At 39.0% G+C, this 70620-nt stretch overlaps 3 protein-coding genes, 8 non-coding genes and 14 pseudogenes across 11 annotated transcripts; 23 read left to right on the forward strand and 2 right to left on the reverse strand.

Moving 5' to 3' along the window:
• The first annotated feature begins 6314 nt into the window (after window positions 1–6314).
• LOC137723210 (copper chaperone for superoxide dismutase, chloroplastic/cytosolic-like) lies at window positions 6315–9148 on the forward strand. Its single transcript, XM_068462378.1, has 6 exons — window positions 6315–6644; window positions 6831–6857; window positions 7041–7113; window positions 7247–7381; window positions 7891–8108; window positions 8689–9148. The coding sequence occupies exons 1-6, from the start codon at window positions 6384–6386 to the stop codon at window positions 8950–8952; spliced, it is 978 nt and encodes a 325-aa protein (XP_068318479.1). The 5' UTR covers window positions 6315–6383; the 3' UTR covers window positions 8953–9148.
• A 333-nt stretch (window positions 9149–9481) lies between these two features.
• LOC137723211 (nudix hydrolase 14, chloroplastic) lies at window positions 9482–11941 on the reverse strand. The gene is made up of 7 exons (XM_068462379.1): window positions 11718–11941; window positions 11417–11522; window positions 11248–11325; window positions 11058–11150; window positions 10824–10916; window positions 10108–10206; window positions 9482–9874 (listed from the first exon to the last, which is right to left on the reverse strand). Exons 1-7 carry the CDS (start codon window positions 11927–11929, stop codon window positions 9638–9640), a joined length of 918 nt encoding a protein of 305 aa, XP_068318480.1. The 5' UTR covers window positions 11930–11941; the 3' UTR covers window positions 9482–9637.
• Window positions 11942–25891: 13950 nt separating this feature from the next.
• LOC137723975 (5S ribosomal RNA) lies at window positions 25892–26010 on the forward strand (annotated as a pseudogene).
• Window positions 26011–26375: 365 nt separating this feature from the next.
• LOC137723976 (5S ribosomal RNA) lies at window positions 26376–26494 on the forward strand (annotated as a pseudogene).
• Window positions 26495–26862: 368 nt separating this feature from the next.
• LOC137723972 (5S ribosomal RNA) lies at window positions 26863–26981 on the forward strand (annotated as a pseudogene).
• A 358-nt stretch (window positions 26982–27339) lies between these two features.
• On the forward strand, window positions 27340–27458 carry LOC137723968 (5S ribosomal RNA; annotated as a pseudogene).
• Window positions 27459–27831: 373 nt separating this feature from the next.
• LOC137723970 (5S ribosomal RNA) lies at window positions 27832–27950 on the forward strand (annotated as a pseudogene).
• A 365-nt stretch (window positions 27951–28315) lies between these two features.
• On the forward strand, window positions 28316–28434 carry LOC137723960 (5S ribosomal RNA; annotated as a pseudogene).
• Window positions 28435–28798: 364 nt separating this feature from the next.
• LOC137723978 (5S ribosomal RNA) lies at window positions 28799–28916 on the forward strand (annotated as a pseudogene).
• A 371-nt stretch (window positions 28917–29287) lies between these two features.
• Window positions 29288–29405, forward strand: LOC137723941 (5S ribosomal RNA). The gene has a single exon (XR_011067090.1). It is a non-coding gene; the product is annotated as a 5S ribosomal RNA (ribosomal RNA).
• Window positions 29406–29763: 358 nt separating this feature from the next.
• Window positions 29764–29881, forward strand: LOC137723943 (5S ribosomal RNA). The gene has a single exon (XR_011067092.1). It is a non-coding gene; the product is annotated as a 5S ribosomal RNA (ribosomal RNA).
• Window positions 29882–30240: 359 nt separating this feature from the next.
• Window positions 30241–30359, forward strand: LOC137723969 (5S ribosomal RNA; annotated as a pseudogene).
• Window positions 30360–30716: 357 nt separating this feature from the next.
• On the forward strand, window positions 30717–30835 carry LOC137723935 (5S ribosomal RNA). The gene has a single exon (XR_011067084.1). It is a non-coding gene; the product is annotated as a 5S ribosomal RNA (ribosomal RNA).
• Window positions 30836–31197: 362 nt separating this feature from the next.
• On the forward strand, window positions 31198–31316 carry LOC137723950 (5S ribosomal RNA). The gene has a single exon (XR_011067098.1). It is a non-coding gene; the product is annotated as a 5S ribosomal RNA (ribosomal RNA).
• A 358-nt stretch (window positions 31317–31674) lies between these two features.
• Window positions 31675–31793, forward strand: LOC137723958 (5S ribosomal RNA; annotated as a pseudogene).
• Window positions 31794–32160: 367 nt separating this feature from the next.
• Window positions 32161–32279, forward strand: LOC137723945 (5S ribosomal RNA). Its single transcript, XR_011067094.1, has one exon. It is a non-coding gene; the product is annotated as a 5S ribosomal RNA (ribosomal RNA).
• Window positions 32280–32663: 384 nt separating this feature from the next.
• On the forward strand, window positions 32664–32782 carry LOC137723980 (5S ribosomal RNA; annotated as a pseudogene).
• A 368-nt stretch (window positions 32783–33150) lies between these two features.
• LOC137723959 (5S ribosomal RNA) lies at window positions 33151–33269 on the forward strand (annotated as a pseudogene).
• Window positions 33270–33631: 362 nt separating this feature from the next.
• Window positions 33632–33750, forward strand: LOC137723962 (5S ribosomal RNA; annotated as a pseudogene).
• A 369-nt stretch (window positions 33751–34119) lies between these two features.
• LOC137723974 (5S ribosomal RNA) lies at window positions 34120–34238 on the forward strand (annotated as a pseudogene).
• Window positions 34239–34595: 357 nt separating this feature from the next.
• On the forward strand, window positions 34596–34714 carry LOC137723919 (5S ribosomal RNA). The gene has a single exon (XR_011067070.1). It is a non-coding gene; the product is annotated as a 5S ribosomal RNA (ribosomal RNA).
• A 374-nt stretch (window positions 34715–35088) lies between these two features.
• On the forward strand, window positions 35089–35207 carry LOC137723955 (5S ribosomal RNA). The gene has a single exon (XR_011067103.1). It is a non-coding gene; the product is annotated as a 5S ribosomal RNA (ribosomal RNA).
• Window positions 35208–35623: 416 nt separating this feature from the next.
• On the forward strand, window positions 35624–35742 carry LOC137723961 (5S ribosomal RNA; annotated as a pseudogene).
• Window positions 35743–38425: 2683 nt separating this feature from the next.
• TRNAV-AAC (transfer RNA valine (anticodon AAC)) lies at window positions 38426–38499 on the reverse strand. Its single transcript has one exon. It is a non-coding gene; the product is annotated as a tRNA-Val (tRNA).
• A 12985-nt stretch (window positions 38500–51484) lies between these two features.
• On the forward strand, window positions 51485–55001 carry LOC137723058 (probable sugar phosphate/phosphate translocator At1g12500). The gene has a single exon (XM_068462214.1). The coding sequence runs from the start codon at window positions 51831–51833 to the stop codon at window positions 52911–52913; it is 1083 nt and encodes a 360-aa protein (XP_068318315.1). The 5' UTR covers window positions 51485–51830; the 3' UTR covers window positions 52914–55001.
• The last annotated feature ends 15619 nt before the right edge of the window (window positions 55002–70620 follow it).

Here is a 70620-nt window from a genome sequence, read left to right on the forward strand (position 1 = left end):
GAACACAACTTGCGTAAAAAGCATCAATTCTGCCTTGAGATTTCCGACTAAGTGCATCAGACACCACACTTGCACGTCTCGGGTGATACTCGATCGTGCAGGCGTAAACACTTAGCAGCTCCATTCACTTCCGCTGGCGAAGGTTCAAATCTTGTTGAGTGAACAGGTACTGGAGACTCTTGTGATCTGTGAAGATCCTACATCTCTCACCATAAAGATAGTGTCTCCAAATCTTCAATGCAAACACAATTGCCGCCAGCTCAAGATCGTGAGTAGGATAGTTCATCTCATGAGGCTTTAGTTGTCTCGAAGCATAAGCGATAACCCAAACGTGTTACATTCGTGCGCAGCCCAAACCATTCAACAATGCATCGTTGTAGATCTCAAAGTTACCAATATCATCTGGAAGTGTTAACACCGGTGCATGAGTGAGACAATACTTCAATTGTTGAAAACTTTGCTCGCAACTATCGTCCCACTCGAATCTAACGTTCTTCCTGGTTAGCCTCGTAAGTGGTAATGCAATAACGGAAAAATCCTGAACAAACCGTCTATAATAGTCTGCCAGACCAAGGAAACTCCGTACTTCAGAGATCGTTCGTGGTTGCTCCCAATTTTCCACCGCTGCAATTTTCTGAGAATCCACCTGAATACCCTGAGCTGAGATAACATGTCCCAAGAACGCTACTTGATCTAACCAAAACTGACATTCACTAAATTTAGCGTATAACTGATGCTCCCTTAGTTTCTTCAACACTAAAGTAAGATGTCTCACATGACTTGCTTTGGATTTGGAATAAATCAAAATGTCATCGATAAAAACAATGACAAACCTGTCCAAGTACTGCTTAAATACCCGGTTCATCAAATCCATAAAAGCAGCAGGTGCGTTAGTTAACCCGAACGGCATCACTAAAAACTCATAATAACCATAACGGGTTCTAAACGCCGTCTTAGGGACATCCTCACTCTTAATCTTCAGATGATAGTAGCAGACCTTAAATCGATCTTCGAAAACACACAAGCTCCTCGTAGCTGATCAAACAAATCGTCGATATGTGGCAATGGATAACGGTTCTTAATCGTGACCCAGTTAACTGCTGATAGTCTATACACAGCCTTAAGGTACCATCCTTCTTTCGCACGAACAAGACTAGAGCTCTCCAAGGCGAAGTACTGGGTTGTATAAAACCTTTATCTAATAACTCCTGCAACTGAATTTTCAACTCTCTCAACTCAACATGAGCCATCCGATAGGGAATCAAGGATATAGGGTCTGTACCTGGCAATAAGTCGACAGCGAACTCTATGTCACGATCCGTCGGCAATCCTGGTAAATCATCCGAAAACACATCGGGAAAATGTCTGCCCACTTTAATGTCCTCCACGCGGCTGGAAGCGTTATCATTTAGTACAACATGTGCCAGATATCCTTGATAACCCTTCTGTAGCAACTTCTTGGTTCTCACTGCCGAAATAATGTCGTGTCTCACGCCGCTACGCTCGCCAACAAACGTAACCATAGTTAGCCCTGGGCGATGAAACATAACTTTCTTCTCATAACAATCAATATTGGCTCGATTATAGTGTAGCCAATCAATGCCCAAAATGATATCGAACTCAACAATATCCAATGGAATGAGGTTAGCTGGCATAACCTCATCCTCCACTAACACTGGGCACCATGGGTACACCCAACCCACCTGACACGTCTCTTCTCGATAGGCATCGAAAACTTTAACTCAAACCCGAGAGGAGTGGGATTAGGTTGCGTTAATTGAGCAAATGTATGAGAAATAATTGAATGAGTAGCACCATAATCAATCAACAATTTAGCAAAGTGGCCAAGAATATTTAACATACCCATGATTAAATTTGGGTTATTCTGGGCATCCTGCACTGTGAGGTTATGAATATGGCCCTAAGGTTGCAGCCGACCACCTCGACCTCTACTCAACTGACCACTACATCTAGATGTACTACGGCCTTGTCCAATCTGACCAACCTGTCTCGATGACCCTGCGCTGCTAGAAGCAACCTCTCTTTGCTAGGGCTGTACTCCCGAATACCACTGCGATCCGCCGACTGGATAAGGAGGATATGGGGTATACCCTCCAGGGTACTGCTGATATCCGCTCTGGTAGCCACTCAGATAATACGGATCCTGAGGATACGGGTATGGCGCAGCTAAATAAGGAGCAACATATCCCTGGTAATGGTAAGTACCCCCACGACCTGCCTGACCATAACCGCTCGGCGGTGAAACCTGCTGACTAGGAACTGGTGGTGGTAAAAAAGGCATCGGGGCCTCTGCTGACCCTGTGGACAATTTACTGCCTACTGTCCGACCTGTCCACAAGTGAAACATCCTCGACTTCCCTGTCTACACTCGCCAAAGTGGCGGCTGTTACATCTCCGACAAAACGGAGCTCCTGAACCACCAGAACCACCAGCATCTCGCTACCTCTGAAAATGTTGGCCTCCGGCAAACTTACCACCTCTACATTGGCCCGTAGAACTCATGCCTCCACTGGACGAACTAGAGCTAACCCCACTTCCTTTAAAGCTCTGAGTCTTCCAAGGTCCCTGAGATGCTTGACCTTTACCTTTATCGTCTTTCTTTTGATTACCATCCTTCTCTTCTTCTTCACTTTCACTAGGCATATTCTCAGAATCCTCAATCCTCAACAAAATCTCATAGAACTCCTGATAAGTATCGCAAGGAGTAGTGGTCGCCATAGAACGCCATTTCTTCTTAGTACCCAATCTGAAACGATGAAACATCTCAACCAAATTAGCAGCAACTTCCAGATGATAATGAGACAAATCAATGAATCTTCTGTAGTACTCATTCACCGTCAACTTCCCCTGTTTCAAATTATTAAATTCTTGCTTCTTGCGATCAATATACTCAGGAGGAACAAATCTTTTCCGAAACAACTGTTTAAACACTTCCCAGTCAGCAGCTTCCTCTGGGGTCAAATGAAGAACCTCCTGTCCCCACCAGGATGCCGATTCTTTACCTAAGAACCATGATGTCGTCTCTACCCACCGTTCAGAAGGAAGATTCTCTTGACTTTGCAACACTAGAAAAGTCTTTTCAATATGCTCAAGCCATCGCTCAGCTCCCTCATATCCTTCATGACCCTCAAACTTGTCCACCTTTAGATTATACATGGTCTCCAAATGAGTCCTCTGAGGAGGGCGGAGCGTAAACTGAATCACATGAGCTATAGCTTCCCCCAACTTAGCTATATCGGGGAAACTAGGCTCAGCTGAGCGACGTGGTTCTCGACGAGGCGGCATATTTCTGACAGAAAACACCAAAAATAATTAGAATACTCACAATAATGTAGGACTGCCAAACCTAGGCTTTGATACCAAGCTGACACACCCCCGATCCAAAATTTGGGGCGTGCTGGCCGTCACGTGAGGGTGATGTAGCCAAGTGCGCAATGTGGAAGTAAAAGAATGAAAATACGAGGAAATAAAATCAACAAAATAATTTACAATAAAAAGATCAGTGAGTGCTAGTGACAAACACAGAAGGAAAAATGCAAACTAGAAGTTCAGGTATCCTAGGTGCAGTCCAGAATAAACAAACACTACACCAGTGATAACTAGAAAATCCTACATGGAGGGTGCTCTATCAGAAATGCCTCGATGCCTCGTTCGTCACCCATGTCTTCCCTACCTAAACCCTGGAGGGGCGCAAAACAGAAAACGTGAGTGGGCAAAAACAAAGTTTGTTTTTCAAACCATTTCAATATCAAGTAATAACCCCTCTCTGTAAAACCCGTATACTTTCCAGAAAATATTATACGTACTCATATCTCAAATCATGCTAAAAACGATAAAGCTCAAATATGCCATGCCAAAAATATGTCGTGTCAGAATATCCAAACAAATAGTATAAGCATCAAGCAGGTGAGATAAAACAAATCATAATATGCCGATAATATCAGTACGTCAGCCGGAGTCACCTAAAGTGACCTGTACGGCTGAATCTATAGCTCATCAACCACTATCCTGCACACGAGTCGGAACCACCTATAGTGGTCTGTATGACAAGCTGGTGTATCTAATTACACTCAGTGCTACGATCACATGAAAGTTGTGCGATGTATCGCAAGTACCTACGAGTCGGAACCACCTATAGTGGTATGTACGACAGGCTGGCACCTGCCTTAGATCCAAGGTGAGCGTACGGTGTGGAAGGTGAATGATCACGTGAAGGCTAGGCCCTACTCTGGCGGAGCACAATCACCGAGGTGCAGGAATATAAGCTATAACTCAATCTCATCAACACCACATCTATCACTAACAAGATACTTACCTGACTTACCTGAGCATCCGCAGCACCAAAGGATAACCAACATAATCACAGTAATAATAATATCGACGATATTCGACATGGCATTTCAATTATAAACCATTTCGATTATAAAAATCATTAAAACGTAATTTCTGGAAAGATACCAATCATAATATATATATATATATATATTGAAAAAAAAGCCCACTCACTAATACGTAGAAGGGTCGTAAGCCTCAAGCCTCGCGTGGCTGCACTCGTCCTCCAAATAGTCCTCACCTATATGCGAAACAACTATAAAACCGTCAATTAACGCACATATCCAACCTTAGGTAATAACTTTTCACACATTGCTCAATTAGGGTGTTTGAATATACCAACATGATCTGCTCAACCTCACGAACATCCCTATATTTTTAGAAAAATTTTCCGACCATCCACACGCCGGCCACGTGCAGCTAACCCTAATTGATTCCTAACGGCCGTTAGGAATATTTTGTTAAAACCTTAACAGAAGTTAACGGCCGTTACCTGACGCCGTTAGCATATTTCATTAACTCTGACGGAATATTCACCTCCTTCTCCGGTGAGCCTCGCCTGTTGTTACCGTCCGCCGCTGTGAGCGCCGTCGTCTGCAACTCGAATTTTTGCCGGTTTCTGGAAAAACTTCAAACTTCAATATCTTCTTCATTTCTCAACCAAAATCCATGAAATTTGTACCAAAATGAAGCCTAAGACAAGGAGAAGAAGTTTATACCATTTTGAAGCACCAAAAACGTCGGAATCACGCTGGAGAAATTCCACAAAATTTGGCCAACCTTAGAACTCGCTATCCCGACGTCCAAAATCCTTCAAACTTGATCTCCGAGCTTCGTGAGAAGGTTTTAAAGCTCCCTATAACCTCAAAACTCGATGAAACCTTCGCGATCACAAGTGCATGAACAATGCATGAAAATAGGGTTCTCAGGTTTTCGAGGGTTTCAAGTTCTAAAAATGGTATGGATGAGTTCCTGGGTTTGCTAGGAGTCCAAAACCAACCTTCAAACCTTCGATCCATGCATGGAAAGTTGGCTTCGAAGTTTGTCCGTACACTTGCAAAAGAATGGAAGAAATTCGAGAAAGAGAGAAGAGAGAGAGAGTCACGGGAGAAAAGGATGGGTGTGTGTGAGTGTGTGTGTGGTCCAAATGGCAACCCACCAATCAAATACAAATCAAACACCCTACAACACAAATTAACGTCCAGGGGCAAAATCATCTTTTCACACTAACGTTACAAATAATTCGGGACGGGCTGTCACAACAATGCTCTAGATTGTCATGTTTTTTGGTAGATAAGAACAACTTTTAGTTGATCGGAGATAAATCCTTATTATTGTAAATAATGTTAAATAATAACGATAAATCACATAATTTTTAATTGTCCGTTGATTAATGACTCTTTCTATAAAAAAATTAATTATACTAATTTAAACTTTTGCATTGTTAACGACTCTTTCTATAAAAAAAAATAATTAATTAAAGTAATTCCTGGTTATTAGGACCAAAAGTAATAAAACATATGTTTTGAAAACAAACGTACTAAAATTTCAAATGTACCAAAAATTCAAATGTACCAAGAACCTAAATGGACCAAAAATTCAAATGTACCAAGTAACTAAATGTACCATTATAATCAAATGTAATGATATAATCAAACGTACCTAACAATGAGTTTTGTTACATTCTATTTAATTTACTAACATAAATATTTTAATAAAAAATAAAAAAAATCTTAAATCATCATAACAAGAAATGCATAAAAATAAGAAGAAAAAAAGGAATGCTAATGTGAATAAACTTCTAATGAAGTAAAATAAAAATACAAAAATTGTAGGAAAAATATTTAATCAAATTTGTAAAAAGAATAAATATTTAGTCTATAAAATTTAAAAAATGAAGCGTCTATATCAAAATCTCTCATAAATAAATCAATCAACAACAAAACAAGCAGCCAATTTGAGATTGATGATGTAAACAAATTGAATAGAAATCCAAATCCCAAAACCCAAATGCAAAAATACGAAATAAGATGGCATTTCTGAGGTCAGTGGCCACGACTGCTGTCATAGCTGCTGCCTCTGCATTTCCTGCGGCCGTTGCCCTTTCTTCCTTCTCTTCTTCTTCCTCCTCTGTATCGTTTCGATTCCCAAAACCCCAAAACCTCTCCTTTCTCTCCTCCGTGCCTTCTCTGCGGAACCCAAATCCTCCGTTCCTCGCTACAAGCTTCGCCCGCTCCCCCTCGGCTATCCAGATGGACGCGCCCACATCGGAGCAAAAGCAATCCTTTCAGGTTCGCTGAAATTCATCAACTTTGTTGTTTTGATATTAACGTTTGATTTTTTGTTAATGGGTTGTAAACCCTTTTCAAAAATAATTAGTGGGTTACAATCTGATTCTTCAATGGGTTCCGTTTGTTTGATCGGTTTAAGCTGAATACAGAAACGTTTTTTTTTTTTTTTTTTTATTTGAATTGCAGAGTGATGGCGCTTTGCCGGAGCTACTGGTAAGTTCGGTCTTCAGAATTTTATTTTCTTTTGATCTAAATTATTTATTTTCTAGATGTTTCAATGATTTGAAGTATTGGTTAGGAAAAATTACAGATGTAAATCATTTTTAGAAATACAAGTTAGGAATTTTTTTGGATTTCGCTGAAGAGTTAAATTTTCGGTTTTGATTTGGTATGCAGACGGAGTACATGGTGGATATGAAATGTGATGGATGTGTCAAGTCTGTAAAGAACAAGTTAGAAACTGTGGATGGTAAGTTTTTCTGAGCCACTGCATTACAGTGGGAAATTTTGTTTTTTGTTTTTTTTTTTTTTCTGAGCTACTGCATTACAATGGGAAAGGCAGTTTGGTATTCTGATGTTGTTATTCAATTGGTTTCCTCTAGGAGTAAAAAGTGTAGAGGTAGACCTCAACAGTCAAGTCGTCAGGGTTCTGGGTTCAACGCCTTTGAAGACCATGACTGAAGCTTTGGAGCAGACTGGTCGAAAAGCAAGATTAATTGGGCAGGGGATTCCTGAAGGTTATATCTTTTTTCCTTTCTCTTTCGATGAATGCAATGTTGGGGTTCTTTCCCCTCAATTTTTTGCTGATATGTATCCATGTCTAGTGACTCCTTTGTTGTCATTATATCTTGTTGCACAATGCTAGGACGTAGATAGAATATATTCTTGTTCAAACAAGAATAATTGTTTTTCATCCAATTATTAAGGCAAGTATAACTGAATCAAAGTGAACGAAAGGGGCTGTAATTTGAGTATGGTTGGTGGATAAAATGCTGTTTGTAAAAATTTTTTGAGTTGAACAATTGAAATGGACAGTTAACATATCCACGTCTTTCTTGTTACATATAGAAGAGCTGTAATTTACCTGAGTTTAAGCTTTTAGCGGTTCAATGATCTAAATCCTATTTCTTATGCAGAAGAATTCCGTTTATGTTATATTCATAATTTGGTTCATAGCTCAATATATTGGAGTTTTATGAAAGTTTACGTTGCTGACATAGTTCCTGTTTTTTTTAATGGCTTACAGATTTCTTGGTTTCTGCTGCTGTTTCTGAGTTCAAGGGTCCAATTATTTTTGGTGTGGTTCGTTTTGCTCAGGTGAATATGGAATTGGCTAGGATTGAGGCCAACTTTAGTGGATTAACACCTGGAAAACATGGTTGGTCTATCAACGAATTTGGTGATCTAACGGAAGGTGCTGCAAGCACTGGAAAAGTATTTAAGCCATCAAATGAAGCAAAGGAGGTTCGCTTCTTCCTCTGATATCTATGGTGGTTTAGACTTTTGATAAATTTCCTAGTAACCTGTTAGGAACACTCTTTCCAGTAAAATTTATGTCAATGGTGTAGAGTTTTCGTTATTCTATTTGAGGCACAAATGGAAAAAACAATATGATTAGAAATTAGGACTATAGTTGTATTCGCTGCTGCGCGTCAATTAATTGCTCTTGGAGAAATTTGCACAACTGTATATATTTCCCAACACACGTTTAAAGATTTATCGAGTGGTACGATGCCTGTATTGTTTTCACGGTTTTCATTACTGATTACAAATTTTAATGTCATAGTATACCCTTTACAGCTGTCTGCTTGCCCATCTGTATCTGTTGCAAACTTGTTATGATATGCTCTTCTAAACCTTCCAATTATCGCATTCCCCTGTATCTTTCAACCTCTTAGATTAATCTTCTGTTGGATTTTTGGCCACCGGTAATAATCTTGTTTTTCATTTCATGTAATTTCTGCTTAGTTTTATAGTACTGGCTTGTCGTTCAGTGACTTTGAATGGCATTCTCTAAGTCGTTTTTATGCTTAATGATTTTCAGCCGCTTGGTGACCTGGGAACACTGGTAAGTGATGAGAGTGGTAATGCCTTCTTCTCTGGGGTCAAAGAGAAGCTGAGAGTTGCGGATCTTATCGGGCGGTCAATAGCGATATATGAAACTGCTGATAAATTGGACTCTGGTATCGCGGCTGCTGTGATTGCTAGAAGTGCTGGAGTCGGGGAGAACTACAAAAAGCTTTGCACTTGTGATGGAACCACCATATGGGAATCAACTGGCAACAACTTTGTCGCCAGCGAGGTCTGATATCGACAACAAAACATACTTGAAGTTATAGTATAGTTAAATTCTTAGGTACTTTGTACAACCATAAGAGTTATCGTATTTGTTTTTAGATAGATTTGGACCTTCTTAGGCACCTTGTACACGAAGAGTCATTGTATTTGCTCGTATTATACTTCATAAGATCATTCTCCGGTGTCAGAACGCACACATTGTTTCATCATATAGAGACCAATTTCCATCATCGCCGCGCCCTGCAGCATCCTATTTGGAGAAGCCATGGAGACGGAAATCACATCGTCACCATCCTCAACTGCGGCATCAAACCCTACAAGGACTTCCGATTCAATAATTCATCAAGAGAGCAGACTTGGTAAATCGACTAGTGAGCATAAGGCGCTATTCTAGCAGCCGTCCCTAAACAAAGCACGATCCGGCAAACGCCGGTGTCCAAGACTCCAATGTGGACACCTCCAATGATCACACCCTAGCCAAAATTTGACTCATTCGAAATTCCTTGTCCCGGGGCAACCCCTAAAAGCCATAACCATGATGGATGCAATCTCTTTATTTTCTTCTCAAATTTACTGAAATTGTAAAAATTGGAAGCACTCTTTACATAGCAGATAAAAGGAATCCAGTCGGAATCTAATACAAACTGGGCACTCAAGAGGACCGAAAATAGGGTATAGTGGTTAAGATTAGCAGCTCAGGCTTTTGGCGGAGGCAAGAGCCCTCCTCTTTTGGCCATTTCATAAAGCGTAAGGGCTGCTAAAACCTTTGCATCAGCTGTTGTGCACCAGAGCTTTTCATACGGAACCACGCAGAGCTTAATCAGCTCGCCATGTTCACGAAGACCTGTTTCTTTCCCTTGCAGCTGCTCAATAATCCCTTTATCCACCGGCCCTCTGAACAAAAATAGGCTTATTTCTTCATCGCACCCTCCCTATGCAAGAAAAAATAGAAAATTAGTGAGCTTTATCTGGGTTACCTTGGTTGGGAGCCTTCTACTCAACTTCCTAAAAGGCGAACTTTGCGATAATACAATGACGAGGGGAGCTGTAATTTTATTTTAACTAATCCGTGATTTCCAATTTTAAATCAGCAAATGGGAGACCACCCACATTTTAAGCTCCATTTTGGCATTTTGGCTACAGGAAAGAATTAACACCAACTTACTGGTGAAGGAAAAATTCTGCGTCCAGTAGATTCGTCGAGGAAGGCCGTGAGGTCCACCATATCTTTTTGTTTTAGGCATATACCAGTCTCCTCTTCAACCTGCCAAAAGTATAAAGATAAAACTCATGCATCTCGAGTTTGGGCATGGCTGTAAAACTTGCAGTAGAAAGAGTGAGAGCACAATATAGTTGAACAGAACAAAAGCAGTAACATAAACCAAAGAAAATTTCATAAAACATTACGAGGAATATTTTCAGGCCTGACAGAAATAATAAAAAGACAAATAAGCAACCAATACGCATATTGGTCACCAGCAATATGCATAGCACAGACATGTATGCCAGTCAAAGATATGAAAAGAAATGAATGTCAATTATATCTCGGAGAACCTTGGAAATATCAGGGTAAGTAATTTGAAACTAGGTCCTGTAATGGGGATAAAAGCGTACCAAATATTCTACAGAAAGTAACAGATCAATCACTAAGCAAGCTACTCTTTATGGAGCAGAGATGCTAATAAAAGCAAAGCAATGAATCCATGTAGCAAAAATACGGTGACTAGCTGAAGTATAAACCAAAACTACAGGCTTGTGGTTTGCAAGTAAGCTAAATCAATTTCCAGGTGATTTCGTGTCCTTAGAAAAAAGAAAGAGATAGACATACATGGACTCATACATTGTGCATCATATTATATTTGTGAAAAAAGGGAGAGATACCTCACGGATTGCAGTGCCGAGAAAATCACCCTTGTCATCATCTAACATTCCAGCAGGCAATTCCAATATGATCCTTCCAACCGGGATTCTAACCTTGGAGACAAGAATGAATTTTGACAGGGTTTGAATACATGAGAACTGAGAAGTACACACCGCCATATCCTAATTCAATAATTTACGGACATGTACATATGCAACACCAAAACTACGCAAAACACCAAAGTCATGACCTACCTGTTCAGTAAGAACAGCATAGGTCTTGCCCTCTGAGTCCAAAAGGATTAGCACGGCCACAGCCGGTCCTCGTGCAAACACAATACCTGGAACCTAAGTAAGTTTTACTTCACAATGTAGCAACAGAATCAAAACGGAAAATTCCAGGCACCAATGAAAGCCGAAAAACAAGGACATTATCATTAGATACCTTTTTCCCAGTTTCTTTATCAATCACATCTGCTACAAATTTCAAAAACCCAATTCGATTTCCGAACATATCAACACCCTGTTGCCGAAAAAAATTAACCACCTCAGAATTAGCCACCACTAAAACAACCGTTGCTAATACAAAGGATTGAACTTTCAATTTGAATTACCTGAATTAAAACTCGTTTAAGAAACAAGCCGCCGCCACTTAAAACCCCACTTTCACTTTCCATGTTCTTCAGCCACTGTTTGAACAAAGACGAATCGATGGCGGTCCTGCAAATTTCACATTTTTGCATAATTAATTAGGATCGCAATTGGGTTTTAATTACAATCAAAGATTCAAAATTGTAATTTGGTTTTTATTAACATTTTTTTTACTGCGTACTTGGCATTGTAATTGGGTTTTAATTACAATCGAAATTGTGACTACATCTGCAAATACAAAGTGAAATGAAAGGTGTGACTCGCCTGAACTCGGAAGGGGAGATGTTGGGGGCGGCAACGATCTGGACGGGTTCGGCGAGTTGACTAGGGAGAGTGATGGAGTGAGTTAAGGGCGGCGAGTCGGACGACATTTTGCAGGAGAAGGATTGGATTGGAAGGCGAGTGGGAGAAGAAGAGGAAAGGCGGAGTGTTTTCGCGAGACTGTTCAGCCTCAGTGGTTTCCAAGCTTGAAGCATCTTCCACAAATCCGCGGGCAAGCCCTCTCTCTGCACGTGTACGTAGCCTTCTTTATAGCAACTCCACCGTGGTGGATTGCTCGGGGTACAGGCCAGAGAAAAGGGCCCGAGGCCCTGTGGATTCGCTCTAGCGTGAAGGAGCCCGAGCGGAGGTGGAGGCCCAAGCTCAGAGCAACTTCACCGTAGGTGGGTGCTCGGGGGACAGGCCAAAGAAAAGGGGCCCGAGGCCCTGTGGACCGGCTCCAGCGTGAAGGAACCCGAGTGAAGGTGGAGGCCTGAGCTCCGGGCCCGTGAAGAATTGCCAGCCCGAGAGCCGGAGTGGATGTGACGCCAGCGCTAACGTCAGCCTGGCGTCAGGCCTTTTTATATTTTTTTTCTGTCAGGCGTGTGCACTCCACTCGCGCGTGGGGACGCGTCGCCAACACAAAATCAGAAAAATCAGTAACTTTTTTAGTTACCGTTGGGAGCCACGTGGCTTCCCACGGTCTGTTCGATCTCAACGGCTCTTTAGCTTGGACTTTTCGATCTCAACGGTAAAAAAAAAAAAAAAAAAGTCCTATTTAATATCCACTGTTCGATCTGAGATCAATGGTGGATATTAATATGCTTTATAAATAAATAAAAGAAAAAATAGTTTTAAAATTAAGAAAAGTTACCGTTGTGACACTTGGCATAATCTGGAGTGTTGGAATTCAAATTTTTTTTATATCCAACGGCAGAGATTAATTAGTTGAATAAAAATTTAAAAAAAATTGTAAAAAATTCGAAAAAAAAAATCTAAAATTTAAAAAAAAAAAAAATTGTTTTTACTTTTCTATAAATACCTTCTCATTATCATCTAGCTTACTGTAACATCCCGTCCCGGGATTATTAAAAACGTACGTGTGAATTTACAATTTTACCCCCTAGTTCGTTAAACTTACGTGTAGTTTTGTGTAGTGTGGTGTTGTAGGACCACACACACTCACACATCACCCTCACTTTCCCGGGATTCCCTCCCTCATTCCCTCACTCTGTCTCTCTCTTTCTCTTTCTCTTTCTCTTTCTCTCTCTCTCTCTCTCCCCGAGTTCCTCTCTTCCTCTTCCTTCTGCAAACATACGGTTATACACACAAACACACTCAAACTTTCACCAATCAAGAAACCAATTACACCATTGAACTCGTGAGGTTGTGAGGAGCACAACCATACCAATTCCAGGTAAGAATTCGAACGTTTTCACGTCGTTTCAACAATGGCCGAATTATGTACTGTTCATGCAAACCTAAACTAGTGTGTTTTTGGAATTTCTAAGCTTGTAGTTGTGTTTGTGAGGTCCCAAGGAGCCTCGGAGTGGTTCGTTGGGTGAAATTGGACGTCGGGAAGGCTAGGTTCGAAGTTGGCCGAACTTGGATCGTTGTTGCAGGTGAGATTCCTTAATTTTTAGGCCTTAAAACTAGCCTATCGTGATTCTACTAGTCCTAAGCTTCATTTTGGTATAAAGATCGTGAAAAATGGTTGAAAAACGAAGGAGAAAACAAAGTTTGAAAAATTTCCAGTTTTCCGGCGCCGGAGTCTCGCCGGAGAAGGTGACGGAATATTCCGTCAAATCTGACGGAATATTCCTAACGGCAGTGACGGCGTCAGTTAAGGTTAACGGAATATTCCGTCAATTTAACGAAATATTCCTGACGGCGTCAGTTGACGCCGTCAGTGTGCATGGCACGTGGCCGCGCGTGGGGGGCGCGTAGGTCCGTGCCTTGGCCGGCGCGTGGGGGCGCGTGCGTGGTCCAAAAATTATTCTAAAAATATGGGTGTGATCCTGAGGTTGTGTAGATCACGTTGGTATATTCATTTGTCCAATTTGAGCAATGTATGAGAAGTTATTACGAGAAGTTGCTTAGGTGCTTTTAAATTAACGTTTTTGTAGCTTTTGCGCGTATAGGTGATTCGTATTCCGAGGACGAGCGTACACACTCGAGGCAGGGGGGCTACGACCCTTCTAATTATCAATGAGTGGGCTTTTGTTTTCCGTATATACCTATATACATTTAAATTCCCAGAAATAGATTAAAAAGAGTAATTGATTTATGCCATGCATTTTATTATTATCACTTATGCATCATTACATGCATTAGTAGCGGCATAAATTTATATATGTGTATTGGTGCTGTGGACGCACAGGTAAGTGCCAGGTAAGCGGTATTCATGTTGTTATGCAATAGTAGTTGAGATGTTTAGAGAGCTCATAATCTGCACCCCCGGTGTTAGTGCTCCCGCCCAGAGTTGGGGCATAGCCTTCACGTGTATGTTCACCCGCACCGCATGCTCGCCTTGGATCCAAGTTAGGTGCCTAGGCTTGTCGTACATACCACACTAGGTGGTTCCGACTCGTAGGTGACCCGCGATTTATCGCCCAGCTTCACGTGATCGTAGCACTAAAGCATACATATATATATTACACCAGCCTGTCGTACAGACCACGTTAGGTGGTTCCGACTCGTGTGCAGATTCAGATATTGAGTTGAGAATGGAGCTCTATCTGCAGCCGTACAGGTCACGTTAGGTGACTCCCGGCTGTCAGATTGTATGTTATTGATGTGATTTACGCTTGAGCACTTACATTTATTATGAGATTCTATTGTGGCATATTCTCAAGCATGAATGGCATATTGTGAGCATGAATGGCATATCATGGAGCATGATTGACATATCTATACATACGTATATATGTTCATTTTCTAGGAAGTATACAGGTTTTACGGCGAGGGGTTAGAATGTATTTTGCTAAAGAGTTTTCAAAGAGCTTTGTTTTTGCCCACTCACGCTTTTGTTTTTGCGCCCCTCCAGGTTCTAGTGGTCTAGCAGGTTCGGTGGTTTATCCCAAAGGGCGTCCCGGCATTTCTGACAGACACTCACCATTGTAGGGTCACCTTCGGGTGTAAATATGTCGTATCTTTTCCTTTTGGACTGTTGTAGATTTGCTCTGAATTGTGTCTCACATACACTAGTACCTTGTATGCTAGTTAGTTTTTAATTATTAGTACTTTTATATTACCTTCTTATTAGCTTCCGCACGCGCACATGGCTACGTCACCTTCGAGTGACGGCCAGCACGCCCTGATCTCGGTCGGGGTGTGTCACTTACACCACAATTTCATATTTTCTCAACTACTTTCAATCACATTCCTTTCTTTCTCTCAAAGTTTCAATCCATTTTTTTTCAACAAAATGACTACTGATGCAGGTACGAATTGGTCGCTTTTTAAAGATGTTGCGTTACGTACTAGCTGGGTTGAAGTTACTCATAGTTCGCCTACGGGTAATGAGATGCAGTTGCGACCTGGTGATGTGAGCCACAGCTTGGATGACTCGATGGGAATGTGAGACTCTGTCCATTCTTATTTCGTCATCGCTCCTTCTACGCTCCTCATCCTCTTCCCTCTCATTTTTTGCCACCTAGTGATTGAACATTCCTTATGATTGGTTAAACAATTCTTCCTCTTGCTGATCGAGTTCCCACATCATCCTTAAGGAAGAAGAAGACATTGTAAGAAAGAAGCAGAAACTATGAATAATGATACAGATTTTTGTAAAGAAGGAAGCAGAAACTATGAATAATGATAGAGATCTTGAGAAAATTAGTGTGAGATTTATGAGGATGGATGGTGGATTATATGGAGGATTCAGAAAGGATTAGGTTGTAGATAATGCCATGTGGCATGCCGTCATTCGTTAAAAATCTGATGGAAATCTATCCTTAAAGATTGTAAACAGATTATGACATGTGGCGCGACGTGATTGGTTAATAATCTTATCAAAAATCCATCACCAATAATTGTATTTTCGGATAATGACACATGGCGTAACGAGTATGATTAAAAATCTTATCAGAAATCCATTCCCAATAATTGTCTTTTCAGATTTTATGACAAGTGGCACAACGAGAACGATTAAAAATCTTATGCGAAATTACAAATAAAATTATTTTGTATTATTTAATAATACTTCGGATAATGACATGTGGCGCAACGAGAACGATTAAAAATCTTATCCGAAATTACAATTAAAATTATTTTATATTATTTTATAAATAAAAAAATACTAATATTTTATTGCCTATTGCCAAGGCTATTGAAGTGTAATGGTGGAGATGCAAAAGGCGATTACTGTTCATTAAGGGCAGTTACTGTTCATCAGGTAAATTGAATAGTGAATAGCCTGGGGGGAGGGCTCCAACGGTGGAGTTGCTCTTAGGGCATGTGAAGAATTGTCAGCCCGAGAGCTCGAGTGGATGTGACACCAAGGCTGACGTCAGCCTGGTGTCAGGCCCTTTTTTATTATTTTCTGTCAGGCGCGTGCATCCCGCTCACGCGTGGGGGCGCGTCGCCTAACATATTTTCAGAAAAGTCAGCCCACTTTTCAGACTGAAATGTTACCGTTGAAAGCCACGTGGCTTCCCATGGTCTGTTCGATCTCAACGGCTCTTTAACTTGGACCGTTCGATCTCAATGGTAAAAAAAAAAAAAAAAAAAATCTTATTTAATATCAACCGTTCGATTTGAGATCGACGGTTGATATTAATCTGCTTTACAAATAAAAAAAATAAAAGAAAAAATAGTTTTAAAATTAAGAAAAGTTACCGTTGTGACACGTGGCACAATCTAGAGTGTTGGAATTCAAATTTTTTTATATCCAACGGCATAGATTAATTAGTTGAATAAAAAAAAATTGTAAAAAATTCGAAAAAAAATCTGAATTTTTTTTAAAACAAATTGTTTTTACTTTTCTATAAATACCTTTTCATTATCAACTACCTTACACCACAATTTCATATTTTCTCAACTACTTTCAATCACATTCCTTTCTTTCTCTCAAAGTTTCAATCCATTTTTTTTTCAACAAAATGAGTACTGATGCAGGTACGAATTCATCGCTTCTTGAATAATTGTTTTTTCGGATTTTATGACAAGTGGCACAACGAGAACGATTAAAAATCTTATCCGAAATTATAAATAAAATTATTTTGTATTATTTAATAATACTTCGGATAATGACATGTGGCGCAACGAGAACGATTAAAAATCTTATCCGAAATTACAATTAAAATTATTTTGTATTATTTTATAAATAAAAATATACTAATATTTTATTGCCTATTGCCAGGGCTATTGAAGTGCAACGGTGAAGATGCAAAAGGCGATTACTGTTCATTAAGGGCAGTTACTGTTCACCAGATAGATAGCATAGTGTATTGTCTGGGGGGAGGTTTCACACGTTGGAGTTGCTCTTATACGGCACCAAATTGTCTTTGTTTCATAAACCACAGGCCATTTTCCTTTATTTTTTCCTTATTTTCCTTTTTTTTTATCATAAAAAACTCGGTGCAAAAACAATTGTTTTTCAGAAGAGATGACAGTATTTGGTTTGAAGGCTTAATTAGATTAATAGTTCCATGATTATAGGATAGTTGGAAGCTAGCTCATGTGGTAAAAAAACTAGAATTTACGCCTCTGCAGTAAAGTTTGTTAGGATTTATGCCCAAAATTAAAAATTTCGTCAACTTTTTCTAATAATTAATAGAAAATTGACGGAATTTTCAATTTTGAGCATAAATTCTAACAGACTTTACCACAGGGGTTTAAAAACCTAGTTTTTTTTACCACATGAGCTATCTTCCAACTACTCTATTACCACGAGACTATTAATCTAATTAGGCGTTCTTTTGAACTAGGAAAACACATGAACTTATATTTGTATCTAAAATTTCTTATCATTCAATTTTACTAGCAATTCTATAGCAAATTTCGTGGGTCTAACAATTTTACTACCATTTGGTATCGCCCTTTCTCGATTCCGCAATTGTTTCGATCTGCAATCTTTCCTTAGTTGCCGTGTTTCGTGGCTTGACTGTAGGGTGTGTAAAGTTCTGGGTCTAATTTCTATTCGCGTGTTCACATCTCCGCCTATGTCTGTGTCAATCTCGGCCTTATTGCCTATGGGATATATTTTCCCATTGGTTCTTTCTCTTAGTGGTTGCAGTTTCGATCCGTGTGGTGTTTGATGGAGGACGACGGTATCTACTCCTTTTTGGCTTTTGTGGCTTGGTTCGGCTTCATCTCTAGCGCATGCAGGAGGGTTGGCTTGTGGTTGACGCCAAGTTATTTGGCGGTGGGGTGGAGTCGGGCTGCTAGGGCTTTTTTTGTGTGTGTTTCTCTATTTTGGGCTCTCTCTTTGTTGCTGTTTTGAGAGTCCATATGTTGTTTTGTGGGTTGCATGTTATTGGGCTTCCTTGTGTGTAGACCTAACATACGTTTTGTGTTTTTCATGTTCGTGTTTTTTCATGACGTGCTCGATATCTTAACAGTTCGTGTTTTGTAACATCCGTTAAAGTAAACAGGTAATATGACTCGACCTGAAATCAACCCATTAATATTAGCAGGTAATATGAACCAATTCGCTACTCGTTAAAGAAAATACTTAAATCAATAAATAATGAAAATTAAAAACATAATTTGACCCAAAAAATTAGAAAGCATAATTGACACACCCTGACTCGGAAAGTCCACTTGGACTCCAAAATCGAGTTGTGTTGGCCAACACCTGGAGGGTGACGAAGTCATAAAGTGTAGTGTAGTGAAAAAAGAATGTGAATAAATTTAAACCTAAAAGTGCATAAACAAAAGAGTGCGCGAATGAGCAGAATTGCACCCATTTCACACGTGATGGTAAAGCATAAGAACAGTACAGTAATTAGGGTGAGGGTTATACCACTGAAGATAACCATCTCCTGAGATTTGCCAGAACCCTCGTTTACACGTAAGCCCAGCTACTAAACCTGGAGGGGCGAAAAACAAAGTTGAGTGGGTTAGCAAAACAACGTTTGAAAGAAAACCTTTATTTTTTAATATACTAACCCCTCGCCATAAAACAAGTATAGTTTTCTTAAAAAAAATCATACTATGTATAAGTATGAAGATTTAATGTATTCTAACAATATATATCAAAAATATGCCACAACAGGAATAATTCAACAATATACTAGCACATGAGTCGGAGTCACTTAAAGTAACCTGTACAACTGCATCTATGGCTCATCAATCTATACTATCACACAAATCGAAGTCACCTAATGCGACACGTAATAATAACATACGCTCTAGTGCTACAATCATGTGAAGCTTGCGCTAAGCGCAATCACCTACAAGTCGGAGTCATCTTATGTGACCTATACGACAGGCTAGCACCTAACTTGGATCCAAGACGAGCATACGGTGCGGGAGGTGAACATACATGTGAAGGTTGGCCTGGCCCTAGGCAGGAGCACTAACACCTGGGTGTAGTAATGATGAGCTAATTATATGAATATATGTATGCTACATAATTCAAATCAATGCTGAACTCACCTGAATTTACCTGCTCGTCCTGTAGAATCATTTTAGTATTCTACCACAATACCATAATTATAAGCAGGTAAATATACGTATAAACATGCCATAACCATTTTATAATTCCAAACACAAAGCACATTTACCAAATTAAACTAAAATTGGCATAAAAGGCATAAATCATCTAAATGCATTTTATGGAAACTATAATCCATATATACAAATAAACTGCCCACTCACCTGGAGTTCGCACTACAACTCCTTGCACGAAATATCAAGGCATCACGAACGATCGTCGCCTAGAACAATTATCAAATCTTGTCTCATAATTCTTATCGATAGAACACGCAACTCACGTAAAACACATCCTTAAGGACGTTCTAGAATGATTTGAAACCCATTAACTAAAAGTAAACCGTCGATCAAAGGTCGACGGTAGGGTCCACAACACTACTTAATTTGATCTGGAAGATCCATACCTCGGATTTCCAATCTGTAAGTTCCTATGGTCCTCAAATATTACGTACTATAAGGTACTAAGGTTTGGTGACAATCCAATAGTCGGATCGTCAATTCATGCAAGGACCCCATGACGGCTAACTAGGTGGTCAACTATGAAACTACATTAAAACATCGCAATTTCACTAAACGGATGTCAAATATAGAATTAGAGCATCCAAATTAGCCTAAGATGGTCAGGTGGGGTCTCGGCCCACGCCATCGCTACGCGCCGCCGCATGCGATGGCTAGCAGCCACGGATCTCCAGAAAAATTTCACTATTTCTAAAAATTCTCAAATTTTACAAAAATGAAGATCTTAAAGAGAGGAACAACTTTCATACCTACCACAAAGTCCAAAAGTGGACGGAAGATGGTCAATTTTGCCACAAAGTCGGCGGGTGCCTAAAGCTTCCCAGTGTCGATTCGTCGTCTACGGTGGTCCAACGAGGTCAAGGTTGGTTGGGATTTGCTCCAGGGATGATGGGCTACAAAGCCCAAGTGGTGGCATCGGCCATTGCTTTGCCGATTCGCTGGAACATTGAAAAGAGTGGCCAGAGCACTGTTGATTTTCGTCGACTTTCGTGGCCTCAAACCGCCATATATCGTGGTCAATCAAGGTGGTTCTTGGGTGGGTTTTGTAGAGGGGAATGAAAGCTTCAATATGGTGGTGGTGGCGTCAAAAAACTCCACCGGAGTTGGCCGAAATTGGCCTTGGAAAATGGGAGGTTCAACTGGGTTGCACGGGTTGCACGGGTTGAAAGGTTGACAGGAATGGAAGGGAGAAATCCTTCTTTTTCCTGATTGGTTGCTGCCCTCTCCCTTTCTTCTAACTGGTTCCTTGTCCCTTTAATTTAATTGGTCCACCATTCCCTTATCTGAAGGCTGATTGGGCCTTGTCCCACAAGGTGGGAATTTAATTTAATTAAAACTAAACTTTGAATAACCAATTTCAAACGTCTGTAACTATACCGTTATAATCCGGACTCACAAACGGCTTTCGCCTATGCATTTGTACCAACGAGTACTACGAGAATACGCTAGAAGGATAAGTCCTACGCCCCTCTAGACGATGGTCAACGAAAGTCAAAGTCCTTACCTCTAGGGCATTTTTGTAAATTCACGCTTTTAAAATTAATAAAAACGTAAAATTAGAGGCGGTTTGTCACAATCTACCCCCCTTAAGAAAATTTCATCTCGGAAATTTAAAATCATTTGATACACAAAACTCAAAGATAGGGAAGAATAAAATATATGTACTAATGAAGAAATCAAGTTAGAGTGGTTGTACAAAAAGGGAAAATGCCGCTCCGTCGCGATTCAGAGTGCATTATTCCTTGTTCATGCCTCCAATTCATACTCTCTTTCTTCTCCAATACAATACTGTAATATAATAGTTTTCTCAAAAACAAAGAGTCAAAAATATTTGTATGTACTAACGTCAAGTAAAAAAATACACATAATTAGCAACATAAGGTTAGAGTAGTTGTACTAATACTTAAAACTGAAAATAACATTTTCAACTACGTTCCTGAGTGTTGCGTACTCTGGAAGTAAGTACATAATATCCATGGGTCGAGCCCAAGTAATAAATAGGTAAATACAACAAACACATAAGTTCTAAGTAAGCACTAACGTAAAAGAATCTACCTATTTACTTGGTTAACTAATCCAACGAATAAGTCCATGATATTACGGTCTGCAGTCCGCGATATCGACCACTCACTGTTGTCATGATAAGCAAGTAACAAATTCCCGAGGGTCCAATATTACCATCATGCCCCTCATTGGGAAATACACAAACAACATCGGATAAAGTCTCTACCGTGCTCACGCACTTACCCCCCTTAGATAACAACAACAATAAGATAACATTTCTATAATGTGCACTCTCACAATTGAACACTTGTTTGTAAAAATCCTCAGTCAAGCAAGTGCTAAGCAAAGAATCTCCATTCCAAATCTCCATAGCGTCACAACAAAGACCAACAATTTTGTAACTATAGTTACAAGCATTTCTAGTGAAGATAAGTATCAAATACGATCATGCTACAACTATAAAGCAAATAAACATAACACACCAAGAAAGTCTAGATAGTCCGTTTAGACTGGTTGTTAGCATGAGGGAAATATATAGTCAATTACAATTTACTACACGTGACCTTCAAGAAGGTTTCCCAAACACTTGGAAATAAAACATGTATCCTGATAAGATATAATAGTGACATACCTGTCATGTAGTCGAGCCAACGTAGTTTGCAACGCCTTAGCAAGAAATTCATAGTGAATTCTCTCGAACTTAGTGAGAAAGTAACTACATTGAGAAGCCTAGAAGAATACTCGAGAATTTGAGGATCAAAGCAAGTCCATCAAATCTAGAGCACGAGATAACTAGATTGGATTTATAGCATCAACTACAACGGTAGTTTACGAGATATTCAATCACCACAATAAAGATTCATTCAACCTAGCGTTTACTGCGTGATTAAGTAATTAATGGTCATGACTGCACTTCCAACGTCTACAGTTCTTCTAGATAGTGCTTCCGCTTCAAGGCAATAGTAGGGTAAACACGTACCCAAGGTTAACTAGAATACCTTCCAGCACCAAGAGGTGAAAGTGTTGTCCTTTTGAACCAATAGAAAACGAATTGACTTGTCACATCAATCGATAATCACCATACATCACCAAAGTCTCCATATATGCAAGAAACTCATACTAGGAGCGTATGGCAATATTTTCCTATCTCTACTCAGACATAAGAAGTGATTATAACGACTTGAACAATTCTTGATCATTTGTAAGTATCGTCAAATCGATACTTGCAAATCCCGATTAGAATGGGATAAGACAACTAAAGACATTCAAGAATAGATATGTCTTTTGTTGCTGTAGCAGTAAATACGTTTGCACAACTGGGATAATACACAATAGTGCAATCGTAGGCAGCGGTTTAGTTCTTCCATTCATCGTTGTCAGAAGTTTAACTCTTTCCCAGTGAAAGGGTACTCGAGAAATTTGTGAGGTTGGTGAAGATTTTGAACACGTTTCTCCATGGATAAGTGTCATCTAGCTTTCGAATAAAAATGATGATTGTTGACTCCAAGTCATGTATAGATGCTTCGTTTCAAACGATTCTAATCATTGGGAAATATAAGTGATACTCCATCATACTGCATCTACACAGTCAAAACACCAAAAGAACACGTAATCATGGATTTCCAAAATGATCAAAGTCATCGGAAGGTGTAAAGCAAAGGTAAGGTGAGACAACAGTTCAGTTGTCAGAAACTTTATTCATTGTCAACAACCCAACCTAAATTAACTTCCCTGGGTCGACAAGTAAGGAAAAACACTATAGCCGAAAAGATAGCCAAGAATTTATCGATAAATTGACAAGATCAAAGATATCTTAGCTTCGCAGTACTTTGCAAGAATTTCAACCTTCTTTCGCTAAACCCTTTTTGGAAAAAGATAAGAATATCGTTTACTGAGGTCACATCTTCCAACAAAATTTCGCTAAACCCTTTTTGGAAAAAGATAAGAATATCGTTTACTAAGGTCACATCTTCCAACAAAATACTAACTTAACAATGATTACTCGAGAGAATGGTATAAGGTTGAATTTGAGGAGAGAGTCGTTGGTAAGACTACTCTGAATTTCATCAGGCTATGAAAGAACTCTCGGTTTCCAAAAATTAATCGGAGAAAACTCGAAGTAGGACTAACGGTTTTAGTCGTCAACCGACTGAGTTGTTGAAGTCTAGGTATGACTCTAAGGTTCAACCTTTCGTTTTATGGATAAATTTGAGGTTCCTAAGATAAAGTGTTTAGTCCCTGGTTGGGTAAATTCCTAATTGGTAAACTTTGTAACCGAGTTTCTAAATGACGTCAGAAACGTTCAATATGAAGCAAGGAAAATTGGTGTAATACTAGGAAGTGGGTCGATGATGTACCTCACTTCACAATTTGGTGATATCCCAACTAAGATTTTGGAATATGACGCCAAAGGTATACGTCATCGAAACGTACAATACTACTAATCAACTCCACGACACGAATTAAAAGGTCTTCACAGTTTCCTTGACACTCAAATCACTCTAACAGTGAGATATTATCCTGTATTTTGATTCTACTATCTACCTGTGGAAGTGATCAAGAGGTGGCTAGTTGAAGAGGTTTCGTTTACCTAGGTAGGTGATAAGGTAAAAACAACCATGAGTTTACTATCCTAATACAAAGCTTGTTCCTAAGCTTCCATGATCCTTGTCTATTAGGCTCAAGTAGCCACTGTTGATCAGTTTATCAATGGCGCCGCTAATTAATACGCTTAGGATATTTTAATATTGTTTGTTACCCTAAAACTGTGAACCGGCATTCTGGAATAAAAGTATCACTCCCAGATACTAGCACATGTGTCCGGTATCAGAAATCATACCACCGAATGCTGGTCAATAGTCTCTGGATATCGGATAGCATCGTTAATTAGTAGTGTCACCGTAGGCTGATTATGGGTTAGAGCCCGTTCGAGTAGTAAACTTTCATGGATTGGGAAGGAACTAGTCAAGTGAAGTAGTTCATTGATTTAAGGAGGATTTGTTATTGCTTTTGGGAGTTCAGCTACTCCTAGGATATGACAACTCATAGTCGCAAGCTTATACTCACCCAAATGATGAGTACAACATTGAAAGGAAAGTCTGGGAATTGGCATTTGGTAATAAAGTTCTAAGGCTGGAAAAAGACCTTGCTAAAGATCTACATTCAAAAAGGACTTTATCGCGAGTCGGTCTTCCACTTGAAGATCCAGCATGAACACCAGTACGTTTGAAAATATTAGTGCTAACAGGGACCAAAAGTAATTGTCCCAAGGTTAACTAGAATATCTTCCAACACCAAGAGGTGAAAATGTTGTCCTTTTGAACCAATAGAAAGTGAATTGACTTGTCACATCAATCGATAATCACCATACATCACCAAAATCTCCACATATACAAGAAACTCGTACTAGGAGCGTATGGCGATATTTTCCTATCTCTACTCAGACATAAGAAGTGATTATAATGACTTGAACAATTCTTGATCATTTGTAAGTATCATCAAATCGATACTCGCAAATTCCGATTAGAATGGGATAAGACAACTAAAGACATTCAAGAATAGATCTGTCTTTTGTTGCTGTGACAGTAAATACATTTGCACAATCGGAATAATACACGATAGTGCAATTGTAAACAGTGGTTTAGTTCTTCCATTCATCGTTGCCAGAAATTTTGCACTTTCCCATCGAAAGGGTACTCGAGAAATTTGTGAGGTTGGTGAAGATTTTGAACACATTTCTCCACAGATCAGTGTCATCCAGCTTTCGAATAAAGATGATGACTGTTAACTCCAAGTCATGTATAGATGGTTCATTTCGAACGATTCTAATCATTGGGAAATATAAGTGATACTCCATCATACTGCATCTACATAGTCAAAACACCTAAAGAACACGTAATCATGGATTTCCAAAATGATCAAAGTCATCGGAAGGTGTAAAGCAAAGGTAAGGTGAGACAATAGTTCAATTGTCAGAAACATTATTCATTGTCAACAACCCAACCTAAATTAACTTTCATGGGTCGACATATAAGGAAAACCACTATAACCGAAAAGATAGCCAACAATTTGTCAATAAATCGACAAGATCAAAGATATCTCAGCTTTGCAGTACTTTGCGGGAAGATGAAAGATCAAAGATAGCCAACAAATTTTTTTCTTCATAAATCTTTGTTGCGTATTTTTAGTTGCTTATTTGTGGCGCGCGTCGTTTAGAACTGAATCTCGTGCTTCGGGGATGAATGAAAGGAACGGGAAGGACTATTAATTCTATTTTTGGAATTCTGAGGGATCATCTTGATTAATATTCCTTGGGAGATGAAAGAAATAGATGAGAAAGACAATTAATTCAATTTTTTTTTTTAATTTCGAAGGAAGAACTTGATTAATATTTTTGAATTTCGTGCGAACGTTCAGAGCCGATGTGATTTGCACATGAGTAAGGTTACGGGGTCCTGGCCAAAGAAACGATTATTTACAATTACAAGTGATGGACTAACGGATGGGATCATACCAACTCACATGCATCGGATCTCACCAGAACTCCAAAGTTAAGCGAGTTTGGATGAGAGTAGTAATAGGATAGGTGACCTCCTGGGAAGTCCTTGTGTTGTATCCCTTCGGCTTTTTTTTTTTCCTTCATAATTCTTTGTTGCGTATTTTTATTGCTTATTTGTGGCGCGCGTCGTTCAGAACCGAGTCTCGTGCTTAGGAGATGAAAGAAACAAATGGGAAACACTATTAATTCTATTTGTGGAATTCTAAGGGATCATCTTGATTAATATTCCTTGGGAGATGAAAGAGATAGACGAGAAAGACAATGAATTCAGTATTTTTTTTTTTTTTTTAATTTCAAAGAATGGTCTTGATTAATATTTTTGAATTTCGTGCGAACGTTCAGAGCTGACATGATTTGCACATGAGTAAGGTTTCGGGGTCAAGGCCAAAGAAACGATTATGTACAATTACAAGTCATTGACTAATAGATGCGATCATAGAAACTCACATGCAACGGATCCCATCAAAACTCCGAAGTTAAGCGTGTTTAGGGAAGAGTAGTATTAGGATGGGTGACCTCCTGGGAAGTCCTCATGTTGCATCTCCTCAGCCCTTTTTTTATTTTATTTTTCTTCATAATTCTTTGTTGTGTATTTTTAGTTGCTTATTTGTGGTGTGCGTCGTTCAGAACCAAGTCTCGTGCTTAGGAGATGAAATAAAGGAATGGGAAAGACTATTAATTCTATTTTAGAAATTCCGAGGGATCATCTTGATTAACATTCCTTGGGAGATGAAACAAATAGTTGAGAAAGACAATTAATTCAATATTTTTTTCTTAATTTCGAAGGATGGTCTTGATTAATATTTTTGAATTTCGTGCGAACGTTCAGAGCCGACGTGATGTGCACATGAGTAAGGTTACGAGGTCATGGCCAAAGAAATGATTATGTACAATTACAAGTCATAGGCTAACGGATGTGATCATACCAACTCATATGCACCAAATCCCATCAGAACTCCAAAGTTAAGCGAGTTTGGGCGATAGTAGCACTAGGATCGGTGACTTCCTGGGAAGTCCTCGTCTTGCATCCCCTCGGCTCTTTTTTTTTCTTCATAATTCTTTGTTGCGTATTTTTAGTTGCTTATTTGTGGCACGCGTCGTTCAAAACCGAGTCTCGTGCTTAGGATAAGAAAGAAATGAATGGGAAAGACTATTAATTCTATTTTTGGAATTCCGATGGATCATCTTGATTAATATTCCTTGGAAGATGAAATAAATAGATGAGAAAGACAATTAATTCAATATTTTTTTTTAATTTTCAAGGATGGTTTTGATTAATATTTTTGAATTTTGTGCGAACGTTCAGAGCCGATGCGATTTGCACATGAGTAAGGTTACGGGGTCATGGCCAAAGAAACGATTATGTACAATTACAAGTCATAGACTAACGGATGCGATCATACCAATTCACATGCACCGGATCCTATCAGAACGCCAAAGTTAAGCAAGTTTGGGTGAGGGTAGTAGTAGGATTGGTGACTTCCTGGGAAGTACTCGTGTTGCATCCCCTCGGCTCTTTTTTTTTTATTTTTTTATTTTCTTCATAATATTTTGTTGCGTATTTTTAGTTGCTTAAATGTGGCGTGCGTCGTTCAGAACCGAGTCTCGTGCTTAGGAGATGAAACAAAGGAATGGGAAAGACTATTGATTCTATTTTTGGAATTCCAAGGGATCATCCTGATTAATATTCCTTGGGAGATGAAAGAAATAGATAAGAAAGACAATTAATTCAATTTTTTTTTTTAAATTTCGAAGGATGGTCTTGATTAATATTTTTGAATTTCGTGCAAACGTTCAGAGCTGACGTGATTTGCACATAAGTAAGGTTACGGGGTAATGGCCAAAGAAACGATTATGTACAATTACAAGTCATAGACTAATGGATACGATGATACCAACTCACATGTACCAGATCCCATCAGAATTCCATAGTTAAGAGAGTTTGGGCAAGAGTAGTACTAGGATGGGTGACCTCCTGGGAAGTCCTCATGTTGCATACCCTCCGTTTGTTTTTTTTTCTTTCTTCATAATTCTTTGTTGTGTATTTTTAGTTGCTTATTTGTGGCAAGCGTCGTTCAGAATCGAGTCTCGTGCTTAGCAGATGAAAGAGAGGAATTGGAAAGACTATTAATTCTATTTTTGGAATTTTGAGGGATCGTCTGATTAATATTCCTTGGGAGATAAAAAAATAGATCAGAAAGACAGTTAATTCAATTTTTTTTTTTTTTAAATTTCAACAGATGGTCTTGATTAATATTTTTAAATTTCGTCCAAACGTTCAGAGCCGATGTGATTTGGACTTGAGTAAGGTTACGGGGTCATGGCCAAAGAAACGATTATGTACAATTACAAGTCGTAGACTAACAAATACGATCATACCAACTCACATGCACCGGATCCCATCAGAACTTCGAAGTTAAGGGAGTTTGGGCAAGAGTAGTACTAGGATAGGTGACCTCCTGGGAAGTCCTCATGTTGCATCCCCTCGTCTTTTTTTTTTTTCCTTCATAATTCTTTGTTGCGTATTTTTAGTTTCTTATTTGTGGCATCCGTAGTTCAGAACCGAGTCTCGCGCGTCGGAGACGAAAGAAAGGAATGGGAAAGAATATTAATTCTATTCTTGGAATTCTGAGGGATCATCTTGATTAATATTCCTTGGGAGATGAAAGATATAGATGAGAAAGGAAATTAATTCAATTTTTTTTTTTTTTTAATTTCGAAGGATGGTCTTGCTTAATATTTTTGAATTTGGTGCGAAAGTTAAGAGCCGATGTGATTTGCACATGAGTAAGGTTACGGGGTCATGGCCAAAGAAACGATTTTATACAATTGCAAGTTATAGACTAACGGATGCGTTCATACCAACTCAAATGCACCGAATCCCCTCAGAACTCCGAAGTTAAGCTAGTTTGGGCAAAAGTAGTACTAGGCGGATGACCTCCTGGGAAGTCATCATGTTGCATCCCCTCGGCCTTTTTTTTTTTTTTTTTTCCTTTCATAATTCTTTGTTGCGTATATTTAGTTGGTTATTTGTGGCACGAGTCGTTCAGAACCGAGTCTCGTGCTTAGGAGATGAAAGAAAGGAATGGGAAGGACTATTAATTCTATTTTTGGAATTCCGAGGGATCATCTTGAGTAATAATCCATGGGAGATGAAAGAAATAGATGAGAAAGACAATTAATTCAATTTATTTTTTTTTTAATTTCGTAGGATAGTCTTGATTAATATTTTTGAATTTCGTGGGAACGTTTAGAGCCGATGAGATTTGCACATGAGTAAGGTTTCGGGGTCAAGGCCGAAGAAACGATTATGTACAATTACAAGTCATAGACTAAGGGATGCGATCATAGCAACTCACATGCACCGGATCCCATCAGAACTTCGAAGTTAGCGAGTTTGGGCGAGAGTAGTACTAGGATGGGTGACCTCCTGGGAAGTCCTCGTGTTGCATCCCATCGGCTTTTTTTTTCTTCATTATTCTTTGTTGCATATTTTTAGTTGCTTATTTATGCAGCGCGTCGTTCAAAACTGAGTGTCGTGCTTAGGAGATGAAAGAAAGAATGGGAAAGACTATTAATTCTATTTTTGGAATTCCGAGGGATCATCTTGAGTAATAATCCATGGGAGATGAAAGATATAGATGAGAAAGACAATTAATTCAATTTATTTTTTTTTTAATTTCGAAGGATAGTCTTGATTAATATTTTTGAATTTCGTGGGAACGTTAAGAGCCGATGAGATTTGCACATGAGTAAGGTTACGGGGTCAAGGCCGAAGAAACGATTATGTACAATTACAAGTCATAGACTAAGGGATGCGATCATAGCAACTCACATGCACCGGATCCCATCAGAACTTCGAAGTTAGCGAGTTTGGGCGAGAGTAGTACTAGGATGGGTGACCTCCTGGGAAGTCCTCGTGTTGCATCCCCTTGGCTTTTTTTTTCTTCATTATTCTTTGTTGCGTATTTTTAGTTGCTTATTTATGCAGCGCGTCGTTCAAAACCGAGTGTCGTGCTTAGGAGATGAAAGAAAGAATGGGAAAGACTATTAATTCTATTTTTGGAATTCCGAGGGATCATCTTGATTAATATTCCTTGGGAGATGAAAGATTGGGAGATGAGAAGGACAATTATTTCAATTTTCTTTTTTTTAATTTCGCAGGATGGTCTTGATTAATATTTTTGAATTTCGTGCGAACGTTCAGAGCCGATGTGATTTGCACTTGAGTAAGGTTACATGGTCCTGGCCAAACAAACGATTATGTACAATTAGAAGTCATAGATTAACGGGTACGATTATACCAACTCACATGCACCGGATCCCATCAGAATTCTAAAGTTAAGTAAGTTTGAGCGAGAGTAGTACAAGGATGGGTGACCTCCTAGGAATTCCTCGTGTTGCATCCTTTCGCATTATTTTTTTTCCTTCATAATTCTTTGTTGCGTATTTTTAGTTGCTTATTTGTGGCGCGCGTTGTTCAGAATCAAGTCTCGTGCTTAGAGGATGAAAGAAAGGAATGGGAAAGACTATTAATTCTACTTTTGGAATTCCAAGGGATCATCCTGATTAATATTCCTCGGGAGATGAAAGAAATAGATGAGAAAGGCAATTAATTTTTTTTTTTTTTAATTTCAAAGTATGGTCTTGATTAATACTTTTGAATTTCATGCGAACGTTCAGAGCCGATGTGATTTACACTTGAGTAAGGTTACAAGGTCATGGCTAAAGAAACCGTTATGTACAATTACAAGTCATAGATTAAAGGATGTGATCATACCAACTCACTTGCACCGGATCCCATCAGAACTCCGAAGTTAAGCGAGTTTGGGCGGGTGTAGTAATAGGATGGGTGACCCCATGGGAAGTCCTCGTGTTGCTTCCCCTCGCCTTTTTTTTTTTCTTCATAATTCTTTGTTGCATATTTTTAGTTGCTTATTTGTGCCACACGTCGTTCAGAACCGAGTCTCGTGCTTAGGAGATGAAAAAAGGGAATGGGAAATACTATTAATTCTATTTTTGGAATTCTGAGATCATCTTGATTAATATTCCTTGGGAGATGAAAGAAATAGATGAGAAAGACAATTAATTCAATCACTTTTTTTTTTTTTAATTTCGAAGGATGGTCATGATTATTATTTTTTAATTTCTTGCGAACGTTCAGAGCCGATGTGATTTGCACATGAGTAGGGCTACAGGGTCATGGTCAAAGAAACGATTATGTACATTTACAAGTCATAGACTAACGAATGTGATCATACCAACTCACATGCATCGGTTCCCATCAGAACTCCGAAGTTAAGCAAGTTTGGGCGAGAGTAGTACTAGGATGGGTGACCTCTTAGGAAGTCCTCGTGTTGCATCCTATCGGCTCTTTTTTTTTCCTTCATAATTCTTTGTTGCGTATATTTTGTTGCTTATTTGTGGTGCGCGTCATCCAGAACCGAGTCTCGTGCTTAGGAGATGAAAGAAAGGAATGGGAAAGACAATTAATTCTATTTTTAGAATAACGAGGGATCATCTTGATTAATATTCCTTGGGAGATGAAAGAAATAGATGAGAAAGAAAATTAATTCAATTTTTTTTTTAATTTCGAAGGATGGTCTTGATTAATAATTTTGAATTTCGTGCAAACATTCAGAGCCGATGTGATTTGCACATGAGTAAGGTTACGGGGTCATGGCGAAAGAAACAATTATGTACAATTACAAGTCATAGACTAACGGATGCAATCATACCAACTCACATGCACCGAATCCCATCAGAACTCCAAAGTTCAGCAAGTTTGGGTGAAGGTAGTACTAGGATGGGTGACCTCCTGGGAATTACTCGTGTTGCATCCCTTCGGCTATTTTTTTTTTTTTTTTCTTCATAATATTTTGTTGCGTATTTTTAGTTGCTTAAATGTGGCGCGCGTCGTTCAGAACCGAGTCTCGTGCTTAGGAGATGAAAGAAAGGAATGGGAAAGACTATTAATTCTATTTTTGGAATTCCAAGGGATCATCCTGATTAATATTCCTTGGGTGATGAAAGAAATAGATAAGAAAGACAATTAATTCAAATTTTCGTTTTTTAATTTCGAAGGATGGTCTTGATTAATATTTTTGAATTTCGCGTGAACGTTCAGAGCCGATGTGATTTGCACATAAGTAAGGTTACGAGGTAATGGCCAAAGAAACGATTATGTACAATTACAAGTCATAGACTAACAGATACGATCATACCAACTCACATGTACCGGATCCCATCAGAATTCCGAAGTTAAGAGAGTTTGGGCGAGAGTAGTAGTAGGATGGGTGACCTCTTGGGAAGTCCTCGTGTTGCATCCCCTCCGTTATTTTTTTTTCCTTCATAATTCTTTGTTGCATATTTTTAGTTGCTTATTTGTGGCGCGCGTCTTTCAGAATCGAGTTTCATGCTTAGCAGATGAAAGAAAGGAATCGGAAAGACTATTAATTCTGTTTTTGGAATTATAAGGGATCGTCTGACTAATATTCCTTGGGAGATGAAAAAGTAGATCAGAAAGACAGTTAATTCAATTTTTTTTTTTAATTTCGACAGATGGTCTTGATTAATATTTTTTTATTTCGTCCGAACGTTCAAAGCCGATGTGATTTGCACTTGAGTAAGGTTACGGGGCCATGGCCAAAAAAACGATTATGTACAATTACAAGTTGTAGACTAACAGATACGATTACAAGTCATAGACTAACGGATGCATTCATAGCAACTCACATGCGCCGGATCCCATCAGAACTCCGAAGATAAACGAGTTCAAGTGATTGTAGTACTAGGATGGGTGACCTCCTGGGCAGTCCCCGTGTTGCGTCCCCCCACCTCTTTTATTTATTTATTTTTTTTTCATTACTCTTTGTTGCGTATTTTTAGTCGCTTATTTGTGGCGCGCATCGTTCAGAACTGAGCCTCATGCTTAAAAGATGATGGAAAGGAATGGGAAAGACTATTAATTCAATTTTTTGAATTTTGAGGGATCGTCTTGATTAATATTCCTTGGCAGAGAAAGAAATAGATGAGAAAGACAATTAGTTCAACTTTTTTTTTTAATTTCGAAGGATGGCCTTGATCAATATTTTTCAATTTCGTGCGAACATTCGGAACCGATGTTATTTGCACATGCATAAAGGTTACGGGGTCATGGCCAAAGAAACGATTTTGTACAACTACAAGTCATAGACTAACGGATGCGATCATACCAAATCATATGCACCAGATCCCATCAGAACTCCGAAGTTAAGCGGGTTTGTGCGAGAGTAGTACTAGAATGGGTGACCTCTTGGGAAGTCCTATGGTTGCATCCACCTTCGTCTGTTTTTTTTCCTTCATTATTCTTTGTTGCGTATTTTTAGTTGCTTATTTGTGGCGCGCATCGTTCAGAACCGAGTCTCATGCTTAGGAGATGAAGGAAAGGAATGGGAAAGACTATTAATTCTATTTTTGGAATTTCGAGGGATCATCTTGGTTAATATTCCTCGGGAGATGAAAGAAATAGATGAGAAAGATAGTTAATTTGATTTTTTTTTTTAATTTCTAAGGATGGTCTTGATCAATATTTTTGAATTTCGTGTGAATGTTCGGAGCCGATGTGATTTGCACATGCATAAAGGTTATGGGGTCATGGCCAAAAGAAACGATTATGTACAATTACAAGTCATAGACTAAGCGATGTGATCATACCAACTCACATGCACCGGATCCCATAAGAACTCCGAAGTTAAGCAACTGTGTGCGAGAGTAGTACTAGGATGGGTGACCTCCTGAGAAGTCCTCATGTTGCATCCCCCCGCCTCCTTTTTTTTTCTTTTTCTTTTTCTTCATAATTCTTTCTTGCGTATTTTTAGTTGCTTATTTGTGGCGCGCATCGTTCAGAATCGAGTCTCGTGTTTAGGAGATGAAGGAAAGGAATGTGAAAGACTATTAATTCTATTTTTAGAATTTCGAGGAATCGTCTTAATTAATTGGCCTTGGGAGATGAAAGAAATTGATGAGAAAGACAATTCAATCAATTTGTTTTTAATTTCGAAGGATGGTCTTGATGAATATTTTGAATTTCATGCGAATGTTCGGAGCCGATGTGATTTGCACATGCATAAAGGTTACGGGGTCATGGCCAAGGCAACGATTATGTACAAGTACAAGTCATAGATTAACGGATGCAATCATGCCAACTCACATGCACCGGATCTAATGAGAACTCCGAAGTTAAGCAAGTTTGTGCGAGAGTAGTACTAAGATGGGTGACATCCTGGGAAGTCCTTGTGTTGTATCCTGCCGCGTCTTTTTTTTTTTTCCTTCATAATTCTTTGTTGCATATTTTTAGTTGCTTATTTGTGGCACGTATCGTTCAGAACCGAGTCTCGTGCTTAGGAGATGAAGGAAAGGAATGTGAAAGACTATTAATTCTATTTTTAGAATTTCGAGGGATCGTCTTTATTAATTGGCCTTCGGAGATGAAAGAAATAGATGAGAAAGACAATTTTATTTTTTTTTAATTTTGAAGTATGGTGTTGATTAATATTTTTGAATTTCGTGCGAATGTTCGGAGCCGATGTGATTTGCACATGCATAAAGGTTACGGGGTCATGGCCAAGGCAACGATTATGTACAATTACAAGTTATAGATTAGCGGATGTGATCATACTAACTCACATGCACCAGATCCCATCAGAACTCTGAAGTTAAGCGAGTTTGGGCGGGAGCAGTACTAGGATGGGTGACCACTTGGGAAGTCCTCGTGTTGCATTCCCCCACCTCTTTTTTTTTTTTTTTTTTTTTTTGCTTTATAATTCTTTGTTGTGTATTTTTAGCTGTTTATTTGTGGCACGCGTCGTTCAGAACCGAGTCTCATGCTTAGGAAATGAAAGAAAGGAATGGGAAAGACTATTAATTCTATTTTTGGAATTTCAAGGGATCATCTAGATTAATATTCCTTAGGAGATGAAAGAAATAGGTGAGAAAGACAATTAATTCAATTTTTTTTTTTAATTTCGAAGGATGGTCTTGATTAATATTTTTGAATTTCGTGCGAACGTTCAGAGCCGATGTGATTTGCACATGCATAAAGGTTACGGGCTCATGGTCAAAGAAACGATTATGTACAATTACAAGTCATAGACTAAGGGATGCGATCATACCAACTCACATGCACTGGATCCCATCAGAACTCCGAAGATAAGCGAGTTTGGGTGACAGTAGTATTAGGATGGGTGACCTCCTGGGAAGTCCTTGTGTTGCATCACCCCGCCTCTTGTTTTTTTTTTTTTTTTTTTTTTTCTTTTTTTCTTTTTTCTTCATAATTCTTTGTTGCGTATTTTTAGCTGCTGATTTGTGGCTAGCGTCGTTCAAAACTGAGTGTTGTGCTTAGGAGATGGAAGAAATGAATGGGAAAGAGTATTAATTCTATTTTTGGAATTTTGAGGGATCGTCTTGATTAATATTCCTTGGGAGATGAAGGAAATAGATGAGAAAGACAATTAATTCAAATTTTATTTTATTTTATTTTATTATTTTTTTTTTTTGATTTCGAAGGATGGCATTGATTAATATTTTTGAATTTCGTGCAAACGTTCGTAGCCGATGTGATTTGCACATGCATAAAGGTTACGGGGTCATGGCCAAAGAAACGGTTATGTGCAATTACAAGTCAGAGACTAAGGAATGCGATCATACCAACTCACGTGCACCGGATCCCATCACAACTCCGAAGTTAAGCGAGTTTGGAGGAGAGTAGTACTAGGATGTGTGACCTCCTGGGAAGTCCTCGTGTTGCATCCCCCCGCCTCTTTTTTTTTTTTTTTTTTTTCCCTTCATAATTCTTTGTTGCGTATTTTTAGTTGCTTATTTATGGCGCGCGTTGTGCAGAATCGAGTCTCGTGCTTAGACTAAAAATTTCGAAGGATTGTCTTGATTAATATTTAACAAAGGAACAACCTGCAGACCTCTTAACCGAAGGTTTTCAGTCCAGACTTTGTTCGATTGGGCTCCAATCTTAATCTTTGGTCCCCAAGTTAAGCTTGGGGGGAATTTCAATATTAGTTAGGTACTGCCACTTGTCTATTGTATATTCGAACACTTGTCATTTGTGTATTGGTTGCTTAGAATGTAAGCTTTGTAATAGCGTAGCTAGGAAGCTAACATTTTGCAACTATATATAGCTGATGTAATAGATTTAGGCGGTTAATGAAAGATTGAATATTCTGAGCTTATCTTTTCATCTCCTTCCTTGAGACTCTGGGTTCTTCAATTTCTCAATTCTGTGCTTTAAATCCTTTAATTTTAGGATAGTTAAGAAGTGGAGACTTGGATTGATCATTGGTTTGCGCCTGGAGTCAATATTCCCATGTGGCAATATCATTTGCAAACATATGTGACGGCAAAAGAAGTATTCCTGCAAAGGGAAGAAACTTTAGATCATGTTTGGTCAAATAATTAGATGCCTAATTAAGGAAATAAGTGACTCGGTAAGTTCATAGGGCTAAGGGAAAATAAGTAGCCAACATCTCCTTAGAAGGGCTAGTGAGGCTTAATGGCCTACGAAGATGGATGAGAGAAATTTATCTATAATTTTCTATTTTTTTAAGTATGATGAATGAATTATTGATGACAAAGAAAAGCAACCACAATGTAACATAATTGTTGGGGTGCCTTAGGTATTTTGAAAAATGGAATATACTTAAAAAGAATGTAAAAGTAATTTGCTTCTAGAAACAGATAACGATTATATCTTATGATTGCAATTTTGAGGTACTAAAAAGTTGGAGATCTTCTAGCAAATACCTTAAATGTGGGGGAGTTTACTCGAGTGTTATCAAATTACTTATCAAGTTCAAACACATGTTTGGAGGAATTACTTTAAAAACAACTACTCTCGGATGAAATATAATTTCATAAATGGAGGTGCGCAACATAAGTGATAGTCACCAACCTAGTGGATCCAATCAAATAAAGGTTTGACTAGAGAGTAAGTTGTATCATCGAGGGGAATGGGTTAAAAGCCTACGTCTTAAGAATCACCATAATGGCAACCCAACCTAGCTGACTGGAGATCCCAAGATCTAGGTTCAAGGGGACAACAGAATTGTGGATGTTTCAATGGGAGCACTGCGGACATAATCTCCTACCCATGTCCTATGATGAAACAGTGCTATCTGTAGTATGTTTAGGATAAGCTTTGCTTTTAATGATTCTTATACTTGGAAATAACAAGTGGGGTATTGCAGGATACTCTTAATGGGAAGTCACCTATCTTGAGTGAGGAATGGGGCTGTTGCTGTGAGAATTTTCTGAAGGGCTTAATTCTCTAAAAGCACTCATGGGGAACTGAGAATTGTTCAGGATCAAAATGAATACAACCAAGCAACCACGGGTTGTTTGGAACTGTACTGTGTGATTACTATTATCTTGGTTTACACAAACGGCTAAGCAATTCAAGACATCGCGTTCACTGATTAGCCAAGTAAATCCGATAGTAATTTACTATGGAAGGTTCAAAGCCAAAAGCTACTTATCCCGAAGTTGTACTTTTCTTACTAAATTCTCTCTCTAATGTCTGCATTGTCATTTGCGTAGTGTTGAGTCAAATTTTCATTCATGTGAGGGATTGTTGGAAAATTTAATATTATTTTTATTATATTAAATTAATTAATTGAATAGAAATTAGAAGTGATGCATTTTGGTAGAAATATGTGTCTATCCTAATGAAGAGTTGTAGCTTTTGACCCTTCATGAATGGTCACATGCTTTCCAAAGAGGTATCTCAAATTCTATAAGTAGGAAAGTCCCCTATAAACATAAATAGCTTTTAATGATACATATAGTGCACTAAATATTAGAGAGTCTCATTGAGTCCATATGAGAGAGTTTTCAACACAATCGTGGTTTTATGGAGCCTTGTGATTTGGAATACAAGGGCGTGGTTGTTGTATCTTGGGAGACAACCGCCGATCAACCATGAGTACTGTATGCAGCGTAAACTTGTCTTAAGGACAAAGTGTCTAACACTTGCCTCGACCGTATTTCCATGTTTTTCTAATCCATTATGTCATGTTCAATTAACATTGGTTACTCATGTGCATGCATTAATTTTGATATATAATTGCATGAATTTTTTCTTAATTTTCTATTTGATTTAATATAGCAATTAGACCCTATTATTCCAACATGATGTGCCATGTGGAATAAGGGTCTGAAATTCATCATCTACCATTAGACCTTAATTGAAGATAAGAGCTTGGAGTTGTAGTACTATTCCAGCTGAAAATTGGTGAACCCAATTTGTTACCGTACCCACTTACAAGTTACAATAAGCACAAGGTCTAAACCTCCTCCTGCAATTGACAAACTGGTGCTTTGCATGCCCAAGGTTTGCCTCAACCAGTTGGTGAAAAATTTAAAAACACTAGGCAGAAGTAAAATGCATTAGTTAAAATGACTGGAAGAAAAAAAACAATTAAACAAATGGCTTCGCCCGGGTTCGAACCGGAGACCTTCAGTGTGTTAGACTGACGTGATAACCAACTACACCACGAAACCAAGTTGCTAACGTTTTGACATTTTCTATTATTATACCCGATGCGAACACCAAGTTGTTTGCCGTCGATTTTCCATATTGTTGGAGAGGAAATGATTCCTATGTCATCTTACATGTTCCTTTAGATTTTAACTCTGTTGGGTTTGTCCTTTTATCATTTCTAATGGTCAAGGAGATTTCATGTATAGGTTTGTGCTTCTTATAAATATGTGCTAGTTTGGATGGTCAAGTAGTGTGCCTGTTTTCTTGCACATCGGTTTTGTTGAGTAAAAATTGTAGATAGTATGTAAACAAATAATTTACTTGAAACAATGTCACCCCCATTTTTTCGAAGGGAGTTTTATTAATTTTATTTTGACCCATTCTAGGCTACGCGCCTATTAATTATGACCCTTCTTTTTGGAAAGGAATACCCTTTGATTCTAACATGAAAAATACAAAATTTGAGGATTTTGGTGTTTGTTTGATTTTGCGACGGCATCTAGGTAGAGCCGTAGATTGCCTACGTACCCTTTTGAGGGATCAAGTCACTCATAGTTCTTTTGATTTGAGTTTTGGGTTTTTGGTGAGTGAATGACCCACTAAAAGGAATTGGTGTTTGGTTTATTTGGGTGAAATTGGGTGAATGAACCAAGGATTCAATTTTGGATTTGTAGTGAATTTGGTCGAATGAACCAGGGATTTGATTTGGATTTGGGTGAATTTGGCTACAATAAACCAGGGATTCAATTTTGCATTTGGGCTTTGCCGTTGTGTCTATGATGTGGTACTAGACTGCCTATGTATCCTTGTCAGAATCAACCCGGCGTAGTTCGAAATGTATTTGTTTGGATTTGATGCCTTGTGCAGTTTTAGCTCATGTAGGAGAGGCACAAACCACTTGGAGCGGCTTCGTGCCATTTGGAATTTGAAGTGGCTTTGTTCCATTTGAGACTTGATGTGGTTTTGTACCATTTGAGACTTGACATGGCTTCGTGCATTCAGATTTGATATGACTTTGTGCCATTTGAGATTTGACATGACTTTGTGCCATTTGAGATTTGATGCGGCTTTGTGCCATTTCATCAAGTCATATTAATGGATGTCTTTGCGGTGATAGACCACCGATTGAGTTTGATATTTGAACTTGGCTTGGTGCCTTGAGTTTGAGAGGAACCATAGGATGGTATTTTTCGTCCATATTTTTTTCTATTTTACTTGTAATTGGGCACAAGCAAATGAATATCCCTCCGATGGATCGTGTCGCACTCCAAATTTTGCTAGGATTTATTTGTACGACCAGGCTGAAGTATTGCCTGTAAGACTTAACCCAAATCATGTCAGCATGCTGTCTAGATCACGATCTCTGAGGCAAAGAGACTTACTTGGAGCAATCATTATCGCAGCAAAAGGAAATCTTCTACTCACTTGAAGCCTTTATGTTCTTATGGTGATAGAACCCTCTTCTTAAGGAATTCCTACATTATAGTGGCAATGGCAGCCAACTTCCATCTATCGTGGAAGTATGGTTATTGTTCCGTTGCACCAATTCTCATTTTAAATGGAGTAGTGGATTAGTGGTAAAATACCTTAAGTGGTTATTTCAAAGCATTCTGAATGTGCTTCCACAAAAATAGGATGTTAACTTTTCCACGTATTCAAACTATATAGAATTATATTATCAACATGTAACGTCTCCTTTATCACAACTTGCTAAGTCCAAACAGGATTACATTGCCATAATTTGGAAGTCTTTCGTAGGAGTTTGCCCATTTGAATAAACCGTGTGAAAGGATGAGGGGGTCTTTGATTTCCCTGCAGCAAACTTCCCCCACACTGCTTGCAGTTTTTTGTTTTTGTTTTTTTGTTTTTTTGTTTTTTTGTTTTTTTGTTTTTTTGTTTTTGCTTTTTTTTGGTTAAATGATAGATTTTGTTAGATAAGCCACCAACCGAGTTTGAACCCACGTCGTCGTACAAGGGCTGAAGCAAAAATATGCTCGTTGGATTGATTATGCAATGGCAATATTGGTGGCTGAGGCTCTGCTTGAACGGGGACTGATGGTTCTGATAAGGTTGATGATGAAGCTTTGTACAACCTCCACATCCTTGTGAGCTGTTTGCCATGATTGGATTTAAATCACCACACTTCTTCATCTACTCTGCTTGTATTTTGGTATGGATGGGATGCATATGGGCATGGCTTGGACTAGCTTATGTTTCCCTCCAAAGTAAATTGGGTATCCCACTTTGTCTTCCTTCAATTTGTGGGGCCAAGTTTTGAATTGGCATATCTTCTGTATGGGATTGGAACCTTATGTGAACAACACTTTAACTATGCTTTTGCTGGGACCTTCCTAACTGTAGGAAGACATCATTTTCTTTTTTGATTTGAACACTGAGGCTTGCTGCAACGCCCCTGTGATGAACAAGATGTTTTCTTTCTTCTTTTCCTTCTCTATTTTCCATTCTCTACCGTAGCTTTCTTTGTTCTTTTGTTATCCCAAATTTAATGGGATCTTTACAAAAGATATACAACAACCCAGCAGCTTCGGTCCTTGAAATCACAGTGGAGATTGCTTTGTTCATCTTCTGTATGTGATGCCATTTTAGTTGGATTTTGACCGCGGGAGGAGCTACTTTTTTTGCTGCTGTCAGTGGAGAAGGGAGAGAAAGAAACCCCTTTTGTTCCCTTGCTGCTGTTGGCCAAGGGAGTGGGGAGTGGTGGCTGTGCGGCGGTTTTCGCTAGAAGGAGGAGCAGGCTGTGGTGCTCGCGTTAGCCATATAAGGTTATACAATTAAAACACAAAAGGAGTGGCAAACTTGATTCCCATTGTAATCATGGTACTCGAGCAAGGAGGGTGAAGGGCATGGCAATAGGATACAAACACCTAGCCAAATACAACTACTCTATGGGAAGCATTATGTTGTGTGTTCTAGGGCTTATAGGGTCTGGTGTTTTTATATATGCTAAAAGTTAGGGCTTCCATCCATAAAGGAAATTTAAACTTACTTTCTTAGCCTCCATGTCAAGTATAATAATCATATTCAATTAAGTATTCCATCAATCCTATTTCCAATATAAGACACCTTATATAGGATTGATATCTTTAAGAGATCAAATCACAATCAACATTTTCTCCAATATTACATTCTATTACTATTTGGGCCCAAAATAATATTATTGGGCCGAGCATAGGTTTATGTTCGGCCCAAAGCTTTTCCAAATGTATTATAGGTTGTCTAATGGTCATAAGCCGCTAAGTTAGGGCAATCGAGTCCTATTGCAAGAAGGAGTGATTTGGATAAGAGCGGATCGGTCGAAGTCCTAGTATGATAAGGAGTCTCAATGGAGTGAGGACGCTGAGATTTGAGAAGTGAAGGTGGCCTGATAAAGAGTTTGGTTCAAAGTCCTAGTAGGAGTAGGATTGGCCGAGCCCTGGTAGGACTAGGACGAAGAATCCAAATCCGAGTATAGTTCTAATTCGGCCAAGATGTATACGCTATTCCGAAGACCCAAGCAGAAGCGTAAACGACCAGAACCCTTGGATAGTGGTTGGTTAAGTGGCTGCTTGCCAGGGCACTGCTGGAGAGGTTCATTGTCTGCCCTTGTCTTGCTTTGAGACACTTTGTCTGAGGCACGCTACATCTAGGTATGTTGCAAAAGCTGATTCACCAAGGTCATCTGTTGGGTGAGGGCACTTGTCAACTCCATGACTTGTCAGGATAAATGTTGTTCGCTATGCGAGATGGAAGGGCTTAGATGGTAGGTTTCTTTATAGGTGCTAAAAGTGTAGTGGACTCCTGGCGAGATATTTGGATTGCTTAGAAGGCCACGGGAGTGCGCTGCTCTGCATATAGCCTACGTGGGTGCTGGGCCAAGGCTCGACTCGAAAACAAATTGGGGTTGCGCCGAGTCCCGGCTCAGGCCTGCTAGCCTTGGGCTTGGGCCCGTGTGGGTTGGAGTAATGCAGCTTGGCCTTGGGTTGCACTGGGCTCGCGTCGGCCTTGGACCCGCGAGGTGTAGGCTGCTTCAATTGCCACAGCTGATTGGGCCCATTGAATCTGGGCTGGTTGTCTTGTGGCACTAGCTTGGGCCTGTTGTTACGAGGTGGCTTACTCACCATGGGCAGTAGGCTCGTCGAGGGTCGCTGTCAGGGTTGTTACTAGGTGGTTGACATACCCTGATCCCAATGTCTGTGGGACATTGGAATGGTCACGTGTTGGCCGACACCCGAGGGTGACGAAAGTCACTTATTAAATGCAAATGCTGAGAACAGGAAATAAATAAGACTTATAAATTTAAATATAACGAGTTAACATGCAATTGAGGAATGTGTTTAAAGCATACAACTAATTCTATACATTAGAAAGAATTAATATAAAGTTGAAAGAACAAAGAATGGGTCATACACCGAGATGACTCGAAGATGTCGATGCGGAAGTGCCTTGACGCTGGGATTATACGCCTTGATTCTAAGTCCTGAAGGGGCACAAAACAAACATGAGTATACCAAGTTGATATATATAATATTAAAATAGTTATCAACATACTAACCCCCAAAGCTTTACGAAAACAATAGCACAATATGTAGTAGGTTTTTCTGAAAACCCTAGCATGCCATAAAACCTTTCAAAATGTAGCTCGTATAAAGTGTGCTAACTAATGGTATCATAATCGACCCAAAAGCCCCTCCATCACCCGACCCGAAGGCCTATTATATAAATTTTCAATCGACCCAAGGCCCCCACATCACCCGACCCGAAGGCCAATATAATATTTTTCAATCGACCCAGAGGCCCCCGCAACACCCAACCCGAAGGTCAATATAATATCTTCAATCGACCTGAAAGCCCCTACATCACCCGACCTGAAGGCCAATATAATATCATTGCCCAGAGGCAGAATAGTGACAACTAGATGCACACAAAATATTGAATATTGTCTTTCCAAACATAGGTATATATATCTCAAAAACATCTTCATAGTACAAAGTCATCCATCATCTATACTATAAAGAAGTGTGCAAAAACATGTTCTAAATAGTATATCATCATCCATCAAATATCCTAGAAAGAACATGGGTTCGATACAAAATATGGTATTCCAAAATATTCTAAGTAAGCATGATAATCATATAAGGTAAATCCAATTTACTCATACAACGTTATTTGAAACGTGATCATTAAATCATGTTTTTCATGTATGCATTTCTACTATTAAAACATGCATTTTAGAAAGGGTCCACTCATAGATACTTTGCCGCCAAAGAGCCATGCAAACTAGCGAAGACGGAATCGCCACAATATATGCACCTAAGCACATAAAGGGTACAATTAATAAAGCTCTATTCAAACAATTGAATTTGGGAAAACAGACGTCATAAACGGGTCCAGAACATTGAAATTAGCCTAGAGAACCCAAAAGTCAATGGTCAATAGGTTCGGGTCGGGACAAACCGGGCTAACATGCCTGGGTTTGGTTCGGGTTGGGCCTAGGGTTAGTGGACCGGATCCATGACCCAAAGGCCTGGATCCAATAGGGTTTTGGCTCTGGGCTTTGACAGGCTGGGCTTAAGTTCCATGGGCAAAAGGCCCAGGTTCTATACAACTCGAAGGCCTTAGGTCTTAAGGTTTTAAAAAGGGTTTCACTGGGTTGGGCTTAAAAGCAACGGCCCGAAAGCCCCATATCTACGCGGCCCTAAGGTTTGGTTTTAGAAAATAAATAAAACAAAATATAAAAAAGGTTGGATTTGGGGATTTAGCGGGCCAAATGCCTGATGTTGGTCACGGCTCGAAAGCCTGGTCTCCTTAGTTTGGGCTTGAAGGCCCTTTCCTCATCGGGGAAGAAGGCTGAAGCCTTCCAAGCTCCAGTCGACGCCATTTTGCCGATCTACCTTCCAATCTACTTACGAACATAAGGACACAAGAGAGGTGAAGAAGTTTGTTACCTTTGTTTCGTTGAGAAAAAATCGGAGGTGGCCAGATTTGGGCTCGCATACCCATGGTTCGCCGGACTTAGGTTTTGGGTTCCCTTTGGGTGTCCCGGGGTTCCATAAAGATGGAGGAAGAGGGATAGAAAGTCTGAGAGGGTGGTGCTGCTGCTACGATGTCATCGGGTGTCTCTGGGTATGAGGGTGGTGCTGCGTCGATCGGGAAAGGGAAAAGGAGAGAGGTTCGGGAGTGAGAAATAAAGAGCTAAGAGAGAGAGTCTCAGGGTGGGGGAAAGAGAGAAGAAGGGAAAGGGTTATGGAGCTGCGGCATGGCAACTAAAGAGAGGAGAGAAAATCTAAAAAGGATCTGGATTGGTTAAGGATAAAAGGACCAAAATGTAAAATGGTGTAAACCTTTAGGGGAAATGTAAAATTCACAATAAATTTGGGGATGGGGTTTTACAATCTACCCTCCTTAAATAAAATTTTGTCCCGAAATTCGAAATCACTTCCTACACTGAAAAACTCAAAAATAAGGAGAAGAACACATATATGCATAGAAGAAATCAAGTTAGAGCGGTTGCACAAAAGGGAAAATGCCACACCGTCATGATCGGGTTGCAATGATTCTATCCTTCATGCCTCCAAGCTCATACCTTCTTTCCCCATCAATGTAAAAGTAGAAGACATACTTTATAAAGATATAAAGTCGAAAACATGTAATAACGTAAGGTCGAAAGTATGTACGTATAATACGATAACACCAAAGTAGATATGTATTGACATATAGGTCGAAAACTCGTGCTAAACTTAAACTTAAAACATAAATACTTCCCTCAAAACATTTGTAACATCACAAAACACGTATAACTATAATAAGATAAGTCAAAATATTTGTACTGAAAACCAAATTGAAAATGAAAGTAGGTCTCTCCCAAACATTTGAAACGTCACGTACTTTAAGAACTAATGTGCCTTTAGGTCGAGCCCCAACAATAACTAAACCATAACCACTACCGTCGACAGGTCTACTTGCCACTTGCTTAACGAACCCAACGAATAAACCATCGATATCACAGTCGGCCGCCCGCAACATCGACCACACATTGTCATCTTGATAAACAAGTAGTGATTTCCTAAAGGTGAACAATTATCCACATCGTAAATTCGATCCTCCGAATACCATTTTGCCCTACAACGTGAGAGTGTACAAAGATCATCCTATTCTCACCTCGACCGTTCTGTCTTACCATTCCAGAACGCACTAATCAGATCTACTAGAAGTCTTTCGATAACCACGTGCTCACAAAAAAAAAGGGTCCTAGAGTGAAGCAGTGGAAAGATGTGTTGAGACGAACACATATTGTTGGAAAAGCAACGATGTGATGCCTATGAATTATAATAAGATGGTGATACAATCCGCTGACCTTCTATACTAAAACCTTCATCCAACTCTTACCCTGGTGTGAGGTAGTGGAAAGCTGCGTTAAGCCGAACACATCACATCATCGAAAAGGTCTACCAGAGTACGATTTGATGCTTATGAATTGTAGCAAGATAATGAAGGGTAACTATTCAATTTTGCGTGAAGATAGTGATGCAATATGCTGATCACCTACACTACAATCTTCACCAATCCTTACTAAAAGACAGCTTAACCTCACACCTACATGGAACTCTTCCTGGTAAGTCTGGTAAACTTGTGGAAAGGTTATGCTCTTAACGTTCTTGTCCAAATAGATAAGAATTGGGCGCACACTTCCACCGAAATGATCATTCATGAATTCCTCACTAATTAAGCAAGAAACCATGTCGAGAAGGCTAAAAGAACACTAAAAAATTTGAGAGTCAAAACAAGTCCGTCAAAACTAGAGTACAAGACCAAGGATGCTTCGCATTTCATGACACCTTGTAAGGATTCTCAATTTACAACGGTTTCAACTTTTTGGAAATTGATGAAAATAACGTCTGCTACCAAAGAGTCTCCCAAGACAAGTATTTAGATGTCAACAAAGAACCCATTTGGAAGATATACTTTAGAATTTGAGAGAAGTGGCTACCATGTTAATAGTAGACCCAAAAGCTCGAGCCAAGTAAGTAGAAAACGAGAAGTCACATTCCTCAACAAGTAGTATCTCTTGGGAACTGTTGTAGTGCTCAATCCATCTCTCCATTTTTGCTTCGTGGCAGATTTATAGTCAAACAGGGTCAATGTTGATGGAAAGAAGAAGGACTCGCAAGTGATCAACCTAAAAACCCAATGAGAGCACACACCATTCAAGAGAAGTGTAATTTCTACATGTGCTTAAGCCATAAGACGAACACAACGCTTCCTCCCAAAGAAATATTTAATCTAAATGAAGTCAACCCTCGAAGAGTTTGGAGTGAAACTAATAGTCGATGGTTAGGGAACTTGACTTCGTCATTGGAGTAAGCAAGAAGGTTAACAATAGAACAATTGCCGAGGATTGTTCTAAGGATCCACACGTATTTCCTCAGTGAAAATGAGTTTGAGAACACTGGTTCGATCCCACCAATTACCACTTACTAACTTTGCAACAACTGCGTAACATCAACGTTTCAAATTTCCAGTTGGTCTTAACCAACTCGTACCACTAAGATTTTTTCGTTTCCCAACATTCTGATGTAGATCCAATTCTGCTCGCAATCCCAGTGAATCGCATGTTGCAGAGTATCGGTCCGATGTTAAAAGTCGTTCAACAATCTATTTCGTCATAAATGAGGCACAATCCTAACACAAATTTCTTCTTCTTCAATAGGATGTGACAATTCATGCAATATGAGGGTTGCACAACCGTGCCAAAAGATAACAAATCTGGAAGTCGTGACATCCAAATGATGTCATGACCGACACACTACTATAGTAATAGAAGATCCTAAGTATGCTCTAAACAAACCATGCTCTGATACCAATCTGACACGCCCCGATCCCGATATCCGTCGAACATCGGAATGGTCACATGTTGGCCGACACCCGAGGGTGACGAAAGTCACTTATTAAATGCAAATGCTGAGAACATGAAATAAATAAGACTTATAAATTTAAATATAACGAGTTAACATGCAATTGAAGAACATGTTCAGAGCATACAACTAATTCTATACACTAGAGAGAAATAATATAAAGTTGAAAGAACAAAGAATGGGTCCTACACCGAGAGGACTCGAAGATGCCAATGCGGAAGTGCCTTGATTCCGAGATTATATGCCTTGATTCTAAGTCCTGAGAGGGCGCAAAACAAACATGAGTAGACCAAGTTAATATATATATATATATATATATAATACTAAAATAGTTATCAACATACTAACCCCCAAAGCTTTATGAAAACAATAGCATAATATGTAGTAGGTTTTTCTGAAAACCTTAGCATGCCATAAAACCTTTCAAAATGTAGCTCGTATAAAGTGTGCTAACTAGTGGTATCATAATCGACCCGAAGGCCCGTATTTCACCCGACCCGATGGCCTAATATATAAATCTTCAATCGACCCGAAGGCCCGGAGCAGAACAGTGACCACTAGATGTGCACAAAACATTGAATATAGTCTTTCCAAACATAGGTAATATATCTCAAAAAAATCTTCATAGTATAAAGTCATCCAACATCTATACTATAAAGAAGTGTGTAAAGCATGTTCTAAATAGTATATCGTCATCCATCAGATATCCTAAAAAGAACATGGGTTCAATAGAAAATATGGTATTCCAAAATATTCTAAGTAAGCATGACAATCATATAAGGTAAATCCAATTTACTCATAAAACATTATTTGAAACGTGATCATTAAATCTTGATTTTCATGTGTACATTTCTACTATTAAAACATGCATTTTAGAAGGGGTCCACTCGCAGCTACTTTGCCGTCGAAGAGCCACGCAAACTAGCGAAGACGGAATCACTACAATATATGCACCTAAGCACATAAATGGTACAATTAATAAAACTCTGGTCAAACGATTGAATTTGAGAAAATGGATGTCATAAATGGGTCCATAATGTTGAAATTAGCCTACAAAGGGTCCCGTCTGAAACCCAAAAAATCAACCCAAAAAGTCAACGGTCAAAATCAAAGTCAATGGTCAGATCGATCAACGGGTTCGGGTCAGGTCAAACTGGGTTAACAGGCTTAGGTTTGGTTCGGGTTGGGCCTAGGGTTAGTGGACCAGATCCATGGCCCAAAGGCCTGGATCTAATTGGGTTTTGGGTCTAGGCTTTGACAGGCTGGGCTTAAGTTCCACGAGCCAAAGGCCCGAGTTCCATACGGCCCGAAGGCCTTGGGTTTTAGGGTTTTAAAAAGAGTTTCACCAGGTTGGGCTTAAAAGAAACGGCACGAAAACCCTATATCTACAAGGCCCTAAGGGCCGGTTTTAGAAAATAAATAAAACAAAATATAAAAAGGGTAGGGCTTGGGGATTTAGCGGGCCAAAGGCCCGATATTGGTCACGGCCCGAAGGCCTGGTCTTCTTGGTTTGGGCTTGAATGGCATTTCTTTATCCGGGAAGAAGGACGGAGCCTTCCAAGCTCTGGTCAACGGCATTTCGCCGATCTACCCTCCGATCTACTTACGAACATGAGGATACAAGAGAGGGGAAGAAGTTTGTTACCTTGGTTTCGTCGAGAAAAGACCGAAGGTGGCCGAATTTAGGCTCGCACACCCACAGTTTGCCGAACTTGGGTTTTAGGTGCCCTTTGGGTGTCTCGGGGTTCCACAAAAATGGAGGGAGAAGGAAAAAAAGTCTGGGAAGGTAGTGGTGGTGCTGCAACGTCATCGAGTGTCTCTGGGTGTGAGGGTGGTACTGAGTTGATCGGGAAAGGGAGAAGGAAAGAGATTCGGGAGTGAGAGATAGAGAGATGAGAGAGAGAGTCTCGGGGTGGGGGAAAGAGAGAAGAAAGGAAAGGGTTAGGGAACTGCCGCGTGGCAACTAAAGAGAGGAGAGAAAACCTAAAAGGGATCCAGATTGGTTAAGGATAAGGGGACCAAAATGTAAAAAGGTGTAAACCTTTAGGGGAAATGTAAAATTCACAATAAATTTGGGGAGGGGTTTTACAGTGGTGCCCCGTGGGGGTGGTGCCACTCCGCTCGTTGTTGCGTTGAGCATCGTGGATCGCTGTGGTCCAAATCCTTGAACGTAGTAAGTTCTGTTCGTCGTGGTTTCTGAATTTCTTGTCATTGTACTTTTCTTTTACGTTTATTCAAAGAATTTTTATAAAAAAAATTCTAGGAATAGGAACGTATGAAAAATCAACAAATGAACAAAACAATAGAAAACCTTGGATGCGAGAGTCTTCTTCAAGAGTGTGAATCAAACTCTCAATGAAAGCACTAATTTATGGATGCAAATTTCCGCCTTCTTCTCCCTTGACAAAAATGCACCTACAAAATAATAACACCTAAGATTAAGATCCAGAGCCTCGCGCGCCCATGATGAATTGGTGGAAGGGGGCATTGGCTGAAGAATCTTCGATGCCAAAGTTAGAATTTTAGAGAGAAAGTGTTTAGGGATTTTTAGGGAGAGAATGAACTTAGCTTTTTGGAGAAAAACTATGGTTATATATAGGGGTGTAGCTAGCCCTATTTGGAGAAATAGGGACCGGCCACTTATGGTGGTTTTTTTAATATAATTGCAAGATATTATGTCAAATACTATCCTGTTCTAATTTGGTAATTAATCCCAATTAGAACAGGAAAATTGGGAGTTACCTTTTGAATGGGGATTTGATGAGGAGTGATGATAAGGTTTTAAATAAATACCATTTTGAACACCTTTGACTCTTCCTTGACTGAGCCATTATTGTCGGCTGCTTGTGTGTGCGAATCCCGGTGTGCCTCGAGGGTAATTTTATATTTTTTACCCAAAAGTGCATGTGTCGCCTCCATAATTTTCTTCATTATTTTTGGCTCCACAATAGTGTTGAATGCGGTACTGACTTTTGTACTCAAGCAGTCGTGGCTGAGGAAGAAACACGACTCACCCTTGGGTTCAATATATTGAACACTAAGTAACACCTCACTTCACTGAGAAAGCTAATGAAGTGACCTTGTTCAACTTGAGAATCAAGGACTCCTTGCTGGCAGAGACTTGGATAGGTAACCATCCAAACTCGAAACTGAAGATGTGCTGATGGAAGGGTTAGGGTAATTAGTAGTTTCTCAAAAGCGTGTGAAGGGTTCATGTAGAGTGAGGTTTTGCGCATAACATTTGTTTTTTTGTTGAGTTAAAGGTCTCTTTCCTATTGCAAAGCATCTTGTAGTTATATAGGTGAATTTTGTGATGACCAAGTCCGCCAAAGTAGAGTCCAAATAGGACTATGACCCCTCATCACACATCTGGATATTCTTGGCATTATCTCATCATACCCTCCATTGGTGAAACTCAATCTCTATCAAACCTTCAACCTTTTTTACTTGAACTAGAACTCTAAACCTAGTCCTCTTATACATTTGATTCACTTCTTATATGATCAGTCACACGTTTTGATTTTTGAATAATTCGAATCTTATCAAAACCTGATCTGATCCTTAACAATTTTAATTCAATCAAAACTCGACCAAGTTGGGACTAGATCTGTTCCTTTAAGAGTCCTACCTAATTAGGACTCGAACGAATTATATTTTTGTGAACAAAAACACCTGGACTAAGAAATCGCCATTGGGCTAAGAATCACAATCTTTCAAACCGAGTTATCTCTCCTCGGCCCAAACCCAGTATTTCAGACCCAAACAAAACGATACCAGTGATTTGATTCTCATTCCTTAGAAATACGTAGGCAATCCAATCTGAATTTAATCACACCCCCAATAAACCCCATTCTCCTTTCGCCAAAATTCATAAGAGATTGTGATTGAATTTTGCTCCGTTTGCAAATATGCGTGATTTGGATTCCAACAACATGTATGTATATTTATGACTATCTACCTATTTTATACGATTTTAAAACCCGCTAATTAAATTCCTAAGATTCATTCCGAAACCAATAAGTTCATTGTGATTGGCTGGGGAGTTCTCAAGCAGCAGACTGCTCCCACGCACTTGTGTTAATTTTTACAGATAAAGTAAAATGTTAAAGCCGCGGACAGAGCCGCAGAGTCACCCGCGACCAGAAAATCACAGTATAACCAACGATAAACACCGACACTGTTAACTCCCTTCGCTTCCAAGGAATCTTAATCTTAATACCCCTAATCCTAATCCAACGGCTACCAGCCCTCCCTCCTCCCAAATCTAAATTTCCACCGTCGATAACAATGACCAAAGTACCAAAACCCGTAAGTCGTCAATCGTCAATCCTCGTCCTCGGTCTCATCTCACTTGTTCAGATCTGAGAGAGAGAGAGAGAGAGAGTGTGTGTTCCTGCTGTTGGGGGTGTTTGAATTATTTTATTCCCATTTTGCCCCCGATGGTGGAGGCACAGACATGGACGACGCGTCGTATGAGCAACCCACGGCTGCAGGACACGACGTCGCCCGACCAGGTGATCGACATTCCGGCCACTCCCCCTGGCGACGTCCGCAACGGGACGAGCTACGGATTCTCCTCCGCCGTCGGATCCCTCCTCTCCCCGACAATATCGACGGCGGCGATTGTTGCATCCTGGTACCTGTCGAACATCGGCGTCCTCCTCCTCAACAAGTACCTCCTCAGCTTCTACGGCTTCCGCTACCCGATCTTCCTCACAATGCTCCACATGATCTCCTGCGCCACCTACAGCTACGTCGCTATCCACCTCCTCGAGCTCGTGCCACGTCAGTACATCCTTTCCCGCCGCCAGTTTTTCAAGATCTTCGCACTCTCCGCCATCTTCTGCTTCTCCGTCGTCTGCGGGAATACCTCCCTCCGCTACCTTCCCGTCTCCTTCAACCAGGCCATCGGCGCCACCACCCCCTTTTTCACAGCCATCTTCGCGTTCGTCATCACGTGTAAAAAGGAGTCTGCCGAGGTCTACGGCGCCCTCCTCCCCGTCGTTTTCGGGATCGTGTTGGCCAGCAACAGCGAGCCGCTGTTTCATCTGTTCGGTTTTTTGGTCTGCGTGGGTTCCACAGCCGGCCGGGCATTAAAATCGGTGATGCAGGGGATTTTACTCACCTCGGATTCTGAGAAGCTCCACTCCATGAACTTGCTTTTCTACATGGCTCCAATGGCGGCCTGCATTCTCCTTCCCTTCACTCTCTATATCGAGGGCAACGTGGCGGCCAAGACGGTGGGGAAAGCGAGAACCGACCCCTTCATTGTTTTTTTGTTGGTTGGCAATGCCACGGTGGCGTATTTGGTTAACTTGACTAATTTCTTGGTGACCAAGCACACCAGCGCGCTCACACTACAGGTTCTCGGCAATGCCAAGGCGGCGGCGGCGGCGGTTGTATCGGTGTTGATATTCCGGAATCCGGTCACGGCTATGGGAATGACTGGGTTCACGGTGACTATCATGGGGGTGGCGCTTTACAGCGAGGCCAAGAAAAGGTCCAAAGTTACAACTCATTGACAGAGAAAGAAAATAAAGATTTGAATCGAAACCACAAACAAAAAAGAACCATTCATTTTGACTGCCACAGAAATTCGGGTACGATTTTTTCATCTTTTTCCTTTCTTACTTAATTGATTTTGTTTTTATTATTGTTTTTTATTTGTGAAATGAAAAAGGAGGAGGATTTGGACCAAATGTTAAGTGGAATTGGAGTGTATAGGATGGTGGGGGGAGGGGGGAGGGGAAAAGGTTTGAGCTCTTTTTTCTGCTTTTCTGTGCTTTAAATTGTTGGTGATGGGGAGGAATATGTAAGTGTTTCTCTTTCACTTGACCCTTTTGTGTAACTGTATATGATATGCTGCCTTTTGAATTGAACCCATGCATGTATTTTGATGGAGGGAAAATTTCTCCTCCGAATCCAATTTGTAAAACACGTTCTTGGTTATTTAACCCCTCTATCAATATGAAATTTTAGCTGATTCTCTTTTGCAAGAATGTTTGTGTGTTTTTTGCGCATTGCTTAGCTTGTTTGTTTTGAATTTGGTGTTTCGTTGATGCAACGGTTTGAAGTGGAGTAATTCTGCACAAAAATGAAGTGCTTGTGTTGTAGGACTAGAAAAAATAAGAATAGGGCGTGTCTATTGATTGTTGAGGATTATAATTAGGTGGAACTATAAGGTCTCGGCCTTGCGACTACCGCATCCTGGGTTCGAAACACCCCCTCCCCTCCAAATACTGTGGCGTATCAACATCTAATTAGTTGGAACTATATTTTCTAAGGGTTCTGACTTCTGATTGTAACTTATCTGATGTGAGTAATTATGTGCAATCAAGACTTAATTTTGCTAAATTATTGCAACAATAATGCTTTGTTAACGATATCAGAGTCACCGTCAACCTACCTTTAGGCGTTTGATATTATTATCTTTATTCTTCTAAAATTTATTTCTTATTAGAACCAATTGGAATTGGAAAACTATTAGATCAGAAAAACATCTGATTGGTTTCTTGTGTAGAATAAGTTTGCTTGTTTGACTTGGCTAGTTAGGTGAAGGATTTTTTACTTTTGACTTGGGATCATCTTTCTCTAACTAAGGGAGATGTTAAGTGATTGGATTTCCTGAAATCAACAAGTAGTTGAATTCATGGAATTCCAGGAACATTCTTCAGATGAGAACATCAAAAATATTTCACTCTCCCACAAGTTTTAGCTAAGAAGTGAATAATTCCTATGGGCGAGACTTTCTATGATGCTCCAGAGTATCAGATACTCCGAGCTTTTTAACCATTCGTATTTGGTAAAAAATGTAACCGTAGAATTTTTGAGGTAGTGAAGACATGACAAAATTAGCATTTCAGAGCTCCAATGCTATCTAGATCAAACATGGATTTCAAAAATATGCCGTAGAATTTTTCCTCCTTGAGATGTTGGAAGTAGATATGTCCTGCTAGGCTGTCTCATCTGTCTGTCCTAATAGCAACCACACCTTAAACCTGATACGCTTGTGTAGATAACCGCCAAGTGGCGACTTTCCATTCGCTGCAAATGGACTAGTTGCTTCATTCTTCTGAGGATGTGGTTTATGTTCGGGGCATTTTCTGAGAAGCAAGCAACCTATCAGCATGAAAGGAGGTAAGAAATTAAGACAATCAATCTAATTGCACTTGGTGTTGGTGGACCCGGCTGTTGAAACTTACTTGTTTGGTGCTGATATTTTCAATTTATTGTTTTAGTTGAAGAGTGAGTTTTTAATTTTTTTTTGGTTGCTCTATCAGCATGTTGTAGCTTTCACAAGAGAATCTGTCTTGTAACGGATTATAATCCCTTGTCTCTTTAACATGACAAAATGTGACACGATGAAGGAAAGATACAAGGGGATATACAACTGGAGATAGCTTAGAATATTTACGAATTTAGAGGTGGTCAGATTAATATTACGTGTCAAATGTGAAGAGATGAAGGTTTTGAATGAAAAGGGTTTAGGGTTGAGGTATAGTTGTATTTTCGAATGAAATTGTATTTTTGAATGAAAAGTCCCTTGAGGAAAAGGATTGGGGGTTAAGGCTATAATTGTATTTTCGAATGAAAAGTGCCTTGATTCTGTTTGGACGAGGAAATTTAAAATTACTAAGGAATTTTAAAACAACAGAAATTGAAATGATGGAATTGTATTTTTATAATTTGTAAATTTTCTTGTTTGGTTAACCTAAAAGAACAATGGAATTTGAACACAGAATTTGTTATTTTTAAACTCTGATTCATAGAAATTATGAAATGATATCTAATTATATGAAATATAAACTTGGGAATCAGAGGTCTCAATTTCTAAGTTTTTTTCCACATGAAAATTCTAAAATTCTATGTTTTATGAATCCAAACAAAAGAATTGACGTATGTCAGTTTATAAATTATGACTTTTGTCCAAATTTTAAGTTTATTTTCCTCGTCAAAACATAGCGTAAGATGGAAATTATACATGATGTGGAGTAAAATTCATACAATGAGATTGCAAAATTCACACTTACTAGTAGCAGGAGAAAAAAAGAAAAAAAGAAAAAAAAAAGCAGTTGGTCAAAACCAATTTTATTAAAAAAAACTACGAGACTAATCCGAAGTGCCCACGAAAACACCAATATTCGTCATCAGCCACGGTTGCAAGTTAAAACTTCTGGTTGCTGTTAGATATGGCATTCGTGTCGTGTTTCTTGTGTTAGTGTCGTTTTCGTGTCATACCCGATAGCTTAACGGATTATGCCGTGTAACATCCGTCAAAATAAACGGGTAATATGACCCGACGCAAAATCGATCTGTTAATATTATCAGGTAATATGATTCAATTCGCTATCTGTTAAGAAAAATATATTTAAATGAATAAATAATGAAATGAAAATAAAAAACATAATTGACCCAAAAAAATGTAAAACAAAATACTAAATTAGTATATACATACCACATTATCACATAAATATTACTTCAAAACATATAAAAAATTAATTACTAAATTCGCACTTGTAAATTAATTATTATGATTTTTTTAATGTGTTTGGTATTTTTAATTTACTTGATAATTTTATTTTAATGTGTTTGCCTAGAGTATACTATAAAAATAAATAAATAAATAAAACTTAAATTTTTAAAATTTATATAGAATAATAGTACAATAATAATAATAAACAGTATATGCATATCCACTATATCTATTGTATTTTAAAGTAAGTTTTTTATAGTTTAAAAAATTAAAATCATTGAAATAACCTTTCTCTTATCGTGTTGAAACAAATTACCCGCAAGTCATTCTCGTGTAAATCTATTAAGAACCGGTTAATAACGAGTTCTTATTGTGTGACCTAATAACGATCCGATTAGTTATCGTGTTGACCGAAATTTGTTATTTTCGTGTCGTCTACGTGTCGTGTTAATGAGTCATGTAAAAAATTACCAGGTCTAGCTGCTCCATCCCCAATGGGTGTAGGGCTAGGACGAAATGGCAATGGAAACAGTTATTAGAAGCTCCTGGTTCCTTGATTCACAATGCTGATCAACACCACAATTGTACCATTTTCTCCCTGTGGTTCAAAGGGTAACCACGTCATTTCCACTAGTTAATGCCACACTGTCTATTGGAGTTACACATTGTTAAAACTCAATGCCATTCACATTGTGGGCTTCTTTTGGATACTTAAAAACCTCCACAAGATAAAAAGATCACAAAATACTGGGTGAGTATCTGACCCTATTTGGGAGCGCTTTCTAAATAAGTAAAAGCACATTTAGATTACTAAAAGCGCTTCTGATCATGTTCAACATAAAAAGTTTCAATTCAATAAGGTTCTCAAAATGGGAAAGCTTCTGCTCAAACCCCTTTTTGGTGTATTTTCGACCTGCAACCCACCGTAAATGACCTAGTCTTGGTTGTTTCTCCTCCACCTAACGTCTGTTTGGGGTGATATTGGTGTCTATAAAAAGTTGTCGACGAGACCAACTTCCTAGTGGTGTTAGATTTCTATATTTCCCAACCATATTTCCAAATTGAAGCTGCAAAGCCCCAAGTATTTTCTAGCAATTTTCTCCTTTTTCGTTAATTCTAGCAACCATTTATGTCAAATGAGATATGAGTCTTCATCTACTCTTCAGGATCTTTAAGTTGGTATGGTTTCTTCCTACATTAGTAGTGGTTTTCAAGTCGGGTGTTTAGAAACCTAGATATCCAATTTTTGTCGGTTATTTTGGTTGGCTTCCGGCAAGAATTGGTCGTCGGGCTAGTTATGAAAGTTGTACCACTAATTGAGGTCTAGCTACCTAGTGAATTTGAGCCATTATTGTTAAAGTTGGAAATTTGGGTTTCTTAAACCCTCCACCACGGTTGCCACCATGCGTGGTGATGCGTGTACCGGTCACAAGTTTCCTTACGTACCAGAGACCATTGATTTTGTTGGTTATGCTTGGTTAATCCATGAAGGGTAACCATCATTCTCTACAGAAGTTAGGTATGGCTATATGTACTTGAGGGCTGATCATACTCGGTTAATCCATGATGGGTGATCACTGCCTACCAGTGTTCTTAAGAATGGTTTTGCTTAGTTAATGTGCATTGGGGGTTACATCCTATTTGGTTACCTATTGTAGGCTACAGCCGAATTGTGTCTATTTATAGTCCTCATATTTTATCATATATTTCAAAAGAAGAGATTGAAGGCATTTGTGGCTCAATTTAGAAAGAGACGATGAAATTAGATAAAGCGATTTACTTGATAGTGTTATTAAGAAGAGAACAAATTCGGATGTGACACATTCCTACTTAATACAAAAAAATGCAATAACGAAGATGCTGATCTTATTCCTACACGTCGATGCATCATTGATGGTGTCATTTATACACAACTTCGGATTGCGAGATGACTGATTATTATGTTGAAAGACGTGCGGTGAGAATCATTGGAGAGATACACATTTACTGTGGTGTATGGTGGTTAGGTAATACAAAATAAGTGGCAATTGGACCCTCATGAAAATTCAAGAAAACAATAAAAGGTGAGTGGTGGATCACAATTTAAAAGTGCAATGGAATAATAATGATTAGGTCGATAAACTGAGCAAGTATTTAGAGGAAAGTCATATATGAGCGCAACCAGTACTTTTATATTATAGTATATAATTTTGAAGAGGTTTTGGAAAAAATTGTGAATGTCTTTCAAACTATGATTTTACTTGATGAGTCAATTTCATATTATATATTTTACCCTATTCTTAGTATGTTTTAGTAATTATTTTGGTACAAAATTTGATATTTTGTTTTATATTTTCAATATAGGACATTTTGCCTTCCTTTGTCTCAAAACATGAACCAACAAACGAATTTGGAGTAATTCAAATTGGAGGACGTTTGTGTATCTCTTGGCATGTTCGTGACAAAATTTGGGATTTTTCTATCGAACGGTTATTTTTTGAAGATGGAATAAAGAAGCAATGCGTAGTGTTGGAAAGTGACGTTTCTGGGTTTAATTGCGATTTTTGGAGCCCAAGATGACCTTTGATGGGTTCATAGCCTTCTGGAGAAGTGTTCAGAATATTGTAAACTTTAAATCTAGCTATTTTGGGCTGGTTTTGGAGTAGATATGGGTCCAAAACGTGGCTATGCAGATTTTAGGCGAATTTTGCTATTTAATTTAGGGTTATGTTTCCTATTTTATTTTATTTATTTGGTTCCTAGTTCGATTGGAAGGCCTTTTACTAGGAGCCTAGGATGATTTAATTTAGTAGGTAAAAAAAGCTTGGCTGGCCCCAACTTTAACTTCTTCTTCTCTGTGCGATTTTGAGACAGGAAATTGGCCAAGTGTAGAGGTTTTTAGACTTTTGCATTCAAGGTGTTTTCGATCTTTTATTATTTCAATACAATTTATGTTGATATTAGTTATGAATATGCGTAATTAATTCCCTTTTTGCTAGGGTGAGGACACGACCCTTAGCAAGAATATGTAGTTTCTTTTCAATTTACTTATGATAATATGCATGCAAGTTTTGAATTGTTTATCACTGGTTTCAACTATCTATTTGTCTTAGTGATTTGCGACCATTATGATATTTAGAAAAGTAACATGATGCAATTTTGATCAGAGGTCGGTCCTTGAAATTGACAAAGGCTTCTTGTGATTAATATGTGCAAGTTCACTTAGGATGAATATCACGTCTTAAAGGTTGTACGGTTTTTCAAAAGGTTTCACAAAACTTAATGAGTCATGCATGTTTAGATTAGATCTGAATACCACAAAAGGATTGCATGTTTGATATATGCTTTATATTGGGGGTCCAAGTAGGCATATATTAGGAAAATCCAACCTTCGAAATATGCATGTATAGGTTATACGTAATTGGGAGAACTATATAGGATTGTTTAGGTAACGGGGGATCCCTAATGCTTTCTCAATTTGATTTTTAAAAACTGTTTCTTTTTCCTGATCTTTAATATTGCAGATTGTTCTATTCACATTTATTAATTTCGTTTTTATTAAATTAGGTCATAAAATCAGTCTTCCCAAATCTTTGCCTTACAATAATTAACTAAAATTTGGTTTGATACAAATTATTTAATAATCCTTGTGGAGAACAACCTTGCTAGAACCATTTATACTACAATATCCTTGTCATTTTTGCAAGTATTATAGGTATTTTTAACCCTTTTGCGCGTGTGGTAAAAAACCTATCATTACTCTCTATCACATATGTCGTATTATTGTCACTCATATGAGTTTCGCAGTATATCCGAGTTTTGCTTTGCCTAGTTCAACATTCGCACGACGCATGGTTGTTTTGTAAGGTAATAAGTAGCAGTTAGAAAAGAGGGCTTCAAGTGATGTAGCTGATGTGAATAGTGCACATGAAAGTAGGGATTGTTACCCCTTATTGTATATTTGTTTCCGCTTAACCTTTGATGTATATTGTAAGTATGAGTCTCGGTGACTCTATGTATTCTATGTTGTACTGCCACTGTCCTACAATCATGTGTCGATTGCGGATGTATCTTGGGATTGGAGTGTGACTGCTTCTCCACCCGAAGTTTAGCCTCATCCTCAAAGGACGTGGTGGATTCATGAAAGACAAAATCCATGGTAACATACATCCTCTGGATAGGGGATGATAACACCGATAACCTTTCTAATTAATGGCATATCCCGGGATTACATATCGAATAGCTCGAAATTCAAGTTGTTTCTTTGATGCGGATAATGATGAACAAACATAGTACAACCAAACACATGTGGAGGAAGGTGAGTTGAGGCTGACGCTTGAACAAGATCGATCAAGACTGCATTATATTTGCGAAAATCCAATGTACACGAAGGAACCCGGTTGATCAGGTAGGCAGCGGAGCAGGGGCTTCCCCTTCACAATACTTCCACGCTACATGACTCTCTATGAGGAAGCTCGGACAACCTCAAGGAGATGCCGGTTCTTCCGTTTGGCTACCCCATTCTGCTTGGGTGTGTAGGGATATGTAGTCTAGATAACAATACCACAATCTGCACTCAAACACTCACCTCCATTATCATGCGAAGTACCTGTATTTGAGCCTTGTACTGACACTGAATCAACTTATGGAACTGCTTGAACAATTCATTCACTTTATAAGACATATCCACGTTATTCGGATACAATCATCGAATAAGTGTAACAAACTAACGAGCACCTGCCAAAGTGGTGTGCTTGGAAGGACATTATACATTAGAATTAAGGATCATAAGAGGAAAACTTTAATTCAAATCCGAAGAATACGAAATACGGTGGCTTTTAGCCTATTCACAAGTTCCACACTGAAAACTGGAAGCATCAAGCTTCAAAAACAAATACGGAAGTAACTTCTTCAAATAACCAAAGGAAGCTTACCCCAAACGACGATGCTATAGCTAACTTTCATATTTTTTCTTCTCCCCCTCAGATGAAACTATGGATAGGTCCTCAGTTAACTGTCTTGTGCTACCAAATCCAGGTAGTAAAGTTTCCCTCATCTAACCCTGTAACCAATCGTCTTTCGTCTAAATATCCTTAAGCACACAAGAATAAGGCCAAAAAAATCACATTACAATGTAGGGCAAGGGTTTTACAAGCAAAAAATAAGAAATTATAATTTAGAGATGAGACAACTATAATAGAACCAAATTAAGGTTCAATGAGTGCAATTGAACCCTCGTCAACAATCGAGGCAGGGGTTCCATCAACGGTTGAAATTGGTACCAAGTGGAAAACCCTACAATTAAAAAATAGATACTGTTGTACTTTGTAGACACAAGAACTAGTCAACTAAGTACAGGATGTTAGATAAACACTAACACACACACACACACACCAAGAAGTCACAGATAAAAAGTCCTTAACTATGTGATCTACAGTTATGTTTTAGTCTTGATTGTTGTGACAGAGTTTCTTGGTTAGCAAAGATTCAATACTAGAAAGTCCTACAAAGTAGCTTCAACAATGGTGATTGAGTCAAGAAGATAACTTTATAAAGTAAACACAAGGATGTTTTTGGCTGGAAAAATCCACCTCTGGGTTAAAAAACTATGGGCTCTCCACTGAGTCCAATCCACTAGTGTAATCAAGATTTATACAAAGTATCCACACAAGCTCAATTCCTAGATCCTAATCTACATAGTAGCTTATACCTCCGTGCAACCTTGCTTTACACGAGATGGACTCCTTTGGTCTTCACGAAGTGGCAACCCCTCCTGAGCTCATCACTTTGTAACCCCAAGAACCAACACGATCCATGATATGATGAGAATGTTGATATAAAATCTGAATTCAAACAGCTAGCTAGTTTCTCTAGTCAAATAATTGAAGGAAGAAACCTACGAGAATCCAAAACTTGATCTAAGATAAGGTTTAAAGCTTAAGATTAGATCAAGATGAAAATACAAATCTATGAAAACCAATGCATCTCTGGATTGTAAAGATTCAGGTATTAATGCATGAAAAAAGTTTTGTGGCTAGGGTAGCTAACAAGAACAAAAGAGGAAGCGCTAAGCTTAAACACACTTTTTTGAAAAATGCAAGATATTCTAGCTGAAATAACAGGAAGGCAACTAGGGTTTTTAACATATGAGCTGCAAGATTTCTATCCACACAAGGCCAAAAGACACTTGTCAATGCAGAGTATGATCCGAGTAAATCTAAGGTTGAGATTTCAACCTGAGATAGCTAGACAACAATGAGAATTTCTTACCAGACCACATAGCAAAATAAAATGAACTCAGGTTAATGCATGAAGTGCACATGAATGAAGAAACCTTTTGTGCTGATGATTGTTTTTCAGTCAATGCCCATGAATGCATGATCTAGCAAAATAAACCCAAATCAGAGTTGTACAATCAAAAGCTATCTAGAAGCATGTGTGGTATCATTTACAACTTTTGACAAGGAAAGCCAAACACTTAAATCTAGATTTTTTTTCTTTTTTTTTGGTGAATACTTAAATCTAGACTTCACAACGACGTATACATTAGATTTGGTGGAGGCCGTGTTCTAATTTATGGACCTGTATAGAATCAAAAGCTATATGATCTCTAGCACCAGAATCATTTAATCATGCATGATTCAAAGTAAGTGTTGAATTCAGAGATGTGTCAGCAATATTACTTGTTCTATGCCAAAATAAAGGTTTGATCAACATTCTTTGGAGGATCCTTAGCAGCACCAGCATCTGTACTGTAGTTGGTTGTCAACCTAAATTTCGTTTCCTAGGATCTCTACTATGATTCCACCAATCCTAATAACCCATAATCTCATAGCAATGAGACTTAGGGTGATCAGGTTGACCACAGTGATCATATGTTCGGTCATAAGGGGGACGGCTGGAGCAATTAGTTGAGCGAGCAACAAGAGTTCCTGATCGGTTTTTCTTCAGTGGATTTCTTCTTGTTAGCCATGGTGACAAACTTCTTGAGGAGTTCGATTAAGATTTGTGGACTTTGGTAGCAGTGACAGTGCGAAAGGAGGAAAAGGAATTCATTCGGCGTTCAGCCTTGAGCAACAGTCGCTCAACAGGTTCAGTACCTATAATATGGTTCTAGGGTTTTAGTTCAGTAGGAGACGTTCTATTCAGCAAGATTTGTTGGTAGAAGCCGGCTGAGTAACGACTTCTTTGTTAGGTGTTGTGAGCGATAACAACAGTTGTTCTTCTGTTTTTAATTTCGATTTCAAACCTAAGCTCCAGATGCCAACATAGAATTCATGAATAATTCAATATTATTTTTTAGATCACTCAGAGAAAATATATATAGCTGTACAACCCTAAGATACTAACTAGGAAAAAAAATCTCAATACAAACAATTACAATATTTACATTCCTATTCTCACATTCTTGTTGCTTATAATTGTATTGGTTGTTGTAATAGCAGGCACACCTTAGTTGTTATGGAAGGTTTATCCCACTATAAACTCCACCTTGTTTGGTGGATAGGAGTGGGCATTTACCGAACCAGAACAAACTAAGAAAAACAAAAAAACTCAGTGTTGGCCTGAACCGAATGGGATTGTTCATTCTGATTTGAACAGATTCAGTTTTCGGATTTGTCACATGATTTTTTATATACACCTAATACTTGACAGAAGTTAAGGTTCCACTACAAAACCATTAGCATTAGGAGGATAGCCCAACTTACTTATAAGCTCATGCAAACTTCATTCTCCCATCAATGTGAAATTCATTCTCAACAATACCCAAATAGCCCTCCTCATCTCTTTTCCTCCCTCATCTCCCTCATGGTCTCATTTTCTCTCACCTCCATCGCAACCTCAACCTTCGTCATATCTCTCATGCATGATCTCGTAACCTCCATTCACATGCACCTTCATCCCCGTCATCCACTATAATATTGTTTTTCTTCTTTTAGATTCATTGATAGATTTGTTTAGGAAGTTGATTACAACGGGCTATAATAGTTCATCCTTAAGGAGCATAAAGCGATTTTGGGAACACTACACCTCGTGCTATGGTAGTTTATCAAAAGAAAAGTGTTTGATTTCGTAAGAAACAAAGTATACAATATTGGAGAACAATTCATACAACGTTTGTAGCATCACAAACTGATTGCCAAACTCACTTATTAATAAAAGTAAAACTCAATTACTCAGTAACAATGTAATTAGAAAAAAAAGTCATGATGCTAATCTGATATTAACCAACGACTAACGTTGATATTAATCGTTAGATTCCCATGTCTTTGTTCAAATTAAACGCTTTTAGTTGATGTATGACCAGGTGGGGCCAGGGCTAGAAGCAGCATTCTCTTTCTGGTCGCTGTATCCCCAGGTGGGGCTAGGGCTAGGAGCAAAGGATGATGGAAATACAGTTATAGCAAGCTTCTGGCCAGCATCTAAACAGTCTGAGAAACACCACAAATGTACCATTTTCATCCTGGGGTTGCAAGGTTGATCACATCCTTTCCACTTGTTAATGGCACAGAGTCTAATGGAGCTGAGCATTCTTGAAAGCCTGTGCCGTTCACTTTATACACATTGTGGGCGCCTTTTGGATAGTTAAAAACTGCATAAGATCGAGGGGTGTGTTATCCACACATCTCATTTTACTTCTCACACACCCCTTGATAATTTCTATCGGTTGATCTTCAATTCATCCAATCCGACTGCTGAAAATTAAAAAAGTGTGTGAGAAGTAAAATGAAGTGTGTAGATATCAAACCCTAAGATCAAAGATTAAAAACTCTTCGATACGTTCCCAAATCACTATTTATAACAATAAAGTTGAACTTCGCTCATCCAAACTACAAGGACCATAATAATTTGGCCTAAATTTAATGTATGATATAACTTAGAGAGAAGTTAGTGTTTTTGGAATTTACCAAGGTTGTCGCCAACATAGAACATCTTTCCCCGAGCCCAAGCTTGGTAATCAAAATTAATCGTCCACCCTTTGTCATCGCCAGCAACATAATCTGTTGCTAAAATTGAAGGTGCAAAAATTGCTAGAATGGCTAGGATTAGGAAGAGCTGGGAAGTGGCCATCACAACTAGCTAGTATTGAGCTACTTTTAGGTTCACTTTCTAAAGTTGGTTGTTGTTTAGATGATGAGCTCGATCGATTTGGTTGCCAAAATGAGCTGAAAAGCTTGCAAATTTATAGGGTTGTAGATCGACATGAGTACTCTAGCCTAGCATTGGGTTTGTCCACGGACTGCATTGCCCTGCCGAACGGTACGAAAAGATTTGAGAGTTAAATACAACATAATAAACAATTATACCTTCTACCAGCTCAACCTTATTTTTGTTGGAGCTATTAAATAAAACAAAATTGCTTTGTGTGACCAGGAACCTTCCATGAAGTTATATGCGGCGTGCCCTACGAATTTGTTTTTCTACACTATGATTAATAGTATTTATCAATACATTTTTTTTAACAACCTGGTTTGGCCCAAATTAATGGGTCTGGGCCGAGTTAGTTCTTTGATCAACCTAAGATTTAGGCCCAAATTAATAGGTCTGGGTCAAGTTAGTTCTTTGGCCGGCCCATGATTATTAATTGGCTCATGGTAGAATCCTTGATCCATAGGGGGATCTAGATTCATTATGAAATCTGGGCCTAGTTCGCGGTAACTTGGCCAAGTCCGTTATGGTCAAGGATTCTAGTTCTTATGGATAAAAGATAAAACTTGTTGGAATTCCTTGGCAAACATGATATGCTTCTTGATCGTATCAAGGGTCAGGAGTTTGCATGAAATCAGAGTCCCAAAGTTACAAGAAGTGCTCAAAGCCCAATCCTGGTATGAAGAGCAGCATCGTTGAGTTCTAGTCCTACTAGGCTTCTACCTTGGTTATTACTATAATAAGAGAGGATGCACAACATTTAAGGCCTCTCCAAAAGTACAAACAAATCTATCCTACGTAAACTCTCTCCAAAAGTACAAACAAATCTATCCTACGTAAACTCTCGCTCTACGCTAAATCTCTCCTGAGAAAACACTAACCATCCTAACTCGTCGAGCACAACTTCAATTATTCTTAACACTATGTTTGACAACCGGCAATACCTTTAGTTAGTCTTAACAACACTGGAGCCGTAGAGTCAGGTGATCGAGGAGCACCTTTGGTTAGTCTTAACAACACCGCTTCAAGTTCGGTTGGCTATTATCCAAGTCTCGGTCAGTAAGGAGTCTTTGAGTCATTATGGAAAGAGGTCAGCTTATTAGTCTTCTTAGCGAAGTGAGGTGTTATTAGGCTCGACACATTGAAAGCCGAGTTAATTTTATGATTGCATATTTGCAAGTGCATTTTAGAGTTCGGCAGCAAGACAGCCGAACCACATTTACAATCAAGATAATTTTCTGTTTTGAGTATTTGTGCCTGTACAGTCTGGTACTGGTTCGGCGTACTTATATTTGCATAAATATAATTGCGGAAATCGAACCCGGCACCGACCATTCGTGAACTTTGAAGAAACTAGTAGCCTTGTCTTTAGGCTCTAGAACCTAAAAGGCCGAGACGAGTTCCTTTCTCAACCGCAATCGTAAGACGTAAAAGTCAGCAGCGTGTTCGACATCACTACCACCACATTCATTTACTCATCGACTGAGCTCGGTTGTCGAATTGGCACGCACTGCATTCAATCCAAGGGCGTAGTTAGCTCATTAGTTACTCGGTTTGCATACTATAAGTTACGCTTGTTCAATTATTCCTTAACAGCAACAACATTTTCTCGGTATATAAATCTGCCCCCAAATTCGGTACAAACTTGGGATGATCAAGGGATGGGCAAAATACCCGCAGTTATGCGTAACCGCGGTTACCCGCCTTTAACGGTTACGGTTATGGACAACTGTTTAGATCAATAAACGGTTATGGGTATAACCGTTTACCTGTGAAATTTAAATGGGTGGTTATGGGTATTATCCATGATTATAAACAGATAACTATTTATCCGTTTATTTTATATATGTAAAATTAACACAAACCATGTCCTCTATCGAACAAAACTTAGATCAATGCTATTGACTATAGTGCATGATCAGCTAATTATAATATAATGTACTTAATTATATATGTGTGTATATATATATATATTATGTTTGTCACATCCCGGCCTGGGGCGGATCACTTCCTGGCCCGCTCCACCACCGTAGCACGATATTGTCCGCTTTGGGCTTACCATTCCCTCACGGTTTTGTTTTTGGGAACTCACGAGCAACTTCCCAGTGGGTCACCCATCATGGGATTGCTCTAGCCCCCTTCTCGCTTAACTTCGGAGTTCCTACGGAACTCGAAGCCAGTGAGCTCTCAAAAGGCCTCGTGCTAGGTAGGGATGAAAATATATATTTAAGGATCACTCCCCTGGGCGATGTGGGATGTCACAATGTTAATACTTTACATTTTGGGTTAAATAGCCCAAGAATACTATCTTCTAAACAATTTTCATAACCCAAGAATATTTAGCAAATATTATATTACTTTCATTGGTAACAATTTAAAATATCGTTCGTAAACTATTATTCCAATTATTGGAATGGTATAAGGACTTAAAAAAAATTAAAATACTGAAATGTATGATGAATGTACATATAACGGTGTTTAATTGTCAGAAAAAAAGAAAATTACGATAAATTTTTCTTTTTAAAATTTTTCAAGTTGCTTAAAAACATGTAGACGGGTGAAAAAGGAGTAAATGGTAAAAAAAAAAAAAAAAAAAAAAAAAAGGATAAACGGGTTAAAAAAGGGTAAATGGGTACTAAACGGTTACGGTTAAATGGGTATGCGGTTATGAGTATGGTTAACTGTTTATAAATGGTTATGGGTATGGGTATAACCGTTTAGGCAATTACTCAACGGTAAACGGTTATGTAGGTATGAGTATAAACAGTGATGGATAAATAATTCCGGTTATCTGCCCACCATAACCGTTGCCCATCCCTAGTTTCACCGACCTGGCATGGAGGTATCGGTTTCCTCTCTAGCACAGATGGCCTAGGAGACCGATGAGTCCCCAGCTGATTACCTTTACAGGTTCAAAGCGGCTAACAATTGGTGCCTAGTGCCTCTACTCGAAATAGAGTATGTACAAATAGCAAATAATGGTTTGAATATGGAATTTTAGAAAAAGTTCCTCGGCATGAATTTTTGGGATATATATGACTTGGCTAAGCATGTCGAGCAATATGACTCACTGTTGAAAGAGGAAAATAGCAGGAAAACTTCATCAAAGTGGACAATATATAAGAATCCTAGCGTCAATTATGCTTCAGCAAGTGATGCTGACACTTAATATGCTAGTATCGACGCGACCAAGATCGTAATTGATAAACCATTCATATGCAAAGCTGTAGTTCATGTTAGCTTACAAAACACAAAGGTCCAGACTGCTTTGACTGACACAATAATAAAGACATCGAAAGTCTATACTTTTGACATCTCCAAGGTTGATGCAATTTTTGACGGCTAAGATTATCAAACTTTGACCTGGACACAATATACCAAAGGCTAAAGACCTGAAAGGGAAAGTGTATTGCAAGTATCACAATTATGGTAAACATGCTACCAATAATTGTGTATTGTTCAGAGATGCCATCCAAAGTTGGAAAACTAAAGTTCCCCGAAAAAACCAAATGTTGGTTGAAACTGATCCTTTCCTAAACACAATAATAAGTATGGTGGATGCCCATTTACCAGAAAAGGAATCTCAAAAGTTGACGGGGAAACTCTTGGCCACGCTTGAAGATTAATCTGGCTCCAAATGCCCCAATAATGCACTTTAACCCTACTTTTTTGGCCGACTTTACACACGAGTCAAGTTCAAACGATTTAGAAGAACCATTTGTTTTGTGTAGCCAATGTAAAGCTGAAGTAACGATTGCCGATCCAAAAGACAAAATCATCTCCAACCTTTGTCAACAAAAATGAAGATGCTCGTCGAACAACAAGACTCAGCGTTCATATCAAATAATTAGGTTTTAGGAGCTAATAACGGCATCTTTGGAAGACTTAGCAATAGCCACCTATCAAATGACAACTTAATTTTGACAAATCAATCTATGACTTTCAAGCCACCAAAACCAAGTGGAAAACAATGGCATGGCTATAACTTGCTTACTGGGGCGTACACTGTTTTGTCTTAATCACAAAAATAGCGGCATCAACGCAATGGTTGCAATGCTTAACTACAAACCCGGGCCGCTCTTGATAATCAGATGACACCTAAGTGGCAGCCAAAGCACATTAGCTAGAAAAATCTTACTCCTACAGTCCTCACCATCTTAACCAATGTGCTTGAAAGGAAGAAACCATATATCTTACCTTGGAGATAGAGATTGAAGAGTCCGAGAAGTGGATTAAATTACTACTTCAGCCAGGAGAATTAAAGGCTAGAATAGAATACTTTAGAAAAGAGGTCGAAGAGAAGTATTTGATCCCTACACCACAAGAACCCTTGATCAAGGTCCAGTGTAACCGACATCCTCCATTCTTTGGGGAGGCATTGTTATATATGCGGGAATTTAATAAAAAGTATTGCGCCAACGATTTGTATGGGCTTCCCAAGGAATATCAAGAGTCAGTTGATTTCGCTCTCACCAGTTTAGCTGCCGAACAAGTAATTGACTGACAGTCAAAGCCTGGTTATGCAAACAAGATTCCAATATATTCGTGAGGTTGGGGTGTTGGGTTTTATCATAAAACCATATAAAAACATCGGCCCAACCAAATTGCCATTCTCTTCGAATGACCTGTGTTATTTTACATGGCCATTTCCAAGTGTTCTCAGTCATCTCACTTTTCAGCCTCATCGAAGAAGAAAGTGAACTCGTTAATCGTCTACATGCATATTTAGATGTTTGGTTTCCAGAATTACGTTTCAACGCCGAGCTAATGAAGTAGCTTAGGAAGACGCCAATATCAGAAAGGCAGTGACTAACCAAGCGGCCATCTTGGATTCAATCGATGAGAGTTTCATCACAAAGCCCGCCAACAATGAAACCATAGCCGATCCCATGGAGAGCCCAATCGTCGCTAACTTGAACACACATCATAGCCATGAGGGAATCGATCCAAGTACAAGAAAGACGCATGAGGAGACCAAAAATAGTTTTGCCGAAGAGGACGAGGCATCACTCAGACCGTCAATCTTTGACAACATGGATATCCATATGGTCCATGTTTTTCCAATTGAGTTTCAATCAACAACTGATTAGCCGAACTTCCTCGATGGAGATGTAGACAACGAGGAACCCATACACATCGATTTTGTGCATCTAGATGACAACGACGCTTCCACCCACGAGGGGAAACTAAAAAATGCCTTATCCACCATTTTTTCTCACAGTTTTGCCATCAATCTTCATCATTTGAAACCCCTCTATGTGACCGCACATATAAAGGGTTGCCCTATATCCAAAATATTTGTTGATTGTGGCACCACGGTCAACATCATGCTGGCTTCAGTTATGAAAGCTCTTCGCCAAACGAAAGACAAACAAATACCATCTGATATTACTGTAAGTAGTTTTGTGGGGGATAAGTCTCAGACTAAGGGGGTGCTACCTTTGGAAGTTACAATCATAGGCCGACCACATATGATAGCTTTTTTCATAGTGGATTACAAGGTCGAATACAATACTTTACTCTGCCGAGATTAGATCCAACAAACTAGCTAAATCCCATCATCGCTATACTAAGTACTCATTTTTTGGGATGGATAATCGGCTGTGATACATCCAGCTGATAATCAA

Source organism: Pyrus communis, chromosome 17 (genome assembly GCF_963583255.1).
Source record: "Pyrus communis chromosome 17, drPyrComm1.1, whole genome shotgun sequence".
NCBI classification, from domain to species: Eukaryota; Viridiplantae; Streptophyta; class Magnoliopsida; order Rosales; family Rosaceae; genus Pyrus; species Pyrus communis.

Bases quoted from the DNA above. Each gene is read 5' to 3' on its own strand.
- LOC137723210 (XM_068462378.1), top strand. From the start codon at position 6,384: ATGGCATTTCTGAGGTCAGTGGCCACGACTGCTGTCATAGCTGCTGCC. The intron at 6,645-6,830 runs GTTCGCTGAAAT...TTTGAATTGCAG, and splicing joins AGCAAAAGCAATCCTTTCAG to AGTGATGGCGCTTTGCCGGA. The intron at 7,114-7,246 runs GTAAGTTTTTCT...GGTTTCCTCTAG, and splicing joins CAAGTTAGAAACTGTGGATG to GAGTAAAAAGTGTAGAGGTA.
- LOC137723211 (XM_068462379.1), bottom strand. From the start codon at position 11,929: ATGCTTCAAGCTTGGAAACCACTGAGGCTGAACAGTCTCGCGAAAACA. The intron at 10,917-11,057 runs GTAGGTCATGAC...CTTGTCTCCAAG, and splicing joins ATGCTGTTCTTACTGAACAG to GTTAGAATCCCGGTTGGAAG. The intron at 9,875-10,107 runs GTAAGTTGGTGT...TTTCTTGCATAG, and splicing joins GCAGAATTTTTCCTTCACCA to GGAGGGTGCGATGAAGAAAT.
- LOC137723058 (XM_068462214.1), top strand. From the start codon at position 51,831: ATGGTGGAGGCACAGACATGGACGACGCGTCGTATGAGCAACCCACGG.